The sequence below is a fragment of the Ranitomeya imitator genome, chromosome 7, assembly GCF_032444005.1.
Source record: "Ranitomeya imitator isolate aRanImi1 chromosome 7, aRanImi1.pri, whole genome shotgun sequence".
Classification (NCBI taxonomy): Eukaryota; Metazoa; Chordata; class Amphibia; order Anura; family Dendrobatidae; genus Ranitomeya; species Ranitomeya imitator.
Window position 1 is genome coordinate 167,628,853 of NC_091288.1, and position 72,089 is coordinate 167,700,941.

Below are 72,089 nucleotides of genomic sequence, written 5' to 3' on the forward strand. Positions count from 1 at the left end.
GGCCATAATGCTTGTGCAGCATTATAAGGGGCAAGTGGCTGTGCAGAGCATCTTATGGGGCCATAATGCTTGTGCAGCACTATATGGGGCAAGTGGCTGTGCAGAGCATCTTATGGGGCCATACTTGTGCAGCATTATAAGGGGCAAGTGACTGTGCAGAGCATCTTATGGGGCCATACTTGTGCAGCATTATAAGGGGCAAGTGGCTGTGCAGAGCATCTTATGGGGCCATACTTGTGCAGCACTATAAGGGGCAAGTGGCTGTGCAGAGCATCTTATGGGGCCATACTTGTGCAGCATTATAAGGGGCAAGTGGCTGTGCAGAGCATCTTATGGGGCCATAATGCTTGTGCAGCACTATATGGGGCAAGTGGCTGTGCAGAGCATCTTATGGGGCCATACTTGTGCAGCATTATAAGGGGCAAGTGACTGTGCAGAGCATCTTATGGGGCCATACTTGTGCAGCATTATAAGGGGCAAGTGGCTGTGCAGAGCATCTTATGGGGCCATACTTGTGCAGCACTATAAGGGGCAAGTGGCTGTGCAGAGCATCTTATGGGGCCATACTTGTGCAGCATTATAAGGGGCAAGTGGCTGTGCAGAGCATCTTATGGGGCCATAATGCTTGTGCAGCACTATATGGGGCAAGTGGCTGTGCAGAGCATCTTATGGGGCCATACTTGTGCAGCATTATAAGGGGCAAGTGACTGTGCAGAGCATCTTATGGGGCCATACTTGTGCAGCACTATAAGGGGCAAGTGGCTGTGCAGAGCATCTTATGGGGCCATACTTGTGCAGCACTATAAGGGGCAAGTGGCTGTGCAGAGCATCTTATGGGGCCATACTTGTGCAGCACTATAAGGGGCAAGTGACTGTGCAGAGCATCTTATGGGGCCATACTTGTGCAGCATTATAAGGGGCAAGTGGCTGTGCAGAGCATCTTATGGGGCCATACTTGTGCAGCACTATAAGGGGCAAGTGACTGTGCAGAGCATCTTATGGGGCCATACTTGTGCAGCACTATAAGGGGCAAGTGGCTGTGCAGAGCATCTTATGGGGCCATACTTGTGCAGCATTATAAGGGGCAAGTGGCTGTGCAGAGCATCTTATGGGGCCATAATGCTTGTGCAGCATTATAAGGGGCAAGTGGCTGTGCAGAGCATCTTATGGGGCCATAATGCTTGTGCAGCACTATATGGGGCAAGTGGCTGTGCAGAGCATCTTATGGGGCCATACTTGTGCAGCATTATAAGGGGCAAGTGACTGTGCAGAGCATCTTATGGGGCCATACTTGTGCAGCATTATAAGGGGCAAGTGGCTGTGCAGAGCATCTTATGGGGCCATACTTGTGCAGCACTATAAGGGGCAAGTGGCTGTGCAGAGCATCTTATGGGGCCATACTTGTGCAGCATTATAAGGGGCAAGTGGCTGTGCAGAGCATCTTATGGGGCCATAATGCTTGTGCAGCACTATATGGGGCAAGTGGCTGTGCAGAGCATCTTATGGGGCCATACTTGTGCAGCATTATAAGGGGCAAGTGACTGTGCAGAGCATCTTATGGGGCCATACTTGTGCAGCATTATAAGGGGCAAGTGGCTGTGCAGAGCATCTTATGGGGCCATACTTGTGCAGCACTATAAGGGGCAAGTGGCTGTGCAGAGCATCTTATGGGGCCATACTTGTGCAGCATTATAAGGGGCAAGTGGCTGTGCAGAGCATCTTATGGGGCCATACTTGTGCAGCACTATATGGGGCAAGTGGCTGTGCAGAGTATCTTATGAGGCCATACTTGTGCAGCACTATATGGGGCAAGTGGCTGTGCAGAGCATCTTATGGGGCCATAATGCTTGTGCAGCATTATAAGGGGCAAGTGGCTGTGCAGAGCATCTTATGGGGCCATACTTGTGCAGCACTATATGGGGCAAGTGGCTGTGCAGAGTATCTTATGAGGCCATACTTGTGCAGCATTATAAGGGGCAAGTGGCTGTGCAGAGCATCTTATGGGGCCATAATGCTTGTGCAGCATTATAAGGGGCAAGTGGCTGTGCAGAGCATCTTATGGGGCCATACTTGTGCAGCATTATAAGGGGCAAGTGACTGTGCAGAGCATCTTATGGGGCCATACTTGTGCAGCATTATAAGGGGCAAGTGGCTGTGCAGAGCATCTTATGGGGCCATACTTGTGCAGCATTATAAGGGGCAAGTGACTGTGCAGAGCATCTTATGGGGCCATACTTGTGCAGCATTATAAGGGGCAAGTGACTGTGCAGAGCATCTTATGGGGCCATACTTGTGCAGCACTATAAGGGGCAAGTGACTGTGCAGAGCATCTTATGGGGCCATACTTGTGCAGCACTATAAGGGGCAAGTGGCTGTGCAGAGCATCTTATGGGGCCATAATGCTTGTGCAGCACTATATGGGGCAAGTGGCTGTGCAGAGTATCTTATGAGGCCATACTTGTGCAGCATTATAAGGGGCAAGTGGCTGTGCAGAGCATCTTATGGGGCCATAATGCTTGTGCAGCATTATAAGGGGCAAGTGGCTGTGCAGAGCATCTTATGGGGCCATACTTGTGCAGCATTATAAGGGGCAAGTGACTGTGCAGAGCATCTTATGGGGCCATACTTGTGCAGCATTATAAGGGGCAAGTGGCTGTGCAGAGCATCTTATGGGGCCATACTTGTGCAGCACTATAAGGGGCAAGTGGCTGTGCAGAGCATCTTATGGGGCCATACTTGTGCAGCACTATAAGGGGCAAGTGACTGTGCAGAGCATCTTATGAGGCCATACTTGTGCAGCATTATAAGGGGCAAGTGGCTGTGCAGAGCATCTTATGGGGCCATAATGCTTGTGCAGCATTATAAGGGGCAAATGGCTGTGCGGAGCATCTTATGGGGCCATAATGCTTGTGCAGCACTATATGGGGCAAGTGGCTGTGCAGAGTATCTTATGAGGCCATACTTGTGCAGCACTATATGGAGCAAGTGACTGTGCAGAGCATCTTATGGGGCCATAATGCTTGTGCAGCATTATAAGGGGCAAATGGCTGTGCGGAGCATCTTATGGGGCCATAATGCTTGTGCAGCACTATATGGGGCAAGTGGCTGTGCAGAGTATCTTATGAGGCCATACTTGTGCAGCATTATAAGGGGCAAGTGGCTGTGCAGAGCATCTTATGGGGCCATAATGCTTGTGCAGCACTATATGGGGCAAGTGGCTGTGCAGAGCATCTTATGGGGCCATACTTGTGCAGCATTATAAGGGGCAAGTGACTGTGCAGAGCATCTTATGGGGCCATACTTGTGCAGCACTATATGGGGCAAGTGGCTGTGCAGAGCATCTTATGGGGCCATACTTGTGCAGCATTATATGGGGCAAGTAGCTGTGCAGAGCATCTCATGGGGCCATACTTGTGCAGCATTATAAGGGGCAAGTGGCTGTGCAGAACATCTTATGGGGCCATACTTGTGCAGCATTATATGGGGCAAGTAGCTGTGCAGAGCATCTCATGGGGCCATACTTGTGCTGCACAAGTATGGCCCCATAAGATGCTCTGCACAGCCACTTGCCCCATATAGTGCTGCACAAGCATTATGGCCCCATACAGATGCTCTGCACAGCCACTTGCCCCTTATAATGCTGCACAAGTGGCTGTGCGGAGCATCTGTATGGGGCCATAACGCTTGTACAGCACTATATGGGGCAAGTGGCTGTACGGAGCACTATAATGGGGCCATAACACTTGTGCAGCATTATATGGGGCAAGTAGCTGTGCGGAACATCTGTATGGGGCCATAACACTTGGGCAGCACTATATGGGGCAAGTGACTGTACGGAGCATCTTATGGGGCCATAACACTTGGGCAGCACTATATAGGGCAAATATCTCTATGGAGCATCTTATGGGGCCCTTATTACCCTTTATGCAGCATTATATGGGACATATTTTAATATGGAGCATCTAATGGGGCCCATCAAACTTTATGGAGCATTATATGGAGCTCCTGATTCAATATGGATATTCAAAAACACTTAACCTTCTGATGTCTCAATTAATTTTACTTTTATTGGTATCTATTTTTACTTTTGACATTTACCGGTAGCTGCTGCATTTTCCACCCTAGGCTTATACTCGAGTCATTAAGTTTTCCCAGTTTTTTGTGGCAAAATTAGGAGGGTCGGCTTATACTCGCGTATATACGGTAAGTTGTGACTAAACATGATTGAATCTTTTAAAACTTGAATTACCCAAATTAGACAAACTTTTCTGAACATTTTTTTATGACAAATATATTTACTGCAAATCCCAGATATTCACTCTGAAGTTTTTTAGGACTTTTTCCAATCCCTTTTAATGTTTTTAACATAATCACAGCATTAGTAACATCAAAGAGACCACATAATAGAAATAGACGGTAAACCGTAATACCCAGCATTCCATTTAATAAAACAATGCACTAACTAATGTTTTTTTTTAATTAACAAAACTGTCAAAAATTATCCCTCTTAATTATTTGTGATCAGGTAGACAATTACATGCAGAACACTGAGTAAAACTAATGGGGACGCTGTATTGTCATCCTTTTGTGAGGTACACAAATGCATAAATGATGTGCCATATATTCAATAATGCCTTTTGCTTCTTTCCTACTAGTATTGCTGAAAAGGATATAATAAGAAGAAATGCACAACAAAATATTATGAAATGCTAATGCTAGGTAGGTACACATCCAAAAAAACAACTGCAACAGGGCGGTGCATTAGTGTGGCTTGCGATGTGCACATTTTGTAAGTTTTAAAGTCGCAGTTGAAAGTCTGGGTTGTAGGGAATTTTCTTTATATTTTTTAAAAATAATTATTTTCCCCTATCACAAAAACAATTGCATAAAAAAAGCAAAAACATAGGAAATTCACTCTTGAAAAGCAGATTTTTTTTCCTTTAAAAAACTATTGTGCTGTCTTTTTCTCTGCTTTCTATTGCGTTAAAATAAAAGAAATGTGCACTTGTAGTTCAAATAGAGTAGCACAGCTGCCAGCTACACCATATCACTGATCAATCACACTGAGTCTGGCACATCTAATATTGTTGTCATGGCTGTATCAGAGGCTGCAGACTGTCGCTCTGCATCTGACTGCAGAAGGTCTCAGCAGTTTGCTTTGCAGACATCTTCCTGGGCCTTCTGGCTTTAGGACCCGGTGGCAACATCCCCCCGGCTCTAGTTGACACACCAGGACCGGGGTGTATATAACTCCCAGCTTGCTGCTGGAAGGCACGGTTGATATTTCTATTTCCAGTTCCTTGTTGCGGCTTGGAGTTATAGCAGTTGGCTAACTTCCTCTCTGGTGTTTGGAGGACGTCCATGTTTCTCTCTGAGTCTACTCAAGCTAAGTATTCCCCCTATTTGTGTATTCCATCTGTCTTTAGTGGTAGTGGGTACTGACTAGTGGACATCCCATACCTCCCGCTGCAGGGCTTATTTCATGGGTTAGGCAGGGATTAGGTACCCTGCTTGGTGATAGGGAAGGTAGCGCAGACAGGGTGACCTTAGATCTGTCTAGAGGTCTTCACTCCCCCCTTCCTTAGTGTTTGGTTCCTTTTTCCTTATCCTTTTGTGTTGCACTTAGCCGTTCCTAAACGTTGCATGACAATTATTCTCTCTTCCTATAAGCTGATTATTTGAAATATTCCCAGACGATTGCTCTCATCTTTTACCCTGATGCAGCTAATCAACACATTACTGTCTGGAGTATTTGTGCAAAGTTTTAGCGTTTTCTCTTTAAACTTTCATTACTTCATTGCACTCTCACTATCCTAAAATCATCCTAAAATGGTTGACGCCTACTCTGCCTAGGCGTTTACACAGGCCGTGATAGTCCCACATGCTTGACTGTGCTATACTATTTGAAGGGTTCATGTGGTTGCTCCTGAGGTCATGTCCACCTGACCGATGCCATCTTCTGCAATGTGTAAAAAGGCAGTGAGCATTTTTTTTTTTTGCAATTTATGCTAATTGATCTAATTTACCTGGATCTGCAAATTTCATGGATTTAATTTGCATTGAGTCAATTCAATCATTTCTAGTAGTTACCATTTTTAGCACATAAATACATTTGGAAATTAAGTTGTATTATAAAAGAAACCTGAATATCCTTTTGAAACACTTCTTAAAGATAAGGGCAAAGGTGTATGCTTTGAGACTTTTTGAGTTATAGAATATTACCCAGTAGAAAACATTTTAGTAGCAAGTATAAAATTTATTCCCAGTATTGCAAAATGCCAAAGTATTTACCATTCCTCAGAGAGAAGGATGAGATTTTGGGCTGCTTACTTGTATTCATATCCATTTAATCTTACCATAGTTTGACAAGGTTCCTAATTCCTGGAGGTCTCGACTGCTTTAGAATTCTGTTCATGATACAGCATCATTGCTCACATTTTTGAAAATCACAACACAGCACATTTATTTTTTTCTCTCATCATTTATTTGTAACTTTGTAAGTAATGCTAAAATATTTCATTCTATAGTGCTAAATTATAGGGGAAATGCTTTATCCGTAAAACAAATTTAATTCTATAGCCATGGTTTTTAATGACTAAGTAGAGAATTGTGCTTTCACTTTTACTAATTATCATATACACGGGAAGTTTGATAGCACTTAAAGCACATGCTTAATATTGTGTAGGTCCTAATCATGCCAACAAAGATTAATGACTAATCTAGGAATGGGTATAAGATCTCTGATGGTGTCCTTTGGTATAAGGCATCAAGAAATTAGCAGTAGATAACTAAGTCTTCAAATTTGGTTGGCGAGTCCTCCATAGATTGAACCTGTTTTACAAACGCATCCCACAAAATCTGATTCTAAAGTCTGGAGAATTTGGAGCCAAATCAACACCTTGAACTATTTGTCATATATTTCAAACCAGTGCTGAATAAATGGAACACTATATTTAAGAAATTGCTTTGCCATGAAGGCATGTAACGCACTTGGTCTACAGCAACATTTAGGTGAGCGGTAGTTGTCAAATTAGTATCTACTACAATGCCAAGATCCAAGGTTCCTCTGCAGACACATGTAAACAGACTCACATTGCCTCCGACAGCTTGCATTGTTTCCATGTTTTATTGTGGTGCCATCTCTTTTTTGTAGTAAACCTAAAAGCATCCCACAAGTTCTAATGTTTACAGTCCCTTATATACCATCGGCACTGGACATTGTTCAGAATGGACTTACAAAAGTACCAATGCACAGTGAGTCATTTGTAACTTTCTGTAATAGCCAAAAGTAGCTTTTTTTTAGCAATTTGTGCTGTTTAAAGCCTTCTGTGGTATCATAGGTTAACAAGACTTTGCTTGCCATAGACTTTACTCAGGGGCGTATCTAGGGGAGAACAGAAGGGCTATCTACCCTGGGGCACAGTCGGCAGGGGGGCACATTTGGGCCACCTGATGTTTGGATCTGAGGTGTCTCCATGGCAGCCGCATTTAGTGGGAGTCGGCAGTTTTCTGAGCCAGCTCTTAAGCTGACAGCATGCTCATAGAATGTGTCGTATGCTGGCTCTCAGCAATCAATTGTACTTGTGTCTTAGGCTACGTTCACATTAGCGTTGCGCCGCCCTGCGTCGGCGACGCAACGCGCGACGCACGGAAAAACGCGCGCAAACGCGCGCAAAAACGCGCGCGTTTTGCGACGCGTGCGTCGTTTTTGACGAAAATCGGACGCACAGAAAATGCAACTTGTTGCATTTTCTTGCGTCCGACGCTAGCGTCGGAAACGACGCACGTGGCGAAAAACGCCACCCAAAAAACGCACGCGTCCCCTATGTTAAACATAGGGGCGCGTCGCCGCTGCGTCGCCGCTGCGTCGCCGACGCAACAGCGGCGCAACGCTAATGTGAACGTAGCCTTACAGATGCAAGTACAATTAAAGCCCTGATTGCCATCACTTCTGGGACAGGAGAACATCAGCAGTGTGATCAGATCAGCTACTGCTGACACAAGTAGCTGCCACTGCAGGGGCACAACATTGGTGGTAGTGCTCCAGTGGAGCTGAAGACACTGAAGATTTTTTGTAATAGGTTGGGGAGGGATTTGAGAACAAAATATGGGGAGCAAGCAAAGTGATGGGTCCAGGCACAGTATGGGAACAAGGTGGGTAGGGTGCACACAGTATGAGGAACAAGGGATGATGGATACAGATGCAGTGTGGGTTGTGGGGGGTGGGAGCAGACACAGTAATGGGAGCAAAAGGGAGAAATCGGTGCAAACACAGTATGGTGAGTGAGGGGGGTAGGTGAAGACACAGTATGGGGATGTGATGATAGGGCTCAGTATAAAGGGGTGACATAGTGTGAGAGGACAGTGTAAAAAGAGGACCCCGAGTGGACAGGGGAGGGAAGTGTGGAGGGTTTGTACCATAAGAGGGACATTGTGTGGAAGTCATATTTTGTGCACAGAACACAGTGAGAAATAATAATATATTCAGATACTCTGCATAGGGCAGATAGTTTTTTTCAGGAGCATTATAATCATGCTGCTATTTTTAAGGTCATCGTATGGAGATGTGCTGCAGAAGACCGGAGAAGATGGAAGTCTGCAGAGGCAGGCTGTGAATGGGAAACGTCATTATGGCATCTGGACAAGATGAAGAAAAGAAAGAGGATGTTTCCTATCAGTGATGATGGCATCTATAAAGTACCTAGATGTAAATGTTAATTTGTGATACTGATTTTGCGATTCTGATTTTCATCAGTACTGTGGTTCTTGTTTGGACCGCAGTGTGATGATGACTGATAACAATTCTCAGCACCTCCTTACCATTGTTAAGGACACACTAGATGTTGTGGGTTCATGCAACACAAATGTATATGGGTCTAACCTGACATTAAAATTAATGTACCATGAACTGATGGTTATTCTGGTGATGTATTTATGTACTGATCATGGTTATTGTGATTTATTCATTTAATGATGGTGGTTCTGGTGATGTATTTCTTTACGGATCGTGGTTCTGGTGCTGAATTCATGTACTAAAGGTGGTTCTGGTAATGTATTCATGTATTGATTGGGGTTTTAGTGATCTGTTTCTGTGCTGCTGTTGACTCTGGTAATGTATTTCTGTACTAATGGCGATTCTAGTGATTTTTTCTTGTGCTGTTATTGGTTCTGATCTTGTACATACAGTACAGACCAAAAGTTTGGACACACCTTCTCATTTAAAGATTTTTCTGTATTTTCATGACTATGAAAATTGTGCATTCACACTGAATGCATCAAAACTATGAATTAACACATGTGGAATTATATACTTAACAAAAATTAACTGAAATTATGTCTTATATTCTAGGTCATTCAAAGTAGCCACCTTTTGCTTTGAGGACTGCTTTGCACACTCTTGGCATTCTCTTGATGAGCTTCAAGAGGTAGTCATCGGCAATGGTCTTCCAACAATCTTGAAGGAGTTCCCAGAGATGCTTAGCACTTGTTGGCCCTTTTGCCTTCACTGTGCGGTGCAGCTCACTCCAAACCATCTCGATTGGGTTCAGGTCTGGTGACTGTGGACGCCAGGTCATCTGGCATAGCACCCCATCACCCCTTCTTGGTCAACTGTATGTACAATCCATAACTTGATAAATTATATGATACATGTCTATAATGTTTGCATATCCCCTGATGTCCCTAAATGATAGAAACTCATCACAAGTCACCCTGTATTGGAAATGACCTAGTGTGTAGCACTGGTATCTCTGTCCTCTGCCCCTCCCAGCAGAGATGCCAATTTACTCACTGCTTTGGCCTTTGTTCCTCACTTTCTGCTTTGGCTACTGATACCCGGGGTGCGAACACTGCGTGCAAATCCACGGGTCCTGTGCTTAGGGCGAACAAGTGCGGTTCTGTCCTATTAAAGGGACAGTGCACACCATCCTAAAGTGTCCCCAGCCAATCGCTTTCCATGATTCTAATTGCTTCAGCTTAGAGACCCTTGTTGCCGGCCAGTATTGTGACTGATTTACACCAGCCACTTTGTGTTAGGTCTCACCAATCGGGTTAATCTGTGCATTGTTTATGTGGGCTCCATTTTTTCTGTACTGTGGTTGTTGTGACGCATTTTAGCCATGACGTACCGTGTACTTTTAAGGTCAAAGTCACTCCCTTCCATGATGTACTGGGTACATCCAAGGTCAAGAAGGGGTTAAAAAAAATTTTTTTACTCTATTTTATAGCTCCCTTAGGGATCATCCAATCACCTATGCTACACATAACAATGCTTATGGACTGCGGTATATAACAGAAATGGAGCTCACGTTCACAGGAGTATCGTATTGACAGACAGAAGGGTTTTCTGTAGGCCCATTGTTGTTATGACAATGTCACGTGATCGTGGGATGCTGATGGGCAGGACTTTTGACACACTTCCGGTCGCCACATGTTAAATTCCGCTGCCATTGTTTGACAGCGGCATTTAACGTTTTAACAGCTGAAATCCACCTGCGGCTGTTAGAGGCACATGACAGCTGATCAGATCAGCAGGTATGTGTGGGGAAATATGCAGGATCAGGGTTGGATCCCACATCAAAGGTGGGTACATGGCCTTTGACACATCTATATGTCAAAGGTCATGAAGGGGTTAAAGTAAATTAATTCTTTGTGCCTAAAATGAAAAAAATTACAATAAATGCGAATAGGGAGGGACATGCCAAAAATTAAATTATGTGTGTGTAATGTTTTCAAATTATTATTAGTATTTTGCAAAACACTTTTCCCCCTCTGAGAAAAAGCCATACCAAGATTGCTACATGGTTTGCTAGCTTCAAACATAGAAAGAACTTGTGGCAACAGAAAATAGTACATTTTTTTCAAATACGTTATTTATATATTTAGTTTTTGATTAAAATTCCACCCTGAGCAAAAGTTTTGTAACCCTAAAAAAGTTATTACTTATTAGGTACATGCATGGAAAGCATAGCCACCAGCCAGGAGTATTGTGGTGTGCAGTGTTGTAAAATGCAAAGAAACTATAATGTATTTTTTTCCAAAGTAACTGCACAAAGTTTGATGCCCAGAAAAGAACATGCGGCAACAGCATGTAGCATGGTCATGAGATGTGCGGGTGTTAAATTAGACTATTGAAACAGGTTAAATGTGTCCTTTTATAAAAAATCTGCCTATTTATTAATATCTGCATTCCTGCAAAGAACTATTGCTTATTATTAACTGGCTATTTTCCTACTACCTGACACTGCCTCTTATTAACCTGTTGTTTGCCACCACCACGCTTAAAGCTGTTTAGCTTAGCCAACATGAGCTCTAATAGTAAGGATACTAATGACACAGAGCCCAAAGCTGCTGATGGCGCACGTAAGATCAGGTCTGATATAAAGTATGGTAATGATGCAGAGCGAAAAGCCGCCGATGCCGCACGTAAGCGCAAACAGCGTGCTAACAAGAGTACAGAGGATAGATGCAAGCGCCTGGACACTGTTAAGTATACTAATGACACAGAGTCCAAAGCTTCTGATGGCGCACGTAAGATCAGATCTGATATAAAGTATGGTAATGATGCAGAGCGAAAAGCCGCCGATGCCGCACGTAAGCGCAAACAGCGTGCTAACAAGAGTACAGAGGAGAGATTGTATTATTTTTACATTTGAATAAATAAAGTATATATGGATTCTAGACTCCCGATTCTTTAGAATCGGGCTGCCATCTAGTAAATACATAAATAAATAAGTAACATCATCTTCAGGCCTTTTGCTATTTGCTATTTCAAACTGATTGCTGACTGTGTACTCTAACACAGAGCACTACATTTTCATTATTGATTCATCAGGAACCTAGCATTATTGCTCACCCACACAGCACTTGTCACAGTCGTCCTCACAGGGCTGTTCTTTATAAACCCTTAAGAGCCAGTTCTCACTACCAGTCAATAGTGTTGCTATTATTGTGTATATATTGCTCTAAATTCCTGTTGTCTAACCTCATTTTGACTTTTTACTACCCGCTAACCTGGCGTCCGTGACTTCCTGGATATGACCCAGCTACTTGACTATCCTTCTGGCCATCTTGAGCCAGCAAACAGCAGTTGACTCTGTGGCCCCTGCCAAGGGACACTTCTGAAAGTCCAGATGCCTGTTTAGGGGTTAAAAGGTGAAGGCGAGGGCAACCTCAGGGCTCTGAAAAACAGAGTAACTTGAACCAAGCCTGTTCGTTGCAGCAATTTTTGAACTGTGAGGTGACTAGGACATGCATGACACCAACATTATCTCTTGTCAATTTACACATTATTGCGGTCTACTCACTCATTATCGTGGTATTAAGCCCTCACACAGATACCAGTTTCTTGCTATTTTTGGTGTGACCATCAAGTCAAGAATGAGCATACATACTCCAGTGCTTTAATAAATCCTCGAGGAAAATCTTTGTTCTGTCAGTAGATGCACTTTTCAGTTACATTAACAAGCCTCTTTGCTGCCTTCTGCAGTGGAGCTCCATATCTTTATTTTCTGGTGACGGTAGTCTCATGGAGGTGGGTTGGTATCCTGCGCCTAGCAAAAACTGCACAAACAGCAGTACAAGTTGGAAGTTTCTAGTTTGCTCCTACACCTCTCTCTAGCAATGCACCATTATTGCTACTCACCCCCACTCCTAACTAGCTATGATGCACACACTCTCTTCTGGGCAGTACAAGTTCCCCTTTTATGTAGCACACTGTCTGAACAGAAATGGACGTGGCATGCAAGCTAATGTTGAGCTCACACTGTCCCATGATCCAGTCATTTAATCATCAGTGCACTTTACGTAAAGGGAATTTAATATCAAATTGGCCATTAATCTGGTCCTTTGATACAGCCGGTAATTAAAGGACAATTAAATGGTACTTGAATTAAATCTTATCAAGCCATCCATACAACAAGCCCATTTTTGATTGCTCGCTCCACAATTTGTTGATGTCAGCGCAGATGTCTCTGAAATCCAGTGCATTCTCTTTGAACGTCCTTGCTCAGAAGGCCTCTGTCAAGCCTGGTGAGGCTTAGCTGTATTCACCTCGGCTCACTGCACAAGAAAGGGGGCATTCTGAGCCTAGACCCCTAAAAGACCAGGTGCTGGATTTCGAAGACGTTTGTGCTGACATCACCGGACTGTGGATCGATCACTCCAAAGAGAATGGGTGTGTTTACTGAGTGACTCCATAAGGAAGCTATACTGCCCTTAATACTCATGGTAACCAGGCAGTATAGCAAGTTTTTAGTTTATCACCCAGACAAATTTACAAATCTTAGAACTTAGCTACAAAGACCATTGTAATTATCATTTAATTGAATGCATGAGCATGGGGTCCGATTAGTACCTGATTGTTTAAGGTCAAGTTCTCGTTAATGAACACAGCAGAAGGCTATTGCTTCTATTAGGTGATACGTCAAATACCCTGGGCTTGGCATTTTTTTGACTAGCTGTGATAGGGACATAGCCGTATAGAAATGGGCCTCCAAGTTTTTCTTATGGCCCCAAATCATCATGATCTATCTATATGGTATGTATGGCTTCATTTGTGTAGTAGACCCTAGTTGAAGAGCTATATTTTGTGCATACCTAAAACTTTAATAAAATGTCCCAGTAATCATTTACTAAATGTTCAATATATTTGCATTGGTTTCTATTGCAGTTGGAGACAGTACCATTAAGTATACAGACACAGACGCTTGTCTCCTGCAAACAATTTCTAACCATTACAAAGTGCTTCCTTTCTTGATTTTCTTTCATTAGTTCCAGCATTTTAAACATAAATCAAAATGACAATGATTGATTAATATAAGGACTTTGTAAGGGAAGCGGTTATTTTCTGTTCAGTTGCTAGCTTGAATAAGGGAAAAATAGCTCCGGTACCAGCAATACAAATGTGAAAGTCATTTTTTTAAATAGTCCATGTCAACAGTTTGTGACACAGATAAAGGAACACTGAGCTTTTACTTCTAACAGTTTGTTCACCTTTCATATCGGCAGCTGTGTGTGCAGCAGTATAGTCTCTTGTGTTGTGGATTGACACTCCTCACAAATATTACACTGATTGGCTTCTTCATATCTTTTCTCCTGATGTTTGTCAGAAAATAGCAATCCCGTGACTAAAAGACTGACACAATTTTTGGCTCTTGCAGCAAAATCTTTTTTATGAACAAAGGCAACATTTTTCTATTTTGGTATGAGTTTGCCAGACAACGATGTTCCTACTTTCAAAATACATATTAAGAGTTATATACAGTGGGTACGGAAAGTATTCAGACGCCTTTAAATTTTTCATTCTTTGTTTTATGGCAGCCATTTGGTAAATTCAAAAAAGTTCATTTTTTTCACATTCATGTACACTCTGCACCGAATCTTGACTTAAAAAAACAGAAAAGTATACATTTTTGCAAATTTAATAAAAAATATAAACTGAAATATCACATAGTCGTAAGTATTCAGACCCTTTACTCAGACACTCATTTTTAAGTCACATGCTGTCTATTTCCTTGTGATCCTCCTTGAGATGGTTCTACTCCTTCACTGGAGGACAGCTATGTTTAATTAAACTGATAGGACTTGATTTTGAAAGGCACATACCTGTCTATATACAGTAAGACCTCACAGCTTCCAGTGCATGCAGACCAAATGAGAATCATGAGGTCATAGAAACTGGCCAAGGAACTCAGAGACAAAATTGTGGCAAGGCACAGACCTGGCCAAGGTTACAACAGAATTTCTGCAGTACTCAAGGTTCCTAATAGCACAGTGGTCCCCAAAATCCTTAAATAGAAGATGTTTGGGACCACCAGAAGTCTTCATAGAACTGGCCGTCCAGCCAAACTGAGCAATCGTGGGAGAAGAGCCTTGGTGATAGACGTAAAGAAGAACCCCAAGATCAATGTGGCTGCGCTCTAGAGATGCAGTAGGGAGATGGGAGAAAGTTCCACAGTCAATAATCAGTGCAGCCCTCCACCAGTCGGGCCTTTATGGCAGAGTGACCCGAAGGAAGCCTCTCCCCAGTGCTAGACATATACTGTATAAGCCCGCATAAAGTTTGCTAAAAAACACATGAAGGACTCCCAGACTATGAGAAATAAGATTATCTGGTCTGATGAAAGAAGATAGATCTTTTTGGTGATAATTCTAAGCAGTATGTGTGGAGAAAACCAGGCACTGCTCATCACCTGCCCAATACAATCCCAACAGTGAAACATGGTGGTGGCAGCATCATGCTATGGGGGTGTTTTTCAGCTGCAGGGACAGGACAACTAGTTGTCATTGAAGGAAATATGAATGCGGCCAAGTACAGAGATATCCTGGATGAAAACCTCTTCCAGAGTGCTCTGGATCTCAGACTTGGCCGAAGGTTCACCTTCCAATAGGACAATGACAGAAATAAGCTAGGCTCAGGTAATCAAGAAGAACCAAGAATGACTAACTGGAAAAGCGGGTTCCTATATACAATTAAAATATAACCTTTATTCTTCAAATTTAAAAGAAGGTGCAAACATCTAGTGCTGACAAAAGTGCAAAGTGCATACGTACAACATAGAGACACATATAAAAATATATATAAATGAGCATATAACCGCAAAGTAAGATATTGTCTGGTGTGAGGAAAACACACCAGTATATTCAACAGAAACAGGCTAGAGACTATGAATCCGTATATCTCTAGATCTCACGGCTCTATACCACAACTGTAATCAAATGGCGGGATAACGTTCCAGCAGGCTATGTCTATAATCAGTTAACAGCCTCTGGATAGCTGCTGTTGCAGTATCAACGTATCCCTACCCAATGGTATATAGCTCTTCCTAATGCCCAAAAAACCACGGTGACCCTATTGCCATATATGCGCCCTCCAATAACAACACGTTAGGGCAAAGTAACATATAGAGTCATATACGTAGTATAACCAATGATACTCATCTGGCTTCTGCTGATCATATTTTGGCAGCCTAATGCAGTGATGAGTATCCGTCGCCCAGAGTACCGGTCATTTCACTTCCAACCGCGTTATTCCCTGTGGGCCCGTTTTCTTGTATAGTGCTTCCCAACGCGTTTCATATGGGTCATATTCATCAGGGGATTATATCACTTATACATATATAGCGTGAGCATACAGCTATGGCGGACCGATTACCGCCTCTTTTTATATGTTGTTACCCGGCGTCTCATCGCATCAAACTTCCGGACGCCGGGCGCCTCACTTCCGGTGTAACCAAAACAACAGCACCCTGGATCAAGGGGGAATGCGAACACCGTTCCGGATAACAAGACGTCGGCGTATCATGCCGTAACGTCATATCCGGTGGGCGGGCTAAAATCTTGCAGATCTCTTACAAAAAATTTGTGCTTTTTCTCTTTAAGGTGGTACTGAAATTTTTCTATGGTGTTTTGTAGGCTTTTTTCTTTAACACCGAACTCTGGTTCAGTGGAGAAACTTTTGGTGATGTCTGTTTGTTCTTTAAGACTATTGTTGAGTTTAGATAACATCAATCTTTCTTCCTCCAGAAGTAATCTCATGAGTTTCAGGGAACTTTCTGTAGAAGCAGGGGTTAATAGGGTATCCTGACTATAGGGGCAGCCGCCGTCGAGTGGGGGCGCCACTGCGCAGGTCTAGGGTGCCAACCTCCGCGTCAGGCAGGGATCAGAAGAGAGAGGGTCGGCATAGGGATTTTTTTCAGCTGCACCCTGTTCTTCTTCTTTTTTTCTGTCTATGAGGGTCCGCTGTGTCGCCTATGTAGGTTTCTCCTTCGATTATCAGTGGTTTTTTAGTACATCATGCCATCGATTTTTTGTAAATTACACTGTGCTGTGGGGTTTCAAACCATCATCAGTACGTGTGTGTCGATTTTTTCATTTATTTATGTTCTTTTTGGGTGAAATATACTGTACTCCGTGATCCTGTGCACCTCATACCATGGGGTCATCACTAGCGTATTTGGGTAGTGAAAGCCTGCATGTACATGCTTTGTAAAGGGCTCTGGGGGAGTTGGTGTTTGCTTTCTCCCCTTATGGAGTTGTAGGTGCAGAGGAGGTTAGAGAGATGGATGTCTTCTTCTCCCTGTACTTGAAGAAGCGCTAAGCGCTAGAATGCACCGGCGTGTGGGCGAGAGGCATGTGATGCCCGCCCACCGGATATGACGTTACGGCATGATACGCCGACGTCTTGTTTTCCGGAACGGTGTTCGCATTCCCCCTTGATCCAGGGTGCTGTTGTTTTGGTTACACCGGAAGTGAGGCGCCCGGCGTCCGGAAGTTTGATGCGATGAGACGCCGGGTAACAACATATAAAAAGAGGCGGTAATCGGTCCGCCATAGCTGTATGCTCACGCTATATATGTATAAGTGATATAATCCCCTGATGAATATGACCCATATGAAACGCGTTGGGAAGCACTATACAAGAAAACGGGCCCACAGGGAATAACGCGGTTGGAAGTGAAATGACCGGTACTCTGGGCGACGGATACTCATCACTGCATTAGGCTGCCAAAATATGATCAGCAGAAGCCAGATGAGTATCATTGGTTATACTACGTATATGACTCTATATGTTACTTTGCCCTAACGTGTTGTTATTGGAGGGCGCATATATGGCAATAGGGTCACCGTGGTTTTTTGGGCATTAGGAAGAGCTATATACCGTTGGGTAGGGATACGTTGATACTGCAACAGCAGCTATCCAGAGGCTGTTAACTGATTATAGACATAGCCTGCTGGAACGTTATCCCGCCATTTGATTACAGTTGTGGTATAGAGCCGTGAGATCTAGAGATATACGGATTCATAGTCTCTAGCCTGTTTCTGTTGAATATACTGGTGTGTTTTCCTCACACCAGACAATATCTTACTTTGCGGTTATATGCTCATTTATATATATTTTTATATGTGTCTCTATGTTGTACGTATGCACTTTGCACTTTTGTCAGCACTAGATGTTTGCGCCTTCTTTTAAATTTGAAGAATAAAGGTTATATTTTAATTGTATATAGGAACCCGCTTTTCCAATAGGACAATGACCCTAAAATCTCTAAATTTCTCTAAAATGGTGCATTTGGTGCCTCTCCCACGGATACCTTCTGCACAAGCCTTGGCGGCGTTGTTTGTCAAACATGTCTTCCATTTACACGGTATGCCGGTCGCCAGTTTGTGTCACGGTTCTGGAGAGAGCTTTGTCACCGACTTAGTATTGAGCTGAATCTATCTTCAGCGTACCATCCCGAGATGAATGGGTTGGTAGAGAGGGCCAACTAGACCATATCTATGACATTTTTTTTGCCAGGCAGGATGACTGGGCATCCCTGTTACCTTGGGCAGAGTTTGCCTTAAAGAACACCGTAGCCAACTCCACTGAGCAGACCCCATTCCTCCTTAATTACAGCCAGCATCCGCGGGTTCCTGTGCCCATGCCCGTGTCTTCTGCCGACACTAGGGTGGCAGACTGGGCAGTAGTAGCACGGGACATCTGGGACCGTACCCAGGATGCTATCTTCCAAGGAGAGAATAAGGGTCTCTGCCGATGCACATCGGCGCCCCGCTCGGACCTTTGCTCCTGGCGACTTAGTGTGGCTCTCCGCCCACAATATCAGGCTGCGAGTTGAGTCCACTAAGTTTGCGCCTCGCTACTTACGGCCTTTCAAGTTTCTGGAACAAGTTAACCCTGTGGTCTATCGTCTGGCTCTTCCTCCATGCCTGGGTATCACCGACACCTTTCATGTGTCCCTCTTAAAGCCCGTTCACATGTCCCGGTTTTCTGAGTCATCTGCCGGGACATCCGATTCATCCACGGACGATTATGAGGTGTATGCTATCTTGGAGTGCAAGGTGGTACGTGGCAAAAGTTCTATCTGGTGGACTGGAAGGGTTTTTATGAAACGCCTGTTCACAAAGCATCCTTTGCAAAGCGCAACTAGAAATAAGAGGTGGAAGCAGACATGCGACTATCTTTCTTCCTGAACTGCAGAGCCTGGCAAATAAACAGAAGCACACATAGATACAGCCTGCTCAGCAAGCAAATCACTGTAAAGGTACTGTTACACTAAACGATTTACCAATGATCACGACCAGCGATACGACCTGGCCGTGATCGTTGGTATCATGCCCTCAGCTGCAGGTTCGGTCTCTGCTGTGAAGGGAGACCGGCACCTTTCACACAGCTCCATTGGTACTACTCACCCTGTCCGTGGCTCCAGACGATCAGCGGCTCCTTTCTCTGCTAAGAACCTGCATCCTCTTGGCAGGTCTCCTGGAAATGCTCTTAGGAGGCGCGCCCCGCTTCCTGCACATACTTAAAACGGCAGAGCACCTGTTCTCTATTAAGGCTCTCTGTGCTATGATGCTCTGTGCATAAAAGGCATCCTCCTATTATGGGAGGTGCATGGACAATGTGTTCATTCTATTGTTTATGGCCCTCTGCTCAGTCCACACTCTGCTGTGCTCTGCAAAGTGTAGTTTACTTTTGGTTTTCTAATCCCTCTGTCTCCTCAGTAACCTCCGCTGGCAGTTCCCTATTCTGGATTCTTCTGGACTCCCCGGTTTCCACTCCAGGCTGACTGAGCTGCTCCTCGCAGAACTATCCAGATATTGCTGCCGGCTGGATCAGCCTTTCTGAAACTACACAGAGCTTCCAGGATCCTCTTCACTGATAGAGCCTGAATTCCACTGTCTTGTTAATACCGTCTGTACGGGTCGTCCCTCTGGTCTGGGTACTGCGGCATTTAGGCCATCTGGTGTTGTGACGGGGGAATCCCTGTATAGGGGTACACCTTGCCCGGTGCTCCACTACATGGTTCAGTGTTTTGGTCCAGAGGGTTCTTCTCTCAGGCACCTCTGTTTGTTTAAAACTTCATTTAATTAAATACCTTTGCTTTTTGAAGCCATTCTCCTGTCTCTTGTGTACCGGGTATACAGCTACCACTGCTCCATCAGTGGTCTAGTGAGTCCACTATATTTCCCCATGCCCTGTGGGTGTAACAGTTGGTAAGTCGTTGTGTGGTCACTGGGGAGCTGTCACACAGACAGCTTTCTCCAGCGACCAACGATCAGAGAACAACTTCGGCATCGTTGAAACTGTCTTCAATGATGCCGAAGTCCCCGGGTAACCAGGGTAAACATTGGGTTACTAAGTGCAGGGCCGCGCTTAGTAACCCGATATTTACCCTGGTTACCATTGTAAAAGTTAAAAAAACACTACATACTCACATTCTGATGTCTGTCACGTCCCCCACCATTAGCTTCCCTGCACTGTGTCAGTGCCGGCCGTAAAGCAGTACTGATCAGCAGCGAGCAGGCCTTTCTGGGACTAAGTGCCACTTTTCTCATACTGAGCATGCCCTTGGGACAACCTCCCATTGGTGGTCGGGTGTCACATGTTCAGGTCCTGTTGCAGCTCCTATTGGACAATCTGGAAGGTCCCGGTGTCCTACTGCTATAAAGGCTTTGCATGGCCGCCTGGCCATGCGCTAGTGTAAACTTGCTAACGTGTGTGTGTAGATGAATGTCTGTTGATGGATTAAAGCTCCTTAATCATTCCCATCCCTAGTGTTGATGGCTGATCGCGAATGGTGGAAGCTACCTAGCGCCTGACAGTGCTACCTGCACACTCAGCACACAAAAATGGAAGCAAAATTGTCAACAAATCTCAATGTATTTAGTATGGAGTATAAGCACCATGCACAGAAATACACACAAGCCGTAATGTTTGTGTGATTGAGGTTATCATTAATGGTTGTCTAAGGAATGTTCTTCCACACTGAGCAAGCAAATCATCATCATCCTTTACTGCCAGCTCCCTTTGCAATCGCCGACCAATGGTGTCCCAGATGTGCTTGATTGGAAACAAGGCTGAAGAAACTGCAGGTCGTAGTAGAACATTTAGTCCAACAGCATCATGCAGCCTGGCATGCTCGTGTTAAAAAAATTAAATAATGCGTCGATTCACCAACCCCCAAAAAATCACTAACCATTTTGACAAAAATTGTGCATTTAAAAAAATAAATTTTCATTTATGGAATTGTAAGAATTTTGGTTTAACAAGTTACACCTAGAGTTGAGCGGATTGATCAGCAAAGGATCAAGCTTTAGCCAAAATTTCCTGAAATCTGCGGTTTCACACACATTTGACCAATCTGCGATAAGGTTCACAGTTAGGAATTAAAAAACAAAGTGTCCCATACCATTACACTCAGTGAGCAGGGTCAAGATATTGGGTGTGGTAGCATGGACTTCCCCGAAATGCCTTCCAACAATCCGATCACACACCATTGCACAATCAATGAGTGGGGGTTATCACACACAGTGTAAAACATGGCGCCGGGCAAAGAATGACACTTTATGCCTGTACTTTGTTAGGGATAGGACTGCTCAGAGCACAAAGGATAGGGATAGAAAAAGTCCTAATATGATTGAGATGTACTACTTCAGTGCTATTGTATGATGTTAAAAATGGAAGTGAAAGCGTACTGTAGTCTTCGAATAGAAATCCAAGATTCAAGCGATATTCAGTGAACTGTTGTAGCAGTCTCATCATCAACATTCTGTGTGTGACTGTGAATTAATACAATTGTGATATAAAGCAGCAACAACATTAATAACTGCCTATTTTTTGGTTTTCACACATAGCAGCAAGCAAGTTTGCAACTAAATCTGAACTCAGGGGTTGCTTCTGTGAAAATGAACGTGTGATTCCTGTGTTTTGAGATCCGTCATTTTTCTTTCTGGTTTTTTTAAAGAGAAATTTTCATACTGAAACTTAAACACAAGTGTATGCCTATCAAAGTGAGCACAATGTTTAAAACAATTTTTGGAGCCTGCTTCATTTATCCAATAGACTTTAGACGTGTGCACATGCCACCTGAATACAGAGGCAAGTTACGCGTGCTTGCTCTTGAGACGCGATTCCACCTAGATTTGTCCTCTAATTTAGTAAAGGTACGTGGCCATTTCTTTATGGGAAAAATGTTATTATTCTGAAACTAAAATAGAAAAGTGTTCACTTACTAAAGTGAATGCACTGTTTTAAATACTTTGTTTAGCCCTCTTCATTGCTCCAATTAGTTTAACATTAGATGTGGACACACACCACTTGAATACAGCGGACAGTTGCATGTTCTTGCTTGAGACAAGTGATTCTAGGTTCAGTACACTTAAGTGTACTGCAATGAATTAGACCAGAATTTAATATGATGTGTACTGAATGCACCTGGTCATGTGCCACCACCGCTCTCTAAAAAATGTCTATTTACCGTATCTGTTCTTCCTGCAGGTATGTTTGCTACTGCTGACCAACATGCCCAACCTGTGATATCCCCTACTTCTACTGCTTGTACTTACTTGGTATGTTTTGGAACTGAACACTGCACAACCCCCTCTCTCCACTTTTCTATACTACCTGCTTGTTAGCTCTGCTTGTGATTAGGATTGAGCGAAACGGGTCGGCCAGATTCAGAAGTCGCCGACTTTTGGCAAAGTCGGGTTTCATGAAACCTGACCCGACCCCTGTGTGGGGTTGGCCATGAGGTCGGCGATCTCCTGATCTGGAATCGGAATTCCGATACCGAGTTCCAATATGTTTAAGATATCGGGAATCGGTATCGGAATTCATATTTAAGTGTAAAATAAAGAATAAAAATAAAAAAATATTGATATACTCACCCTTGGACGCGCCCTGGTTCTCACCGGCAGGCTTCCTTCCGACGAATGAGCGCCTGAAGGGCCTTCGATGACATTGCGGCTTGTGATTGGTCGCATGAGCGGTCACATGGGCATCACGCGACCAATCACAAGCCACGACGTCATCTAAGGTCTTTCAGGCGCTAATTCTTAGGAAGGAAGCGTCCGAGGGCGCGTCTGAGGGTGAGTATATTCCTAATAGGTATATACTCACCCTCGGACGCGCCCTGGTTCTAACCCGCAGCCTTCCTTCCTAAGAATCAGCGCCTGAAGGACCTTAGATGACGTCGCGGCTTGTGATTGGTCGCGTGACGCCCATGTGACCGCTCACGTGACCAATCACAAGCCGCGACGTCATCGAAGGTCCTTCAGGCGCTCATTCTTAGGATGGAAGGCTGCCGGTGAGAACCAGGGCGCGTCCGAGGGTAAGTATATCAATATTTTTTATTTTGATTCTTTATTTTACACGTAAATATGGATCCCAGGGCCTGAAGGAGAGTTTCCTCTCCTTCAGACCCTGGGAACCATTAGAAACCCAATGCACTGCATTGGGTTTCGTGTTTCAGCCGACCCCGACCCCAACTTTTCTATAGGATCGGCCGATTTCACTTGACCCGACTTTTGAAAAAGTCGGGTTTCGTGAAACCCGACCCGATCCTATAAAAAGAAAAGTCGCTCAACCCTACTTGTGATATATCCTGCATCTAGCTCTGTTTTAATTATCTGATTAAGATGAGCACAGGCTTCTCCCCTTTGTTTCACGCCTGAATGCATTTCTAAGCAAATATATTGTGAGTAAGGTGTATGCATAGACTTGTATGCTCAATGCATCACCTAAGTGCAACACTTAAGTATACGGCAATGAATTAGAGGTAATAGAGTTGTAGCATACATTTTACACACATAGAGACATCAGAGAGGATACAGCAATAAATACCCCATGTTTGCATGCTAGGACCAAATAGGGACAACTGCCAAACAACAGATATCCTAATCACCACAGAAACGCAGTCAATAGATCCCATAAAATATCACTTTTATTAATTACATACTAAAACCCAATACATAGAAACAGGTACAGCGGAAAAGATGGGGACAGTGGAGCACTATGTGGCAGTACAATAAACACACAAGGGGCTAAGAGGTACAACCCACTACCTACACATACCGTGAAACAGAGTACTTTGGCTAACAGACCATAAATATGATAAAGTGGATATATAGATATAAATTAAATCACTAAGAACTAGTCATTATCAAGACAATCTAACTAAAATAACCAAATAATACCTGGTATGTGCAGCGGTGGGGGACCCAGAGCCCACCCCGACACGCGTTTCGGAGCACAGAACGGCTCCTTCCTCAGCATTGGTTTATCACACCGCGAAAGTATAATACTAAATCCCATGTAGGATCGCTTCAGGTGCAGTTTACACAGTCTCACAAAAAGAGTAAGTGTATTTTTCCAATACTCCTGGCAGTCCATTTTACGGTCCAAATAATATACCTATTTTTCTGTATATTCTGCTTTCCAGCAAGTCGCTGTAACCAGGTGCAACTCTTCACTCACAAGAGTCCCTTAGTCATACACTACAAAAACAGCTGTAATATAAGTAAGTACTGCATGTTACTAAACCACAATAATTTAGGATCAATCTAGCCTCAGGTTAGCGCGGTGGTTTCACAGTATTATTTACTGTTTCTATTACATCTTGGTCTCAGAAAGATAGTGTATCCCACACCTTTACTTATGCAATCACTTGCTCCCTGACAAATGACATATGAAAATGATGCTTACGTGATCTGAGTGCGTTTAAGAACTTCTCAAGCCGTAGCCTCCCTGGCTCTGTTTCCTGCCCAGTCCCACCTTCTTCAGTTTGTCTGAAAGCTCACTGATTGTGTAGCCAATGAGTTTTCAGTCAAGCAGGGTAAGGTTTGATTAGGTGGGAATTAGAGCTGGAGACGCAGAGGCTTAGGAATTACTTTTACCCTACAAGAAGTAGTGTAGCTAGAGTCCTATGGGACCCAATGCAAAATTTGGAACTTGGCTCCCACCGGCACGTTGGTTAGAAGCATAAGCCTTTGTAGCATTCTAGATTCTATAAAGACATATGTGTTTGCCTCGCATGTAAAAATGTCTCCTGTCCTAACTTCTTTTGTAATAATCTCCCCCATCCTGGGCGTCTTAATGCAATAATGCCCCTGTCCTGGGCACCATTCTATAACATTTTCCCTCATCTTGGACTCCTTCCTAGTATAATATCCCCATCATGGTCAAAGGTAGCCTTCCTGGTAGAATGTCCCTTTTGTTTATAATGTACCACATCCTAGCATAATGCCCCCATCCTTGAATAATGTCTCAATTCGGATATAATGTCCCACATCCTAGTATAATGTCCCCCATTCTGCTTATAATGTTCCCATTCTGGAATAATGTCCCAATTCTCTCATATTGTCCCTATTCTGATATAATGTCCACATTCTGGTATAATACCCCCATCCTTGTATATTAACCATATTTTGGAATAATGTTCTTCATCTTGGTATAATGTCTCAATTCTGTTACAATGTCCCCCATTCAGGTATAATGTTCCCCATACTGGTATAATATCCCCATTCTGGTATAATGTGCCTATCCGGGTATATCATCATCCTGGTATAATGTCCTGATTAGGGTATAATGTCCCTCATTCTGTTATAATGTCCCCCATCTGGAATAATGTCCCCCATCCTGGTAGAATGTCTTGATTCTGGTAAAATGACATGATTCTGGTAGAATGTCCCCATTCTGGTATAATGTCACCTATTCTGGTATAATGTATCCATTCTGGTATAGTGTCTCCCATTCTAGTATAATGTCCCCATTCTGGTATATTGTCCCTCATCCTGATATAAAGACTCCATTCTGGTCTAATATCCCCATCCTGATATAATGTCCCCATTCTGGTATAATGTCCCCATTCTGGTATAATATCACCCATTCTGGTATAATGTCACCCATTCTAGTATAATGTATCCATTCTGGTATAGTGTCTCCCAATCTAGTATAATGTCCCCATTCTGGTATATTGTCCCTCATCCTGATATAATGACTCCATTCTGGTCTAATATCCCCATCCTGATATAATGTCCCCATTCTGGTGTAATGTCCCCATTCTGGTATAATGTTCCTCACTTTAGTATAAAGTCTCCACAATGGAATAATGACTCCTTTCTGATATAATGTCTCCTATCCTTGTATAATGTTTATCTGAGGATGCACATCCAGGTGAAATAGGTGTCAGCGGGTCCTCCACTCGTATAGGCCTGGTCATTGTGACTCTGACTCCAGGAACACTTGAGTGATTGATTAGTCAAGGTTGATCAGTTTGCATATGTGATGGTAAGGACAACATTATCTCATAGAGAACAACATGACCATTTAAACAGTTTAGGGGAGGATAGATTATGCTGACAGGTGACCTTTAACGTTTATGAAGAGGTCTACAGATGAGGTCAGGTGGGTGGATAAATGGATCATGTTTTCTAGCTTAGTGTTTGGGGTATTGGGATATTGAAGGAGATTAAGGAGTAGGGGAGCAATACATGTGAGTACATGTGTAACCATTTTGAAAGATAATTTTTTGCTGTTTAATGTTTTTAAAAATGGGAGGTGTAGTTATATTCATGTAGTTGTGGAACATTTATAATGTGCATTTATAAAGAGTTCAGAAAAGATCTATGGCTACAAATTTATAATGCTTTAATTGCTCATGGATGTTGCCAAATGTGAATAAAAGGGGAAGAGGAAGATGTGAGACTGATCAGATAATCAAAGAAGAAAGGATGTACAAAGTAAGAGAAACAAATTAAAATAATCTGCTAATTTACGTAGCCGGAAAAAAATTGGAAACGTCCCTATCCTGTCTATTCCGGATAAGTCTCACTTGTGATTGCTGCACGACCTATTTAAGGAATTAGAATCGGAAAGATTCAGAAGTATCAAGGCTGGAGCCCTTAGTGTTGTGTTTAACCCCAACATCATCATGTTCTCTGATCCTGCCCCTTCAGTCGTTTCTGGTGCTCATTTTATCTTCCGTAGGAATACCCTAAGTGCTCTCTTATTAATGCCTATGCATTTTATATATGATGAAACATTACAAAAAAATGTTTAAATGTACAATCCTCTAATGCTTTTTCATTCATTCCACCACTCTAAAAAACTAATAAAGATTAAAATTAAACCTTTATGCACCCCAAAACATAAAAAACAACATAAACGTCATAAAATGTTACCGTAGCCTGTGTACTTTTTTTTACATACAGTAAGTGATGTTTCTATTCTTTGATACATTGAGGTCAAATGGCTAGATATACACCAATAGTTGCTGTGGGCAATACTTTTTCCTCTACCAGGTTAATAGAAAATGTGTCCTGTATATAACTATGAGTAACTGGTCCCATTCCACATCCCAAATTACGGAGGTCAATATTTTCTGTTCTTCAAAATATTCTTTCCCCTGTAGGCACTTTCTGCACCATGAATTATATAGCGCTTTGTATTTAGCTATATTTTTTTATTTTATTTTATCCAAAGACCATAGGTCAATTTCTAATTTCTTTCTCTGCTTTTGTTTTTACTTCTTTCACTGGCACAGATTCCTCTAAAGCTATATATTGCTTGTGAAAGCTCAGTCTGCAAGGTTTTATCATCTGTATAAATGATAAACGAGATGAAGCGTGTGATCCCTACGTGATTGTTTTACATAAAAATGTCTTCTCCATATAAAAAAAGACCAAGTTATAAAGTACATTTTAACAATATGTACTACTGCAATTACTACTACAACTGTTACTATGATTAAATCTAATTATAATACATGTTAGTCATTACAACTGAGCTGTAATGATAGACATTTTATGTGTGAGTTTTCTTTAGGAAAGTAATCATTTCTATCATACGTTTTAGAAAAACTGTGATAGGAGCAGAAGAAAAATAGCTTTTAATGTTGTATACGGTCTCAATACTTCAATGCTTGTGTTCAAGTATCGTCCATGTGTTGTAACATAAATTGCTGATGTGCCATTGTGTGTATTTAAGTTAGTACCAGGCCCTGTTAGACCCGGGCACAACCATCAATGTGTGTGTAAGCAGGTTGCGTGGTGCAGTGACACAAGGGTTAACAAATTAACAATTTAATTGGAACAATAGAGGAACTCCTGGCAAGGGAGAAAACAGTTAAATTGAAAAGGAGAAATTGCAATGTAGCAATAGTCCAGTAATCAAACTTATCGTGTCCTTAGGGTCCTCAGCTGCAGGTGATCCTTTGGGGGTTGTAGTACCAGCAACGTCCAGTAGAATGTTCTCAGATGGGGTCCCACAAATAACGGTCCTACTTCTGGTGGCAGCGGGCGGTCACCGGTTTTACCCGCTGAGTCCCTAGTCCATAAGCCTGTTCAGCTAAAGCACAGGGAGATGCAGAAATCCCAGTGCCAAGCGTGGGTTGTTCGGCTCTGGTGGGCTGGTGGGCAGAGGGAACTGCAACTCAATGACCTGCAGCCATCCCACATTTCCTGGTTGAGCGTGGTCTTGCGTTTAGCCGGGCGCACTGCACTCTCCACTCTTACCATCCTGCCCAAGTGGCCAGGAGATGTCGGCCGCAGTACGTTGCAGCGCTGATGCTTGGGGTGCGGAGCGTGCTGCTCACCCTCTTGCTCTCACACTGATGGCGGGAAACTGCTGCTTTGCACGCTTTCAGATCTGTTTCCGGTTTAAAGACGGCCCCTCTCCCGGGTCATGGGGCCTGTCCGGTCCTCTATTTCTTTCCCCGGGCAACATGGGGCGCAGCCTCAACATTTTCGGACTCGGCTCAATACAGATATCTGCAGCCCGGTCCTCCGCCTTACACGTGCATTACTGGGCTGAAAGCAAGAGGAAAGTTTGTGAACCATAGTCAAGTAGAGCCGGAATTAGACTGTTCTGTATGTAGGCGAAGTGTAGTAAAAGAAAATTTACCAAGACAAGCAGCACAATAAGACACTTAAGTTTTTTTGTTGGGAGACACACCAGAGCACTGACACCCTGAGATTGAGAGTGAGACACTGAGACCAAGCCAAATTGTAGTGTGTAAAGGCCTACTTACACATTGAATAGTTGTTGGTTTGACTGACGGCTACCTGTCTCTACTCGCCAGTACACAAGAATTCTAATCTCAGCTGAACATTCACGTGTTGTCAAAGAGGAGAGCAAAGAAACCTGCTGATAAACATCACTGGGGTAAAGTTATTTTCTCTAATGAAGCCCTCCTTGGGACATCTGGAAGAATAATTGTCCGGAGAAGAAAAGTGATTACTAACAGGACTCCTGGCTCATGCCAACCGTAAAGCATCCTGAGACAATTCATTTATAGAGTAGCTTTTCATCCAAGCGAGTAGGCTCACTCAAAATTCTAGCTAAAAATACTGGCATGAATAAAGAATGGAATCTAAACATAATCCAAGAGCAGCTTTCTCCAATGATCCAAGGATAATTTGGTGGTGAACAATGCCTTTTTCAGCATGAGGGAGACTGTGAGGAGCTGGCCACAGACTAAAGACTATCGTACTAATGGACGTAAAGCAGAGTCCATGGCTCTATGGGATGCAGACTTTTTCCATCATTAATCACTAGTTACATTGTTATTTTTTGTTAGAGATTTGCCTGCTCATCAGTTTAAGGCCGGCGTCACACTTGCGAGTTTTACGGACGTAAGAGCGCAGAATCTACGTCCGTAAAACTTGCAAAAAATACGGCACAATTATTCTCTATGCCCCTGCTCCTATTTGCCGTATTTTACTGATCAGTATTATACGGCTTTCTACGGCCGTACAAAATCGCAGCATGCTGCGTTTGTCACCGTACTGCGCAAGAAATACGCCAATGAAAGTCTATGGAAGCGTGAAAAATACGGATTACACACGGACAAGCAGTGTGACTTGCGAGAAATACGTAGCGCTGTTAGAGAGAAAAGCCGGCAATTCAGTGCGGTGTACAGTAAAATCACACTGACAGCTTACAGTAGAATAGGTAGAATAAATGTGTACACATAGAATAGGTATATATATATATATATATGTCAGTGAGACACATATATGTATATATATTAATATTTATTCCAGCGCTAGACAGCTTGAAAGCCGGTAATTCAATTACCGGCTTTTTCCTTCTCCTTCCTAAAACCCGACATGATTTGAGACATGGTTTACATACAGTAAACCATGTCTTCTCTCCATTTTTTTTGCAGATTCCACACTACTAATGTCAGTAGTGTGTATCTGCAAAATTTGGCCGTTCTAGCTCTTAAAATAAAGGGTTAAATGGCTGAAAAAATTGGCGTGGGCTCCCGCGCAATTTTCTCCGCCAGAGTAGTAAAGCCAGTGACTGAGGGCAGATATTAATAGCCTGGAGAGGGTCCACGGTTATTGGCCCCCCCCTGGCTAAAAACACCTGCCCCCAGCCACCCCAGAAAAGGCACATCTGGAAGATGCGCCTATTCTGGCACTTGGCCACTCTCTTCCCATTCCCGTGTAGCGGTGGGATATGGGGTAATGAAGGGTTAATGCCACCTTGCTATTGTAAGGTGACATTAAGCCTAATTAATAATGGAGAGGCGTCAATTATGACACCTATCCATTATTAATCCAATTGTAGTGAAGGGTTAAATAAAACACAAACACATTATTTAAAATTATTTTAATGAAATAAAAACAATGGTTGTTGCAGTATTTTATTCAACGCCCAATCCAGTCACTGAAGACCCTCGTTCTGTGAGTAAAAAAACATAATAAACCAACAATATACTTACCCTCCGCAGATCTGTAACGTCCAACGATGTAAATCCTTCTGAAGGGGTTAAAACATTTTGCAGCAAGGAGCTGTGCTAATGCAGGCTGCTCCTCGCTGCAAAACCCCAGGGAATGAGGCTAAAAATAGATCAATGGCCAGGGAGCTTTCTAGGTAATTTCCCACGATCTATGAACAGCCAGCAGAGGGCGCCTCACCGCAAATGAAGCTAAATATAGATCATTGATCTATTTTTAGCCTCATTCCCTGGGGTTTTGCAGCGAGGAGCAGCCTGCATTAGCACAGCTCCTTGCTGCAAAATGTTTTAACCCCTTCAGAAGGATTTACATCGTTGGACGTTACAGATCTGCGGAGGGTAAGTATATTGTTGGTTTATTATGTTTTTTTACTCACAGAACGAGGGTCTTCAGTGACTGGATTGGGCGTTGAATAAAATACTGCAACAACCATTGTTTTTATTTCATTAAAATAATTTTAAATAATGTGTTTGTGTTTTATTTAACCCTTCACTACAATTGGATTAATAATGGATAGGTGTCATAATTGACGCCTCTCCATTATTAATTAGGCTTAATGTCACCTTACAATAGCAAGGTGGCATTAACCCTTCATTACCCCATATCCCACCGCTACACGGGAATGGGAAGAGAGTGGCCAAGTGCCAGAATAGGCGCATCTTCCAGATGTGCCTTTTCTGGGGTGGCTGGGGGCAGGTGTTTTTAGCCAGGGGGGGGCCAATAACCGTGGACCCTCTCCAGGCTATTAATATCTGCCCTCAGTCACTGGCTTTACTACTCTGGCGGAGAAAATTGCGCGGGAGCCCACACCAATTTTTTCCGCCATTTAACCCTTTATTTTAAGAGCTAGAACGGCCAAATTTTGCAGATACACACTACTGACATTAGTAGTGTGGAATCTGCAAAAAAAATGGAGAGAAGACATGGTTTACTGTATGTAAACCATGTCTCAAATCATGTCGGGTTTTAGGAAGGAGAAGGAAAAAGCCGGTAATTGAATTACCGGCTTTCAAGCTGTCTAGCGCTGGAATAAATATTAATATATATACATATATGTGTCTCACTGACATATATATATATATATACCTATTCTATGTGTACACATTTATTCTACCTATTCTACTGTAAGCTGTCAGTGTGATTTTACTGTACACCGCACTGAATTACCGGCTTTTCTCTCTAATATATGTGTCTACTGACACATATATATATATATATATATATATATATATATATATACATATATACAGTGGGGCAAAAAAGTATTTAGTCAGTCAGCAATAGTGCAAGTTCCACCACTTAAAAAGATGAGAGGCGTCTGTAATTTACATCATAGGTAGACCTCAACTATGGGAGACAAACTGAGAAAAAAAAATCCAGAAAATCACATTGTCTGTTTTTTTATCATTTTATTTGCATATTATGGTGGAAAATAAGTATTTGGTCAGAAACAAACAATCAAGATTTCTGGCTCTCACAGACCTGTAACTTCTTCTTTAAGAATCTCCTCTTTCCTCCACTCATTACCTGTAGTAATGGCACCTGTTTAAACTTGTTTTCAGTATAAAAAGACACCTGTGCACACCCTCAAACAGTCTGACTCCAAACTCCACTATGGTGAAGACCAAAGAGCTGTCAAAGGACACCAGAAACAAAATTGTAGCCCTGCACCAGGCTGGGAAGACTGAATCTGCAATAGCCAACCAGCTTGGGATGAAGAAATCAACAGTAGGAGCAATAATTAGAAAATGGAAGACATACAAGACCACTGATAATCTCTCTCGATCTGGGGCTCCACGCAAAATCCCACCCCGTGGGGTCAGAATGATCACAAGAACGGTGAGCAAAAATCCCAGAACCACGCGGGGGGACCTAGTGAATGAACTGCAGAGAGCTGGGACCAATGTAACAAGGCCTACCATAAGTAACACACTACGCCACCATGGACTCAGATCCTGCAGTGCCAGACGTGTCCCACTGCTTAAGCCAGTACATGTCCGGGACCGTCTGAAGTTTGCTAGAGAGCATTTGGATGATCCAGAGGAGTTTTGGGAGAATGTCCTATGGTCTGATGAAACCAAACTGGAACTGTTTGGTAGAAACACAACTTGTCGTGTTTGGAGGAAAAAGAATACTGAGTTGCATCCATCAAACACCATATCTACTGTAAAGCATGGTGGTGGAAACATCATGCTTTGGGGCTGTTTCTCTGCAAAGGGGCCAGGACGACTGATCCGGGTACATGAAAGAATGAATGGGGCCATGTATCGTGAGATTTTGAGTGCAAACCTCCTTCCATCAGCAAGGGCATTGAAGATGAAACGTGGCTGGGTCTTTCAACATGACAATGATCCAAAGCACACCGCCAGGGCAACGAAGGAGTGGCTTCGTAAGAAGCATTTCAAGGTTCTGGAGTGGCCTAGCCAGTCTCCAGATCTCAACCCTATAGAAAACCTTTGGAGGGAGTTGAAAGTCCGTGTTGCCAAGCGAAAAGCCAAAAACATCACTGCTCTAGAGGAGATCTGCATGGAGGAATGGGCCAACATACCAACAACAGTGTGTGGCAACCTTGTGAAGACTTACAGAAAACGTTTGACCTTTGTCATTGCCAACAAAGGATATATTACAAAGTATTGAGATGAAATTTTGTTTCTGACCAAATACTTATTTTCCACAATAATAAGCAAATAAAATGATAAAAAAAGAGACAATGTGATTTTCTGGATTTTTTTTCTCAGTTTGTCTCCCATAGTTGATGTCTACCTATGATGTAAATTACAGACGCCTCTCATCTTTTTAAGTGGTGGAACTTGCACTAATGCTGACTGACTAAATACTTTTTTGCCCCACTGTATATATATATATATATATATATATATATATATAGACAGTATATATATATTTTCTTTTCTTTTTGGGACACATGGATCACTTCTATAGCGGTATGTTGGTTTTGCTAGCCTGCGAGAAAACCACGCAGTACGGATGCCATACGGATTACATACGGAGGATGCCATGCGCAAAAAACGCTGACACACCCTGCCTACGGAGGAGCTACGGACCACTTTTTTCGGGACTTTTCAGCGTATTACGGCCGTAATATACGGACCGTATTGTTTTACGCTGTGTGTGACGCCGGCCTAAGATGCACAAATCTCTATTGGAAAGTATCCAATCCCAGGAATGGATGTTTCCTTTCAGTGACAGTAAGCAGAGAAAGACGTGTGGGCTGGATCTTATGTATACATAAGACCAGACACTAGATTGGTAATCAGGTAAAGCAATCATTCCATTCCATTAGGGTACCGTCACACTATACGATTTACCTACGATCACGACCAGCGATATGACCTGGCCGTGATCGTAGGTAAATCGTAGTGTGGTCGCTGGGGAGCTGTCACACAGACAGCTCTCCAGCGACCAACTATGCCGAGGTCCCTGGGTAACCAGGGTAAACATCGGGTAACTAAGCGCAGGACCGCGCTTAGTTACCCGATGTTTACCCTGGTTACAAGCGTTAAACTAAAAAAAAAAAAACAGCACATACTTACATCTGGTGTCCGTCAGGTCCCTTGCCGTCTGCTTCCCACACTCAGTGACTGCCGGCCGTAAAGTGAAAGTGAAAGCACAGCCGCTGTGCTCTGCTTTCACTTTACGGCCGGCAGTCACAGTGCGGGAAGCAGAGACGGCAAGGGACCTGACGGACACCAGAATGTAAGTATGTGCTGTTTGTTTTTTTTTAGTTTAACGCTTGTAACCAGGGTAAACATTGGGTAACTAAGCGCGGTCCTGCGCTTAGTTACCCGATGTTTACCCTGGTTACAAGCGAACGCATCGCTGGATCGCATCGCTAGATCGCTAGATCGGTGTCACACACACCGATCTAGCGATGACAGCGGGAGATCCAGCGATGAAAGAAAGTTCCATACGATCTGCTACGACGTACGATTCTCAGCAGGATCCCTGATCGCTGCTGCGTGTCAGACACAGCGATATCGTAACGATATCGCTGGAACGTCACGAATCGTACCGTCGTAGCGATCAAAATGTTATAGTGTGACGGTACCCTTAGGGTATGTGCACACGTCAGGATTTATTGCCGAAATTTTCCTGACAAAAACCGGACATTTCTGCCAGAAATCCGCATGCGTATATACCGCGATTTTACCGAGTTTTTGACGCGTTTTTGATGCGTTTTTTATGCCTCTTTTTCCAAATGCATAGAATCACGGGAAAAAAGCAGAAAATCCACAAAATTAATGAACATGCTGCTTTTTTTACCGCGATCCGTTTTTTTCCCAGAAAAAAATGCATCATATGCACAAAACATGCAGAATGCATTCTAAATGATAGGATGCATAATGTATGCATTTTTAATGAGTTTTTCTAGTGTTTTTACCGCAAAAAAACGTGAAAAAAATGCGAAAAAACCTGAACGTGTGCACGTAGCTTTAGTGTCACTGGAACCTCAATTAAGCCATTGTTCTCCCAGCCACTAGTCCCATTATATGAATGGCAAAAGCAGACCCAGTAGAGCTGTCACCATAGGGGGTCTCACATGCAGTCCCAGGTTTCCCATGCAGTCTCTGAAAATACTTCCACCAATGCACAGTTAGGTTTGGGAGTGTGTTTCCCGAGGGCAGGGCTTAGTTCTGGGGGGCAGATTAGGGTATTTAGGATATTTAGGATACTGAAATGGGAATGGGGGATTTGTTACTGATTGGAGCTGGATACACATGCTGCGGTCCTGGTATCCTTCATCTGAAGAAGCATAGGCTGTGACTGCAGACTGTACTGGCAGGAGATACAAAAGTTGTTGAACAACCAAAAATTGGGTATGATGGAATTATATAACATGGGTCAACACAAAAAAAATCATCAGCAAAGCTAATATGTCTGTTTTATGGAGTTTGATGTGCTGATTCCAAAAATATGCTTAGTTTTGGTCTATCACATAAATTTTATGAGATAGAAGTATTTTTGTGACGTTATTTCTGCATTTTCAATGTATGTGGTTTTTCCTATGTTATTCCCATTTCTTTGCTTGTCTTACTTAATTGTGAATTTTCTTACAGGGACAACATCACTCAAGGTTATAGTGAGCTTTAAGAGAAGGAGTATTGACAGTGCAGTCCATGAATGACTGCTTCTTGGAAAGTCACATGTTATGGGGAGGAGCTAACTGTTATGAGGCGGTAAGATTTGAGTCAGTTAGAAAAGGATGGTGATGGCAGTAAGGACTGGTATGTGAGGCTCTGACAGGAGACAGGCCTCTACGTGGACCTGAGACCTGCCACAGGGAGATAGCAGGGAAGGCAGCGGACAGCTGCCATTGTGAGAGGATTTTCACTGCATTTCAAGGAGGGCAAGTTGCCTGAGAGGGAAGAAAATATCTCAGCCACTGAGGTGTAACTAAAGGTACCTTCACACATAACGATATTGTTAACGATATCGTTGCTATTTGTGACGTAGCAACGATATCGTTAAGGAAATTGTTATGTGTGACAGCGACCAACGATCAGGCCCCTGCTGGGAGATCGTTGGTCGCTGAATAAAGTCCAGAACTTTATTTCGTCGCTGGATCTCCCTGGAGACATCGCTGGATCGGCGTGTGTGACACCGATCCAGCGATGTCTTCACTGGTAACCAGGGTAAACATCGGGTAACTAAGCGCAGGGCCGCGCTTAGTAACCCGATGTTTACCCTAGTTACCATGCTAAAAGTAAAAAAAACAAACACTAGATACTTACCTACAGCCGTCTGTCCTCCAGCGCTGTGCTCTGCACTCCTCCTGTACTGGCTGTGAGCCGGAAAGCAGAGCGGTGACGTCACCGCTCTGCTTTCCGGCTCACAGCCAGTACAGGAGGAGAGCAGAGAAGCAGAGAAGCAGAGCGCAGCGCTGGAGGACAGACGGCTGTAGGTAAGTATCTAGTGTTTGTTTTTTTTTACTTTTAGCATGGTAACCAGGGTAAACATCGGGTTACTAAGCGCGGCCCTGCGCTTAGTTACCCGATGTTTACCCTGGTTACCGGTATCGTTGGTCGCTGGAGAGCGGTCTGTGTGACAGCTCTCCAGCGACCAAACAGCGACGCTGCAGCGATCCGAATCGTTGTTGGTATCGCTGCAGCGTCGCTAAATGTGAAGGGGCCTTAAGTGAAGGTCTCCACAGAGAGAGAACCCGAAAGCAGCCAATATCACACTGAGAAACTGCCTGTCTGCATATGTTCCTCTGTAAGGAATAGGCTGACCTGTTTACCTCACAACTGTATATAGTTATCTACCAGATTAACTCCAGTAAAATCAGTTCTAAATACAAGCTGCCTCTCATCTCTGGGGAAATATCTACATATCATCTATTGGCTTATCGCACTTTTTTTAGTTTGTCACCACCATTGAACTGAACTCACTCTACTGTTTGATCTGATTTAACCCCTTCATGACCTTGGGATTTTTCGTTTTTTCCGTGTTCGTTTTTCACTCCCCTCCTTCCCAGAGCCATAACTTTTTTATTTTTCCGTCAATTTGGCCACGTGAGGGCTTATTTTTTGCGGCACAAGTTGTAATTTTGAATGACATCATTGGTTTTAGCATGTCGTGTACTAGAAAACGGGAAAAAAATTTCAAGTGCGGTGAAATTGCAAAAAAAAGTGCAGTCCCACACTTGTTTTTTGTTTGGCTTTTTTGCTAGGTTCACTAAATGCTAAAACTGACCTGCCATTATGATTATCCAGGTCAGTAAAAGTTCATAGACACCTAACATGACTAGGTTATTTTTTACCTAAGTGGTGAAAAAAAATTCCAAACTTTGCTAAACAAAAAAAAATTCCGCCATTTTCCGATACTCGTAGCGCCTCCATTTTTCATGATCTGGGGTCGGCTGAGGGCTTATTTTTTGAGAGCTGAGATGACGTTTTTAATGATAGCATTTTGGTGCAGATATGTTCTTTTGATCGCCCGTTATTGCATTTTAATGCAATGTTGCGGTGACCAAAAAAAACGTAATTCTGGCGTTTCTAATTTTTTTCTCGCTACGCGGTTTAGCGATCAGGTTAATATTTTTTTTTTATTTGATAAATCGGGTGATTCTGAATGTGGCGATATCAAATATGTGTAGATTTGTTTTTTTATTGATTTATTTTGATTGGGGCGAAAGGGGGGTGATTTAAACTTTTATATTTTTTTTATTTTTTTCCCATTTTTTTAACTTTTTTTTAAACTTTTGCCATGCTTCAATAGCCTCCATGGGAGGCTAGAAGCAGGCACAGCACAATTGGCTCTGCTACATAGCAGCGATCTGCTGTTCGCTGCTATGTAGCAGAAAATCAGGTGTGCTGTGAGCGCTCACAGGGTGGCGCTCACAGCTGCCGGGGATCAATAACCATAGAGGTCTCAAGGACCTCTATGGTTACAATGTACAAGCATCGCCGACCTCCGATCATGTGACGGGGGTCGGCGATGCCGTCATTTCCGGCCTTGGCCGGATGCGGTAGTTAAATGCCGCTGTCTGCATTTGACAGCGGCATTTAACTAGTTAATAGGTGCGGGCAGATCGCGATTCTGCCCGCGCCTATTACGGGCACATGTCAGCTGTTCAAAACAGCTGACATGTCCCGGCTTTGATGCTCGGCCGTACTATCCCATCCGAGGTCAGAAAGGGGAAAAATGTCCCAACAGTGTATCAATCATCCGAACAGATTCTGCTATGCGTGTGGTTCTTTTACACCAAAAGGCCAAGTACGTTCAATAACTCATGACATTAAAAAGATGTACCAGATGTACTTTAAGTGTCCACTTTGTGATTAAGACAAAAGCTGGGCCCCTCATGTGATATGCACATGTTGTTCAAATGGTCTTCGTGACTGGTTGAATAAGAGGAAAGTGGCTATGCCATTTGCTATTTCCATGATTTGGAGAGAACTCAAAAAAAATAGTGATGACTGCTACTTTTGTCTTGTGAAACTGAAGGGCTTTTCTACAAAGAACAAAATAACATTAATTACCCTGAACTTGAATCTGTGATTAGGCCAGTTCAACATGATGTTAAGGTACCGTCACACTAAACGATATCGCTAGCGATCCGTGACGTTGCAGCGTCCTGGCTAGCGATATCGTTCAGTTTGACATACAGCAGCGATCAGAATCCTGCTGTGATGTCGTTGGTCGCTGCAGAAAGTCCAGCACTTTATTTCGTCGCTGGACCTCCTGCTGACATCGCTGAATCGGCGTGTGTGACGCCGATTCAGCGATGTCTTCGCTGGTAACCAGGGTAAACATCGGGTTACTAAGCTCAGGGCCGCGCTTAGTAACCCGATGTTTACCCTGGTTACCAGCGTAAAAGTACAAAAAAAACAAACACTACATACTTATCTTCCGCTGTCTGTCTCTCGGCGCTCTGCTTCTCTGCCCTGTGTAAGCACAGCGGCCGGAAAGCACAGCGGTGACGTCACCGCTCTGCTTTCCGGCCGCTGTGCTCACAGCCAGTACAGAGAAGCAGAGCGCCGGGGACAGACAGCGGAAGGTAAGTATGTAGCGTTTGTTTTTTTTACTTTTAGGATAGTAACCAGGGTATACATCGGGTTACTAAGTGCGGCCCTGCGCTTAGTAACCCGATGTTTACCCTGGTTACCGGCATCGTTGGTCGCTGGAGAGCGGTCTGTGTGACAGCTCTCCAGCGACCAAACAGCGACGCTGCAGCGATCGGCATCGTTGTCGGTATCGCTGCAGCGTCGCTTAGTGTGACGGTACCTTTACCTTGCCATTTCCTGTACCACCGTTGTCTGGATTGGATGAAAATGAAGTAGAATATGAAGACTAAATGAGCAATCATTTACATTGCATGCTCAGTCCTACAGATGTATAATGCAGACCAGAGAGTAGGGAACTAATTTCTGGACACATGAGACGCCCCACATGTTTGGAAGATATATTCAAGTTTGCCAAAAGCTTTCAGGATATAATGAAAACTACAACTTTGGCTTCTGACACTAAAGGTACCGTCACACTTAGCGACGCTGCAGCGATACCGACAACGATCCGGATCGCTGCAGCGTCGTTGTTTGGTCGCTGGAGAGCTGTCACACAGACAGCTCTCCAGCGACCAACGATCCCGAGGTCCCCGGTAACCAGGGTAAACATCGGGTAACTAAGCGCAGGGCCGCGCTTAGTAACCCGATGTTTACCCTGGTTACCAGCGTAAAAAAACAAACAGTACATACTTACATTCAGCTGTCTGTCCCTTGCCGTCTGGTTCCTGCACTGACTGCTGGCCGTAAAGTGAAAGTGAAAGCACAGCACAGCGGTGAGTCACACAGCGGTGACTCACCGCTGTGGCTGTGCTCTGCTTTCACTTTACGGCCAGCAGTCAGTGCAGGAACCAGACGGCAAGGGACAGACAGCTGAATGTAAGTATGTACTGTTTGTTTTTTTACGCTGGTAACCAGGGTAAACATCGGGTTACTAAGCGCGGCCCTGCGCTTAGTAACCCGATGTTTACCCTGGTTACCAGTGAAGACATCGCTGAATCGGTGTCACACACGCCGATTCAGCGATGTCTGCGGGGAGTCCAGCGACGAAATAAAGTTCTGGACTTTCTTCCCCGACCAGCGACAGCACAGCAGGGGCCTGATCGCTGCTGCCTGTCACACTGGACGATATCGCTAGCGAGGACGCTGCAACGTCACGGATCGCTAGCGATATCGTCTAGTGTGACAGTACCTTAAGTAGCAGAAATACTAAACAAATGGACATGTAGAGCTAATATTCAATTGTGGCTCTAAGAGGCTGGCATTGCATAATGGGATCATGGGCATTTAATGACACAAGTAGTAATTTGATCCATTATTCTTTCATTACAGAAGTGCTGTGTCAAAGGATTTTCATTATCCTCTCAGCATGTTATTTGCTGTGGACTACACTATATCACTAGAATTCCATTACATTTGTCTAATGAAAGCTCTTAAGGGGTCACAATTACTGGTATAAATTAAAGCGAGATAAGATGAAAAAACGCAATTAGCTACTACTTGACATTATAGGTAGACAATTTTTAGAATTAACCTGATTTAGCAAAAAATACATTTCTTTATGAATGAAATATTTTGGAGTGTATAGACTTTGACAAGTACAGGTAGGCTCAGTAGGAATACTGGAAGGCAAGTGTAAACAGGTACGACTGGTATACAGATTGACATGGCAGGTGCAGGTGGGTACAGCTGGTATACAGAATGGAACAGCAGGTGCAGGTGGGTAAGGCTGGTATACGGAATGGAACAGTAGATGAGGGCAAGTATGGCTGAAAAGGCAGGAGTGTCCAGACCCCGAGAAGCAGCAGGAGGAGGACGCTTGGGATGACGGTCGGTGAGGCGAATGAGTCAGCATCCCTGCTGGTGGAGGGGAGCATGCAGGGTCGCTGATGCTACAGTACCTCCCCATTAAGCTTCCTCTTCTTCAAGCCTGCAAGAAATCTCTCCACGAGGAGAGGTGTTATGGCTGGCAATCAGGCAACACAGCGTGCAGTAATCAGCGCACATACAGAGATCTGGCAATAACCAAAAACAATAGGACGAGCTCTGAGACGTGGAATCTCTGTAGACTGCAGTACCTGATCTATCCTCACACAACTATAAGCAGCAGTGGATTGCGCCTATCAACTACCTATGCAACTCGGCACTGCCTGAGGAGCTGACTAGCCTGAAGATAGAAATACAAGCCTGACTTACCTCAGAGAAATACCCCAAAGGAATAGGCAGCCCCCCACATATAATGACTGTTAGCAAGATGAAAAGACAAACGTAGGAATGAAATAGATTCAGCAAAGTGAGGCCCGATATTCTAGACAGAGCGAGGATAGCAAAGAGAACTATGCAGTCTACAAAAAACCCTAAAACGAAAACCACGCAAAGGGGCAAAAAGACCCACCGTGCCGAACTAACAGCACGGCGGTGCACCCCTTTGCTTCTCAGAGCTTCCAGCAAAAGTTAATAGCAAGCTGGACAGAAAAAACAGAAAACAAACTAGAAGCACTTATCTAGCAGAGCAGCAGGCCCAAGGAAAGATGCAGTAGCTCAGATCCAACACTGGAACATTGACAAGGAGCAAGGAAGACAGACTCAGGTGGAGCTAAATAGCAAGGCAGCCAACGAGCTCACCAAAACACCTGAGGGAGGAAGCCCAGAGACTGCAATACCACTTGTGACCACAGAAGTGAACTCGGCCACAGAATTCACAACAGTACCCCCCCCTTGAGGAGGGGTCACCGAACCCTCACCAGAACCCCCAGGCCGACCAGGATGAGCCACATGAAAGGCACGAACAAGATCTGGGGCATGGACATCAGAGGCAAAAACCCAGGAATTATCTTCCTGAGCATAACCCTTCCATTTGACCAAATACTGGAGTTTCCGTCTAGAGACACGAGAATCCAAAATCTTCTCCACAATATACTCCAATTCCCCCTCCACCAAAACAGGGGCAGGAGGCTCCACAGATGGAACCATAGGTGCCACGTATCTCCTCAACAACGACCTATGGAATACATTATGTATGGAAAAGGAGTCTGGGAGGGTCAGACGAAAAGACACCGGATTGAGAATCTCAGAAATCCTATACGGACCAATAAAACGAGGTTTAAATTTAGGAGAGGAAACCTTCATAGGAATATGACGAGAAGATAACCAAACCAGATCCCCAACACGAAGTCGGGGTCCCACACGGCGTCTGCGATTAGCGAAAAGCTGAGCCTTCTCCTGGGACAAGGTCAAATTGTCCACTACCTGAGTCCAGATCTGCTGCAACCTGTCCACCACATAATCCACACCAGGACAGTCCGAAGACTCAACCTGTCCTGAAGAGAAACGAGGATGGAACCCAGAATTGCAGAAAAATGGAGAGACCAAGGTAGCCGAGCTGGCCCGATTATTAAGGGCGAACTCAGCCAACGGCAAAAATGACACCCAATCATCCTGGTCAGCGGAAACAAAACATCTCAGATATGTTTCCAAGGTCTGATTGGTTCGTTCGGTCTGGCCATTAGTCTGAGGATGGAAGGCCGAGGAAAAAGATAGGTCAATGCCCATCCTACCACAAAAGGCTCGCCAGAACCTCGAGACAAACTGGGAACCTCTGTCAGAAACAATATTCTCAGGAATGCCATGTAAACGAACCACATGCTGGAAGAACAAAGGCACCAAATCAGAGGAGGAAGGCAATTTAACCAAGGGCACCAGATGGACCATTTTAGAAAAGCGATCACAGACCACCCAAATGACCGACATTTTTTGAGAAACGGGAAGGTCAGAAATGAAATCCATCGAAATATGTGTCCAAGGCCTCTTCGGGACCGGCAAGGGCAAAAGCAACCCACTGGCACGTGAACAGCAGGGCTTAGCCCTAGCACAAATTCCACAGGACTGCACAAAAGCACGCACATCCCGTGACAGAGATGGCCACCAGAAGGATCTAGCAACCAACTCCCTGGTACCAAAGATTCCTGGATGACCGGCCAGCACCGAACAATGAAGTTCAGAGATAACTTTACTAGTCCACCTATCAGGGACGAACAGTTTCTCGGCCGGACAACGATCAGGTTTATTAGCCTGAAATTTCTGCAACACTCTCCGCAAATCAGGGGAGATGGCAGACACAATGACTCCTTCCTTGAGGATACTCGCCGGCTCAGATAACCCCGGAGAGTCGGGCACAAAACTCCTAGACAGAGCATCCGCCTTCACATTTTTAGAGCCCGGAAGGTATGAAATCACAAAATCAAAACGAGCAAAAAATAACGACCAACGGGCCTGTCTAGGATTCAAGCGCTTGGCAGACTCAAGATAAGTAAGGTTCTTATGATCAGTCAAAACCACCACGCGATGCTTAGCACCCTCAAGCCAATGACGCCACTCCTCGAATGCCCACTTCATGGCCAGCAACTCTCGGTTGCCCACATCATAATTACGCTCAGCAGCAGAAAATTTCCTGGAAAAGAAAGCACATGGTTTGAACACTGAGCAACCAGAACCTCTCTGTGACAAAACCGCCCCTGCACCAATCTCAGAAGCATCAACCTCGACCTGGAACGGAAGAGAAACATCAGGTTGACACAACACAGGGGCACAGCAAAAACGACGCTTCAACTCCTGAAAAGCTTCCACGGCAGCAGAAGACCAATTAACCAAATCAGCACCCTTCTTGGTCAAATCGGTCAATGGTCTGGCAATGCTAGAAAAATTACAGATGAAGCGACGATAAAAATTAGCAAAGCCCAGGAATTTCTGCAGACTTTTTAGAGATGTCGGCTGAGTCCAATCCTGGATGGCCTGAACCTTAACCGGATCCATCTCGATAGTAGAAGGGGAAAAGATGAACCCCAAAAATGAAACTTTCTGCACACCGAAGAGACACTTTGATCCCTTCACGAACAAGGAATTAGCACGCAGTACCTGGAAAACCATTCTGACTTGCTTCACATGAGACTCCCAATCATCTGAGAAGATCAAAATGTCATCCAAGTAAACAATCAAGAATTTATCCAGATACTCACGGAAAATGTCATGCATAAAAGACTGAAAAACAGATGGAGCATTGGCAAGTCCGAACGGCATCACCAGATACTCAAAATGACCCTCGGGCGTATTAAATGCCGTTTTCCATTCATCTCCCTGCCTGATTCTCACCAGATTATACGCACCACGAAGATCAATCTTAGTAAACCAACTAGCCCCCTTAATCCGAGCAAACAAGTCAGAAATCAATGGCAAGGGATACTGAAACTTAACAGTGATCTTATTAAGAAGGCGGTAATCAATACACGGTCTTAGCGAACCATCCTTCTTGGCTACAAAAAAGAACCCTGCTCCCAATGGTGACGACGATGGGCGAATATGTCCCTTCTCCAGGGACTCCTTCACATAACTGCGCATAGCGGTGTGTTCAGGTACGGACAAATTAAATAAACGACCCTTAGGGAATTTACTACCAGGAATCAAATCGATAGCACAATCACAATTCCTATGCGGAGGTAGGGCATCAGACTTGGACTCTTCAAATACATCCTGAAAGTCCGACAAGAACTCTGGGATGTCAGAAGGAATGGATGACGAAATAGACAAAAATGGAACATCACCATGTACTCCCTGACAACCCCAGCTGGTTACCGACATAGAGTTCCAATCCAATATTGGATTATGGGTTTGTAGCCATGGCAACCCCAACACGACCACATCATGCAAATTATGCAGTACCAAAAAGCGAATAACTTCCTGATGTGCAGGAGCCATGCACATGGTCAGCTGGGCCCAGTACTGAGGCTTATTCTTGGCCAAAGGTGTAGCATCAATTCCTCTCAACGGAATAGGACACCGCAAAGGCTCCAAGAAAAATCCACAACGTTTAGCATAATCCAAATCCATCAGATTCAGGGCAGCGCCTGAATCCACAAACGCCATGACAGAATATGATGACAAAGAGCACATTAAGGTAATGGACAAAAGGAATTTGGACTGTACAGTACCAATAACGGCAGAGCTATCGAACCGCCTAGTGCGTTTAGGACAATTAGAAATAGCATGAGTAGAATCACCACAATAAAAACACAGTCTGTTCAGACGTCTGTGTTCGTGCCGTTCTACTTTAGTCATAGTCCTGTCGCACTGCATAGGCTCAGGCTTACTCTCAGACAATACCGCCAGATGGTGCACAGATTTACGCTCGCGCAAGCGACGACCGATCTGAATGGCCAAGGACATAGACTCATTCAAACCAGCAGGCATAGGAAATCCCACCATTACATCCTTAAGAGCTTCAGAGAGACCCTTTCTGAACAAAGCCGCTAGTGCAGATTCATTCCACAGAGTGAGTACTGACCATTTCCTAAATTTCTGACAATATACTTCTACATCATCCTGACCCTGGCATAAAGCCAGCAGATTTTTCTCAGCTTGATCCACTGAATTAGGCTCATCGTAAAGCAATCCCAGCGCCTGGAAAAATGCATCAACATTACTCAATGCAGAATCTCCTGGTGCAAGAGAAAACGCCCAGTCCTGTGGGTCGCCGCGCAAAAAAGAAATAATAATCAAAACCTGTTGAATAGGATTACCAGAAGAATGAGGTTTCAAGGCCAAAAATAGCTTACAATTATTTCTGAAGCTCAAGAACTTAGTTCTGTCACCAAAAAACAAATCAGGAATCGGAATTCTTGGTTCTAGCATCGATTTCTGATCAATAGTATCTTGAATCTTTTGTACATTTACAACGAGATTATCAATTGAGGAGCACAGAGCCTGAATATCCATGTCCACAGCTGTGTCCTGAAGCACTCTAATGTCTAGGGGAAAAAAAAGACTGAAGACAGAGCTAAGGAAAAAAAATGATGTCAGGATTTCTTTTTTCCCTCTATTGGAAATCATTGGAGGGCTCCTTGTACTGTTATGGCTGGCAATCAGGCAACACAGCGTGCAGTAATCAGCGCACATACAGAGATCTGGCAATAACCAAAAACAATAGGACGAGCTCTGAGACGTGGAATCTCTGTAGACTGCAGTACCTGATCTATCCTCACACAACTATAAGCAGCAGTGGATTGCGCCTATCAACTACCTATGCAACTCGGCACTGCCTGAGGAGCTGACTAGCCTGAAGATAGAAATACAAGCCTGACTTACCTCAGAGAAATACCCCAAAGGAATAGGCAGCCCCCCACATATAATGACTGTTAGCAAGATGAAAAGACAAACGTAGGAATGAAATAGATTCAGCAAAGTGAGGCCCGATATTCTAGACAGAGCGAGGATAGCAAAGAGAACTATGCAGTCTACAAAAAACCCTAAAACGAAAACCACGCAAAGGGGCAAAAAGACCCACCGTGCCGAACTAACAGCACGGCGGTGCACCCCTTTGCTTCTCAGAGCTTCCAGCAAAAGTTAATAGCAAGCTGGACAGAAAAAAACAGAAAACAAACTAGAAGCACTTATCTAGCAGAGCAGCAGGCCCAAGGAAAGATGCAGTAGCTCAGATCCAACACTGGAACATTGACAAGGAGCAAGGAAGACAGACTCAGGTGGAGCTAAATAGCAAGGCAGCCAACGAGCTCACCAAAACACCTGAGGGAGGAAGCCCAGAGACTGCAATACCACTTGTGACCACAGAAGTGAACTCGGCCACAGAATTCACAACAGAGAGGGTCATGGATGTTCTCCTTGGGCTCCCAAGATCTCCCTCAGGAGCAAACCCCTTCTAAATCACATGGAATAAGGTATTTCCTCTTACTTTTTTTGTGGCTAGAATTTTCTTTACCTCAAAAACATCTTCAGAACAGACTGGAACAGAAGTGGTACCCGGGTCATTGAAGAAGGAGCTTTAGATGACAGGCTTGAGGAGAGACACGTGGAAACAATTGGAAATCTGTAAAAGATGCATGGAGTTTGAGCTTGTAAGCTATGGCATTCATCTGCTTTAGAACCTCTAACAGACTGAAGAAGCGAGGACCCGACTCCTACAAAGGTAGCTTGAGATTTGCAAACTTCAAAGAAAGACAAACTTTCCCCCAAGAAGAAACAGATGCCAGTAAAGATGTCTCTTGTCTGTGTGTATCTTCATCTGTTCTGAATACTTAAATAATATGGCCTTGGTGTACTCCCAGATTTTAGGGCAGCCCTTGGTGAGAGTTTCAACAGCAGGAATGTCAGTGGTAGTAGACACAAGGAACAAAATATTGGGGTGTTGACTATGCACAACAAAAAACGGAGATTTAACTAAGGATTCACTCACATGGTTGTTATATGAGAATTTGACCCAAGGCAGGAGACTGACCTAGTCATTTTGATGGGCATTGAGAAAATTCTGTAGGATGTTTGATAGGATCTCTAATTGACCTAATCTACTTGGCCATTGGATTGTGGATGGTAGGCTGAAGAGAATTCTTGGTCCGAAGACAGAAAGGACCCAGATAGTGCATCCACTTTGACATTCTTGTCCTCTGGCCAGAATGGAAGAATAAAATCAAAACAAATGAAGAACGGAGACCACCTGCCTTGACGTGGATTTAGGCACTGTGTGGACTGCAGATAGGCTAAGTTCTTGTGATCAGTGTAAAAAATTACTGGATATATCGCTCCTTTAAAAAAAAAGTGCCACTCCTCCAGAGTCAGTTTAATTGCCAACAGTTCCTGATAGTCTATCAAATAGTTGAGTTCTGGAGCAGAGGAGACTTTGCAGAAGAAACCACAGGTCACCATATGGTCGGAAGGAGACTTCTAGGTGGGGATGGCTCTGAACCCTGAAGGGGAAGCATTCCCCTCCAAGAATAATTGCTTATTGTTGTCAGGTCAGTACAGCACTGGAGTGGAGGAGAAGTCTTATTTTAAGGAGACAAAGGGGCTTTCAATCTCTGGAGTCCATTCCCTAGGGTTGGCTCCCTTGCGGATCAGGTAGAGATGGGGCAGGCCAAGAGGAGAAATTTGGAATCAACTGGAGGTAGAAAATAGCAAATCCAAGGAACTGCTAGATTGCTTTCAGACTGTCAGGATGAGGCCATTTCAGGACGGCAGACACTTTCTCGGGATACATCTTCAGTCCAGTATCAGAGATGATGTGCCCTAGAAATGGAAGAGAGGTTTGCTCAAAACGCACTTTTCAAATTTGGAGTACAAACAGTTCTTTTTCAGTCTCTGCAGAATATGGTGTACATCCCTCCTGTGTTTGGACACCAATGGACACCAATATGTCATCAATGCAAACCACCAAACATGAGTAAAAATGTCCCTTGAAGATATCTTTCACCAGATCTTGCTGAGGTATTACAGAACCCAAACAGCATTACGCGATACCCATAATTACCATACTGGGTTTTAAAGGCAGTTTTAAACTCGTCCCCCATATGTATTTGGATCAGGTTGTATGCCCCGCAGGTCAAGTTTAGTGAAGACTATGGAACCTATGAGATGATCAAAAAGTTCTGGTATGATGGGCAGAGGATATTTATTTTTGATCGTTATCTGGTTGAGATCCTTATAGTCAATATAGGTAGAAAGTGAACCATCCTTTTTCTCTACAAAGAAGAATCCTGTTCTAGAAGGGCATGATGACTTCAGGATAAATCCCCTGGCTAGGTTCTCATTGATATATTTGGACATGACTTGGGTTTCATCCTAGGACATAGAGTAGATACAGCCGTGTGGAAGAGAAGAGCCAGGAATGAGGTCTATAGGGCAATCATACTCCTGTGTGGTGGTAGCGACTCTGCCTCCTTTTTTAATCGGAGACATCCGACTAAGTCCAATAAGCAGGAGGGAAGCCGGGTAAGTTTGATGGAGAAGCTGATGGTCGGCGGTGGGACCAAGATATCTCTTGTGACAGTCAAGGCCCCAACTGAGTACTTCTCCAGATTTCCAATACAAGACAGGCTCTTGTGTTTTTAGCCATGTCAGGCCCAAGAGCAGGGGTTGAGACAGACCTGATAGGACATAAAGAGGGATCTTCTTTTAGTGCAATATTGCTACCCGAAGCTCCATAGGCTCGGAAACTAAAAGAACAGCCTCAGATATATGCTTTCCATCCACGGACGATGCCACAGAAGGATTCTGCAGACGTTGTGTGGAATCTGATACCGCTCCACAGTGGTGTGTTGAATAATATTTCCTGTGGAACCAGAGAGAAAATAGGCCAAACCAGATGTTGCCCACAGGGAACAGAAACTGACAAAGTCAGTTTAGGAGAGGAATAGTCCTCACCCTGGGTAACCTCTCCAACAGACCCTAGGCTTTGGAGTTTCCTGTTTCTCAGGGCAATAATGGATTTAATGTTTGGGACTGCCACAATAGAATCATCTCCATGATCGGCCTTTGAAGAGTAGTAGCACAAGCTCACAGATCTTCTTTCTCAGGACACCTCCTTGGAGCACTCTGGAAACCTGATGTCAATGCCTGTAGCTAGGGACACAAGGTTGTCCAGTGAGGGAAGAACATTACAACCAGCCAGTTTGTCTTTATTTATCCTGGAAAGGCCCTCCCAGAAGCAGAAGGTGGCCACCAGCATCTCCTTGTTCCAGGAGTGTTCAGAGGGCAGGCTACGAAACTAGACAATGTAATGACGCACTGTGAGGTCTTCCTTATGCATTCTGAGGAGGAACTGAAACAATATTCAAAAAGCAGAGTATGTCATGAGCCTACAAAAAAGAAAAGAAAGGAAGCGGTGAGAAGGAGTGATGAGAAATGTGAACGTGAAGAAAAAGAATGAAAAAGGTAATTGTGTAAGCACGAAAAAAGGGGGGATACAGTAAAGTGAACAATGAAATTTCATTGAAATGCTGATAGGCACTAACAGGGACTTGCAGGAACTAGCAGTAACAAGTAGTGTTGAGCATTCCGATACCGCAAGTATCGGGTATCGGCCGATACTTGCGGTATCGGAATTCCGATACCGAGATCCGATATTTTTGTGATATCGGGTATCGGTATCGGAAGTGTAAAATAAAGAATTAAAATAAAAAATATTGTTATATTCACCTCTCCGGCGGCCCCTGGACATCTGCGCGAGGAACCGGCGTCCGGCACGGCTTCTTTCTTCAAAATGCGCGCCTTTAGGACCTGTGGTATGACGTCCCGGCTTCTGATTGGTCGCGTGCCGCCCATGTGACCGCCACGCGACCAATCAGAAGCCGCGACGTCATTCCTCAGCTAAAGTCCTAGAATGAGCGCCTTTTAGGACCTGAGGAATGACGTCGCGGCTTCTGATTGGTCGCGTGGCGGTCACATGGGCGGCACGCGACCAATCAGAAGCCGGGACGTCATTCCACAGGTCCTAAAGGCGCGCATTTTGAAGAAAGAAGCCGTGCCGGACGCCGGATCCTCCCGCTGATATCCAGGGGCCGCCGGAGAGGTGAATATAACAATATTTTTTATTTTAATTCTTTATTTTACACTTTAATATGGATCCCAGGGCCTGAAGGAGAGTTTCCTCTCCTTCAGACCCTGGGATCCATGAGGATACATTCCGATACTTGATGCCCCATTGACTTGTATTGGTATCGGATATCGGTATCGGCGATATCCGATATTTTTCGGGTATCGGCCGATACTATCCGATACCGATACTTTCAAGTATCGGACGGTATCGCTCAACACTAGTAACAAGTGAATACTGGTAGGAACTGGCAATTACTAGCGAGAACTAGCAGGTACTTGCAGATGCTAACAGACAGGGGACCTGAGAACTAGCAGACTCACTGACTTAACATGTTGCTCAGTCACCTCCCAACAGGTGGAGGTTCCATAAAAAATAAGTGTGAAGTGTAGCGTGGCACTACGGTGAGGTGCTCAAGTAGGTTACCAAAACCAATATGCAGTAAAATAAAAAAAACTTGGCACTCAACTCAGTATGTCATTGCTTGTGACAAGCTGTTGGACTGATGAAGGTTTAGATAATACAAAACATTTATAGACTGCAAAAATAATAAAAAAAAATCTTGTGCAATGACATTCTAAGTTGAGTGCCAAGTTTTTTATTTTACTCCATAAAAGATAAGTGTCTCCCAGAAATTGGCTGAGAACACATTTGGACGGTGCACACTGCCTCTTCAAGAGACAGGGGGTGCACACGAACTAAAGCGCAGCGCCCAAAGTTCTGCTAGATGTGCGCAGACCCTGGGAAGCAGCAGGAGGAGGAGAATGCACCGAATGATGGCTGGGGCGGTGAGTGAGCCTTGTACTTCATGTGGAATATCAGTTTGTCTTTTATGTTTTTCTTTGAAAGAAGCAGTATCTTGGCTACCCTTCCTGATACCAGGTCAACCTTCAAAAACAATCTCCCAATTATCCATACTAACACCTGCCTTCTACCATTCCAGCTAATCCTGTAAAACTATATGCAGGTTTAAAGCCCATGCAATGAGACTTACTATGAATATGGGGTACGTGCTATGTCCCTCCACCCCTGGGTGGACCTGCATATAGTATTAAATATGGTGGTGTTTGCCTGTCTATAAATTGATTATATTGAGGATGCTGTCACTATATATTGTTGGCATGGAGCCCTATTTTAGCATGCTGTTCCATCAGGACATCCGCGTACTGAATCTAGGATACTTACTGCCATACCTCACCAATCTTTGGAATTACTGGTTTTTTCCCTCTTATGCACTTGCAGTTTATGTGACGGGGTGTACGGCAGAGCAAGAAGGGACAACAGGCCGAGGGATGATTCCACAGATTTATTATCAAGAACGCTGGAACAACACATGCATGTAGATCTACAGAGTCCACTATTAGTCCAACGAAACAGGTTCGTGGCACCTCCCGATAATCCTTGTGCCAGGTAACAAAGCAATAGTCCACAATTAGTCCAATGGATCCCAAAACAATCTCACGAACAACGAGATATGTCCTCAGCTCAAGTCTCGCCCCGTTCGCTTCCACAGTCACAGCTGGACATGGGGTCTTGCCTCAGCTAAGAATCCCCACTCCTTCTCCTTCAAGGATCAACTCACATCTGATCTCAAAATAAGAATGAATTGTCTGAGCTCCTGGGATCCGCCCATGAAGGAGTAGGGGTTACACCTTCTATTCAATGGTTGGGTCCACCAGAAGATTCTAGACTGGTGGGCTCCAGGCAGTCTATGTAATATGTACATTTGACTAGCCACCTGCTGTGAGGAAGAATGGCTATTCCTCCACTAATGATGTTGACAAAGCTTAATTACATTAGAGCTTAGGGCTACAAGTATTGGGGGAAGGAGACATTACATAGTAACATAGTAACATAGTTAGTAAGGCCGAAAAAAGACATTTGTCCATCCAGTTCAGCCTATATTCCATTATAATAAATCCCCAGATCTACGTCCTTCTACAGAACCTAATAATTGTATGATACAATATTGTTCTGCTCCAGGAAGACATCCAGGCCTCTCTTGAACCCCTCGACTGAGTTCGCCATCACCACCTCCTCAGGCAAGCAATTCCAGATTCTCACTGCCCTAACAGTAAAGAATCCTCTTCTATGTTGGTGGAAAAACCTTCTCTCCTCCAGACGCAAAGAATGCCCCCTTGTGCCCGTCACCTTCCTTGGTATAAACAGATCCTCAGCGAGATATTTGTATTGTCCCCTTATATACTTATACATGGTTATTAGATCGCCCCTCAGTCGTCTTTTTTCTAGACTAAATAATCCTAATTTCGCTAATCTATCTGGGTATTGTAGTTCTCCCATCCCCTTTATTAATTTTGTTGCCCTCCTTTGTACTCTCTCTAGTTCCATTATATCCTTCCTGAGCACCGGTGCCCAAAACTGGACACAGTACTCCATGTGCGGTCTAACTAGGGATTTGTACAGAGGCAGTATAATGCTCTCATCATGTGTATCCAGACCTCTTTTAATGCACCCCATGATCCTGTTTGCCTTGGCAGCTGCTGCCTGGCACTGGCTGCTCCAGGTAAGTTTATCATTAACTAGGATCCCCAAGTCCTTCTCCCTGTCAGATTTACCCAGTGGTTTCCCGTTCAGTGTGTAATGGTGATATTGATTCCCTCTTCCCATGTGTATAACCTTACATTTATCATTGTTAAACCTCATCTGCCACCTTTTAGCCCAAGTTTCCAACTTATCCAGATCCATCTGTAGCAGAATACTATCTTCTCTTGTATTAACTGCTTTACATAGTTTTGTATCATCTGCAAATATCGATATTTTACTGTGTAAACCTTCTACCAGATCATTAATGAATATGTTGAAGAGAACAGGTCCCAATACTGACCCCTGCGGTACCCCACTGGTCACAGCGACCCAGTTAGAGACTATACCATTTATAACCACCCTCTGCTTTCTATCACTAAGCCAGTTACTAACCCATTTACACACATTTTCCCCCAGACCAAGCATTCTCATTTTGTGCACCAACCTCTTGTGCGGCACGGTATCAAACGCTTTGGAAAAATCGAGATATACCACGTCCAATGACTCACCGTGGTCCAGCCTATAGCTTACCTCTTCATAAAAACTGATTAGATTGGTTTGACAGGAGCGATTTCTCATAAACCCATGCTGATATGGAGTTAAACAGTTATTCTCATTGAGATAATCCAGAATAACATCCCTCAGAAACCCTTCAAATATTTTACCAACAATAGAGGTTAGACTTACTGGCCTATAATTTCCAGGTTCACTTTTAGAGCCCTTTTTGAATATTGGCACCACATTTGCTATGCGCCAGTCCTGCGGAACAGACCCTGTCGCTATAGAGTCACTAAAAATAAGAAATAATGGTTTATCTATTACATTACTTAGTTCTCTTAGTACTCGTGGGTGTATGCCATCCGGACCCGGAGATTTATCTATTTTAATCTTATTTAGCCGGTTTCGCACCTCTTCTTGGGTTAGATTGGTGACCCTTAATATAGGGTTTTCATTGTTTCTTGGGATTTCACCTAGCATTTCATTTTCTACCGTGAATACCGTGGAGAAGAAGGTGTTTAATATGTTAGCTTTTTCCTCGTCATCTACAACCATTCTTTCCTCACTATTTTTTAAGGGGCCTACATTTTCAGTTTTTATTCTTTTACTATTGATATAGTTGAAGAACAGTTTGGGATTAGTTTTACTCTCCTTAGCAATGTGCTTCTCTGTTTCCTTTTTGGCAGCTTTAATTAGTTTTTTAGATAAAGTATTTTTCTCCCTATAGTTTTTTAGAGCTTCAATGGTGCCATCCTGCTTTAGTAGTGCAAATGCTTTCTTTTTACTGTTAATTGCCTGTCTTACTTCTTTGTTTAGCCACATTGGGTTTTTCCTATTTCTAGTCCTTTTATTCCCACAAGGTATAAACCGCTTACACTGCCTATTTAGGATGTTCTTAAACATTTCCCATTTATTATCTGTATTCTCATTTCTGAGGATATTGTCCCAGTCTACCAGATTAAGGGCATCTCTAAGCTGTTCAAACTTTGCCTTCCTAATGTTCAATGTTTTTGTGACTCCCTGACAAGTCCCCCTAGTGAAAGACAGGTGAAACTGCACAATATTGTGGTCGCTATTTCCTAAATGCCCAACCACCTGCAGATTTGTTATTCTGTCAGGTCTATTAGATAGTATTAGGTCTAAAAGTGCTGCTCCTCTGGTTGGATTCTGCACCAATTGTGAAAGATAATTTTTCTTGGTTATTAGCAGAAACCTGTTGCCTTTATGGGTTTCACAGGTTTCTGTTTCCCAGTTAATATCCGGGTAGTTAAAGTCCCCCATAACCAGGACCTCATTATGGGTTGCAGCTTCATCTATCTGCTTTAGAAGTAGACTTTCCATGCTTTCTGTTATATTTGGGGGTTTGTAACAGACCCCAATGAGAATTTTGTTACCATTTTTCCCTCCATGAATTTCAACCCATATGGACTCGACATCCTCATTCCCTTCGCTAATATCCTCCCTTAAAGTGGACTTTAGACAAGACTTTACATAGAGACAAACACCTCCTCCTCTCCGATTTTTACGATCCTTTCTAAACAGACTGTAACCCTGTAAGTTAACTGCCCAGTCATAGCTTTCATCTAACCATGTCTCGGTTATTCCCACTATGTCAAAGTTACCTGTAGATATTTCTGCTTCTAGTTCTTCCATCTTGTTTGTCAGGCTTCTGGCGTTTGCGAGCATGCAGTTCAGAGGATTTTGTTTTGTTCCAATCTCCTCACTGTGGATTGTTTTAGAAATGTTCTTACCTCCCTTCTGAGTATGGTTTCCTGGGTCGTCTTTGTTCGAGTCTAATGTTTTTCTTCCCGTCCCCTCTTCTTCTAGTTTAACGCCCTCCTGATGAGTGTAGCGAGTCTTCTGGCGAATGTGTGTTTCCCAGGTTTGTTGAGGTGTAGTCCGTCTCTGGCGAGGAGTCCATCATACCAGTAATTCACACCGTGGTCCAGGAATCCAAATCCTTGTTGTCTGCACCATCGTCTTAGCCAGTTGTTTGCATCAAGGATCCTGTTCCATCTCCTGGTGCCATGCCCGTCTACTGGAAGGATAGAAGAAAAAACTACCTGTGCATCCAGTTCCTTTACTTTCTTCCCCAACTCTTCAAAGTCCTTGCAGATTGTCGGTAGGTCCTTCCTTGCCGTGTCATTGGTGCCAACATGTATCAGAAGAAATGGGTGGACGTCCTTGGAGCTGAAGAGCTTTGGTATCCTATCGGTCACATCCTTGATCATCGCACCTGGAAGGCAGCATACTTCTCTTGCAGTTATGTCCGGTCTGCAGATGACTGCTTCTGTGCCTCTCAGTAGTGAGTCTCCCACCACCACCACTCTTCGTTGCTTCTTGGCTGTACTTTTTGCTGTCACTTGTTGCTGTGTGCCCTTTTCTTTTTTGCTTGCTGGTATTGCTTCATTCTTAGGTGTGCCATCTTCATCCTCTACAAAGATTTGATATCGGTTCTTCAGTTGTGTGGTTGGTGATTTCTCCATGGTCTTCTTGCTTCTTTTGGTCACATGCTTCCACTCATCTGCTTTTGGAGGTTCTCTGACACTTTTTGCACCTTCTGTGACCTGTAACATTGTTACAGGTGAACTCCCAGCCAAGAAAATACATAAATTACAGCTAATAGAAACCAGAGAACAGTTACATACATCAAATGGCATATTATTCAAATACAGGACAGGGCAAAAGTACATATCATGACAGTTTATATAGAAAATTGTATACTTTATGAGTTGCCGTATTTTTGGGAAACAGCATATGACACCTATACTTAGCCTCATCATCTATATTTAGCAACAAGGAATGTATTTCTTTGCAGCCTCCATGTAATACTTGCCTTTAATTAATATCTATCGGGATCCCTATCCATCAGCGTCTCTCACATTAGAGGCATTGGTTTTATTAGTATTCTGTCATTTTTGTCATTTTGTGTATATTAATAAAAATTTGCTTTTGATATTTTTTAAAATTATTCCTTGTATGTGCTTTTTCTGGCCACTTTGTCTCTTTACAATCGAGGAGACTCTGTGACTCAGACTGGGTTACTATGCTTGGGCATACTTGCCCAAGCAGTATGAGTGATAACCCAACAGTGAATTACACAGTAGTACCTTCCATACCTTCCTTCCTAACATAGTGAGATGGTCCTAACAGTCCCAGAACAAAGATTTACAGACCGTACAATCCGACAACAGAGTTTTATATCTCCCAGTCCCATAAAATAGTAATATAGCCACCACAATCTCACAGCACAGTATAATGGCCGCCGCAGTCCTCCATATAGTATAATAAACCCCTCACAGCCCCCTCCACAGTATAAAGGCTCCTCAACAGTCCTATCAGTTCTATCAATGCTTTCAAATTTATCTGCATTTGGACAGCTCACCCCAGAGCAGCCATGGGTTATTAGTTATTCATCCCTGGCTCTTGATTTATCCCAGGTATCAGGGAATAATACCTCAATACCTGGGAAAGGTTTAGAGCATTGTATTTGACAAATGCTGCTCGCCTAATAATCTTCACTGCTCGCAGGATGCAGCTCTCCTTTCTCGGCACTGTAATGGCATTCATAATGTAATGACATGATAGATTTGGGAGAGAAAAGCTGTAATGGACAGAAATAATGAAGATGATTGGTTGGCAGGATCTGATAGGCTGACATATGTGGGAGATATGGAGGGCATTGTTAGGCCTCTAGTTGCCATAGTATTTTCGCTGTGGGGGTGGCGATGCGCTAACAAATATCTCTCCCTTGATTAAACTCTTTATGTGCCACTGTGACTATCTATTTTATTCATTTTTAAAGGGGAAAACGATGGGGGTGATTTGAATTATGATTGTCCTATATTTTTAAAAGCTACTATTATTTTAACAATTTTAAAAAATATATTTTTTAGACTTCTTACGGGATTTGAACCTGTGAGTAAGCTAAAATGAAATTCTATGAATCTCAGCCAAATGCTGTGTGTGATAGGGTAAGTAAGATAGCAGCCATTTGACTATCAACTCTGGCCTGCCATGACAACCCCTTTGTCATTCTGTGATCATGTCGAAGAGGGTACTTGCAAACTATTTAAATATTGCTGCAACAGAAAACAAATAAAGTTCCAATAGTCATCTATTTAAATAAAATATGGTTTAAAGAATTGGAGATCAGACGAGTCTGATGATGCCTCCAGTCACCTTTTACCAGCATACAGCTGGTTGCCAGGTTTCTCTATATGTACACATGAGAGAGACCTATCAATCACCTGGAAAGATGCTGCTATCTGCAAAGTATATATCTTCTGAAACAGCAGAATGTTTCAGAGAATAATATACCTGATTGCACAGATAGATCCAGGCTGAAATTCGCGCTGCCCGTAGTTTGGCGTAGCAGGAATCACCTAAGAGATTCCCTATAAGAATTAAAGAATTAAAGGTTTTTTTCTGGTCTTAAGCTACAAGTGAGGATTCTCTGTATCAGCACCGGGAAAAGCAATAATGTGACTGCCAGTATGGATATGTATAATTCCGGCCACATTCCAGCTAGATGGATATATTGCAAAGCAAAGGTACTGAGTGAGGCCAGAAACAGTGTAGGCCAGGAGTATTCATATCTCCTTCTTGTGTTCACATGCAAGCAGTGCGCGCGACGTAAGGAATCTAATATCCCTCTGTAAGTCCGAATTTCGAAATTTTCTTTTAGAGCAATTTACACATGACCAATTATTGCCACCTTTCCTAATACAAGTATTTTAGGAAGTGATGCATATTTACATTTTTAATAGATTTTTAAGATATTTTTTTCAAGTGTAAAGTCTATAATTCCCGGCGTTTTGTTCTCTGTCGCTATTGTCAAAGCAGTTGATGAACCTATCCAAACAGGGCAAAGAGTGCCTTTTTTCAATCTGATGCTGACCCCTTGTTGTTACCCTACATTGTTACCATACATTGTTATGAATTTGTATTACAAGCTCTTTATATTTCATTTCTGACCCTCTGCTCTGTTTTGGCAATTGTTTTTCTCTGCTGCATTTCCCAGCAATGTTTCAGTAAATGTTAATTTACCCAATGGTGCCTTTTTTATTCTGCAACTCCTCTTTCTATTAGCCTATGCTATTATTATTATTATTACGTATTTTTAGAGCAGCTTTGATTCAATGGTACTGTAAAAGTGATGGTTCACATGCATTAAACATATGTAAAGAATACAGTAAACAACCTAACTAACGGTGATAGACTAGTATTTAGAAAAGGAAAAACACTTGCGGCAATCTAAGATGGACACTTGCAAAGCATAAAAAAAAAATGTTCATGTACGGATACACCACGAAAAAATCCCAAAGAACCCACTTGGAAAGAGCACATAAATAAAAATAGGTAAAAAGCATCCAAAATTGGGTGAAGAAAATTCAGAACTTATTTATTCTGCCATAAAGTGCAACGTTTTGACCTAATATAGGACTGTTTTAAGCATAGGTACCGTATTTTTCAAGTATGCTTGAAAAAGATCTTAGTTAGGTCGAAATGTTGCACATTATGGCAGAATAATAAATAATTTGTTTCACCCAATTTCAGAATGTTATTTAGGGAGAGAGGACTCTGGCCACACAGCATAGCTTCCAACCTTCCCAGATTAAGAGGGACTGTGCCGATTTAATGGGTCACCACCACTTCATCAGGGCTTTGTCCAGACTTCCCCTAACTCTTCTCTCTGTGTGACATCATTGCTCCATAGCTCCTCCTCAAGGGACAGGGCGGGCATTGATATTTTGTGTAAGACGTAAAATAGAATTCTATATACCTGCAGATTAACCCTATATTTGCAGATAAATCGTGTCTTCCACGGTGACAGGTTCCCTTTAAATCTAGAGTCCAGAAGGATACCATGGATGAATCTTAGTAATGAAATGTGAGATTCCTCTGCTCGTTCTCTGAGCATTTCTACCATGGACAGGTTTACACTGTTGAAGTCTACACATGGATAGTGATTACAATATATCGGAAATCAAAATCTCAAATTATAAATATGTGTAGTCTAGGTCATTTACTCCTGACCATTTTACATAATCTTATTAAGAGTTAATAGTTTTTTGAGGACTAGTGCAGGAGAAAAAGTATTGAGACCGGTATAGAGGATTTATAAGTTCTTTTGTGCTAGCTTTGCTTTAAGCTGGAAAAGTGTTTTTCATAAAAAAAACTGCAATTAAATAATCAGATTTTTTAAATTATTGCCAATTGATATGAAAAAATATGATTCTGGAAGAGCTGAAATAAAATAACATTCATACCTATTATTCCCATTGTTTTTTGGAGGGTGATGTGCTGTCAAATCAGAGAGAAATCTTTCCATTGGTTACCTAAATGATCTCTTGAGACTAGATACAAGATTTTAAAAAACGTTCAAAAAAACGACTTTATTAATTTATAACATGAAGGACTAACATTGTAAATGATTAACTTGTATGGCCTCATAACAATCAATATGATTTTTCATTGAAAATAGTTGTTTAACTCTTTAAAGTAGACCTTTCCCTAGTTTGAGCATGATAAACTGGCCACAACATGTAACAATGGCTGTAAGAGCTAAATTAAAAATAAAAGTGAAATATTTATCCTTTCCTTTGCAGAAATATTTGCTTGTAAAACTGAGGTTATATTTTGTTAGGTTTAAAGGGGGCGTTACCAGAGAGTTTTCTCGGGGATCGTGTACTTTTTCCACTGCATGACATTGACCAATGATAAGAAGACAACATCTTGCGAAAAAAAGAACACCCTCCCACAATAGGTTAAAGCAGGTGTCTCAGTGTGAGACAAGTAATGACCGACAGTCTAATCTTTTCACTGGTCTCAATGCAAAGTTGTGTGATTCCAGTGTATTTTGGGAATAGAGCAGAGATGAATGTGACTATTTATACCTTTCAGCTTTCATATCACTGCAATGTGGGGGAGAGGTTTAGTGCAGCACAGCTAACTGCTGTTTAATAACAAACATCTGTGCAGCTGCAGCTCTCCTGCCACAGTAATATCACTTTGTTTCAAGCATATGATGCTCGTTCAAACTCACCTGTGGCAAGTAGCAGGTGATATTATAATCACACCTGAAACCAGATAAAAAGGAGAGAAGTTGCTCAATCTTTGCATTGTGTGTCTGTGTGTGCCATACTAAGCAACGACAACAGTGGAGAAGAGAACTGAGGGCTTGAAAACCAATATTGTTGAGAAATACACTGTGTGCAGAATTATTAGGCAAGTTGTATTTTGATCACATGATACTTTATATACATGCTGTTCTACTCCAAGCTGTTCAGGCTTGAGAGCCAACTACCAATTAAGTAAATCAGGTGATGTGCATCTCTGTAATGACTAATGGCATCAAAACCCTACATAAGGTGTGCTTAATTATTAGGCAACTTCCTTTCCTTTGGCAAAATGGGTCAGAAGAGAGATTTGACGGGCTCTGAAAGTCCAAAATTGTGAGATGTCTTGCAGAGGGATGCAGCAGTCTTGAAATTGCCAAACTTTTGAAGCGTGATCACCAAACAATCAAGAGTTCATGACAACTAGCCAACAGGGTCGCAAGAAGCGTGTTGGGCAAAAAAGGTGCAAAGTAACAGCCCATGAATTGAGGAAAATCAAGCATGAAGCTGCCAAGATGCCATTTGCCACCAGTTTTGCCATATTTCAGAGCTGCTACGTTACTGGAATAACAAAAACACAAGGTGTGCGATACTCAGGGACATGTCCAATGTAAGGAAGGCTGAAAATCGACCACCTTTGAACAAGAAACATAAGATAAGACTGGGCCAAGAAATATCTTAAGACTGATTTTTCAAAGGTTTTATGGACTGATGAAATGAGAGTGACTCTTGTTGGGCCAGATGGATGGGCCAGAGGCTGGATCAGTAAAGGGCAGAGAGCTCCACTCCGACTCAGACGCCAGCAAGGTGGAGGTGGGGTACTGGTAAGGTCTCAAAGAAGAAAAAATAATGACATGGCCCCCTTGTTCACCTGATCTGAACCCCCTAGAGAACCTGTGGTCCCTCATAGAATGTGAGATCTACAGGGAGGGAAAACAGTCCACCTCTCGGAACAGTGTCTGGAGGCTGTGGTGGCTGCTGCACGCAATGTTGATCATAAACAGATCAAGCAACTGACAGAATCTATGGATGGAAGGCTGATGAGTGTCATCATAAAGAAAGGTGGCTATATTATTCACTTTTTGGGGGGGGTTTTGTTTTTGCATGTCAGAAATATTTATTTCTAAATTTTGTGCAGTTACATTGGTTTACCTGGTGAAAATAAACAAGTGAGATGGGAATATATTTGGTTTTTATTAAGTTGCCTAATAATTCTGCACAGTAATAGTTACATGCACAAACAGATATCCTCCTAAGATAGCCAAATCTAAAAAAAGAGTCTTTTGGGTTGATTGAGAACATAGTTGTTGAGCAATAATAAAAATAATCCTCTAAAATACAACTTGCCTAATAATTCTGCACACAGTGCATAAACAATCTCAAAGTTACAAGTCCATCTCCATAGATCTTGATGTTCCTTCGTTGTGCACATCTTAATCAAAAGTTTACAACCCATGGCACTATAGCAAAATCTTCCTGAATGTGGACAGCAGAGAAAAATTTGATAAAAGGTTGCAGCACAGGAGAGTGCGGATTGTGGTTAAGTGGGACTATGCAGGTTTGGGGGTTTGGTTTCACAACATCTTTGCTTTATTCTCTATTTTCTGCTTAGGAACTCTGCAGCTCCTTCAGGATTACCTTTAGTCTCTGTTCTGCCTCTTGGATTAATGCCTTCCTTGCCCAAGCTGAGAGTTTTGGTGGCCGGCCCTCTCTCTTGGCCCTCTCAACAACTTTGCCCCTGACTTGTTTGGAGATCTCTTGATCTTCATGGTGGTGTTTGGTTAGTGATGCCTCTTGCTAAATGGTGTAGCCTCTGTGGCTTTTCAGAAAAGGTAAAGTGTATATACTGACATACAGTGTGACACTTAGATTACACACAGGTGAACTTCCTTTTACTAAGAATGTGACTTATGAAGGTAATTACTTGCTCCAGGAATTTTAGGGGCTTCATAACAAAAGGGGTGATTACATATACACATGCCAATTTTTAATTATTGATCCCATAAATTTAATTTATGCCTATATTTTTCTTACTTCGCTTAACCGACGTACACAGTGAACCAACACACACAAATTGGATTACAAAAATTTTTATACACGGGTAATGAAAAAAATAGGAAAAAGCCAAGGGGGTAAACACTTTCACAAGTCACTGTACTTCATTCTCTGGAATAATTTCAAGGGTGCCAAAACTTCTGGCCATGGCTGTATAGGAAATAGCATGATAGGGAGATATGTAGTTAATTTAATAATTAAACTAACTGCAAAAGTGGTTAGAGCTTAAAGGTAGGTATTCATAAAGTGCTTCATAGGTGTCCTATAAAAGGTACTTTTATAATATTAGACAAAGATTATGTGAATACAAAATTATGTTTTAATTGAGTTCGTTTATTGAATGACAATGTTATTTCTGACCTTATTTGAAGAACTAATTGCCCCCTTAGCTTCTAACTCAGCCTGTTAAGCAAACTTGAACAGCAAATCAGTCCAGTTTAACCAGTCACTTCCAGCCATGGATAATGGCAGACATGTTGAATTTAAACATAATTTACATAGCTATCTGGCAAAATGAAACATGCAGTGAAAGCCATTATCTAGAAATGGAGAGAACTTGAGATAGTGGCAAATCTTCCCAAGAGAAGCAACCAAGAGAGTGTTGAATAGAGATGAGCACATTTTTCAATATTCGGTTTGGATTAAGATCATGATATTAGCAATATTCGCCGAACATAGCCGAACGCCTTTGGAGTCAATGAGAGTAGAGAGATGAGCGAATATGATAGGAAACGATTGCCAAACCAAAAATTGGCATGAATAGGGTACCAATATGGCACGAATATTGCAAATTCGGATTTGGTGATTATTTTCCAAAGATATTCGCTCATCTCTAGTGTTGAAGACTCTTCCTTAAGGTTACAAAAAAAACAAGAAGATCATCTAAGACACTTGTAGGCTTCACTTGTCTCAGCCACAGTCAATGTACATGAATCCAAAATAAGAAAGACACTGTGTAAAAAAAGCATCATTGAGAGAGTTGTAAGATGTAAAATGATGACTAAAATGAACATAGTCTTCATCAGCATGGACTATTGCTCTCTTCCGCACCTCAACTGGCTATCAGTAACTTTTGGATAACGACTTTACTTGGCTCAAAATGTTGTCTTATGCTAATTTTCATATTAATTATTGTTTAATTACTGATCATGCTGATCATGCTAACACCCTATTCCATTAAAAGAACATTGTATCAACTGTCAAACATTGTGATCGTTGTGTATTGGTTTCGGGTCTATTCTTTAATTCTGCATGACCTGTACCATATGTTAATTGATAGAACCATGAATTCTGCTCACTTTTTAGATGTGAATACTTTTCTGCCCAATGATGTCAGAAGTATTCTAGGAGTGATAACTTTATTGGCTAACCAGAAAATAATATGTTTGCAAGCTTTCAGAGCACAGTGGCTCCTTCTTCAGGCAGGATTACAAAAATCTTGCCTGAAGAAGGAGCCACTGTGCTCTGAAAGCTTGCAAACATATTATTTTCTGGTTAGCCAATAAAGGTATCACTCCTAGAATACTTCTGTCATCATTGGGCAGAAAAGTATTCACATCGATTTTTCTGGCTAACATGGTACCGCAATACAATTTGTTATTGCTCACTTTTTAGAAAAGGAGATGTATACACACTGGGTTAATTGTAATTTTTTTCTGGAATCTTAAGATGATCGTTTTATGTAATAATTCTGTAGTAATGCCTTTTTACAGTCTTGCATGTATTGCAATAAAGTTCTTAAGTATGCTAATGAATGTAGCATCTCTTACAATATTATACAAGTCTAATATGGGAAAAGTGGGAAAGTAATTCTTTGCTTTTGAGCACATATGTTTTACAAGCTATATGCATCTGAATGAAATCATCCCTGCAGATATCTTATTCACACTAAAGTATGCACAACCCAGAAAATTACCATACCACACTGCTGCCTTGTTATACTAGCACACATAAAGCTTGAAAAAGCAAAACAAAAAGCATTAGGGAAATGGAAATGTACATTGTATGTTGTTTATACTCTAAGAAATAACAAATTTGTCATTGTCTTGACATGCTGCGCAGTGGCAAATTTTGGAAGTTTAATTTATAATTTTTGAATAAAAGTTAGCTAGCCACTCATGTGTAAAACAAATTTCTCTTTCATTGAAAATGAAATTATTGCAAAACAGAGGAAGAACATTTCAAAATAATTGATAAGTTAATAAGACACGTTGTTAAAATGTATTTAAAGGGAACCTGTCACCTGAATTTGGCGGGACCAGTTTTGGGTCATATGGGCGGAGTTTTCTGGTGTTTGATTCACCCTTTCCTTACCCGCTGGCTGCATGCTGGCCAAAATATTGGATTCAAGTTCATTCTATGTCCTCCATAGTACACGCCTGCGCAAGGTAAGATTGCTTTGCGCAGGCGTGTACTACGGAGGACAGAGAATGAACTTCAATCCAATATTGCGGCCAGCATGCAGCCAGCGGGTAAGGAAAGGGTGAATCAAACACCAGAAAACTCCGCCCATATGACCCAAAACTGGTCCCGCCAAATTCAGGTGACAGGTTCCCTTTAAAGGACTCATTCACTTTTTGATAGTTACATTTCCGTTTGATCAGCCTTTAATTTGTCACTGTTATTTCTACATATTTTGCATAAATCATTAAAATAAGCAAATCTAACAAACCTTGTAATATATATTATAACGGACAAAAGAAATTTAGACTGTACCGTACCAATGGTGGCAGACTTAGCGAACCGCTTAGTGCACTTAGGACAATCGGAGATAGCATGAGTGGAGTCACCACAGTAAAAACACAGCCCATTCTGACGTCTGTGTTCCTGCCGTTCAGCTCTGGTCAAAGTCCTATCACACTGCATAGGCTCAGGCCCATGCTCAGATAGTACCGCCAAATGGTGCACAGTTTTACGCTCACGCAAGCGCCGATCGATCTGAATAGCCAAAGACATAGACTCATTCAGACCAGCAGGCATGGGAAATCCCACCATGACATCTTTAAGGGCTTCAGAGAGACCCTTTCTGAAGATTGCTGCCAGGGCACATTCATTCCACTGAGTGAGCACAGACCACTTTCTAAACTTCTGACAATATATCTCTGCTTCATCCTGACCCTGACATAGAGCCAGCAAGATTTTCTCTGCCTGATCCACTGAATTAGGTTCGTCATAAAGCAATCCGAGCGCCAGGAAAAACGCATCTACATCACGCAATGCCGGGTCTCCTGGCGCAAGGGAAAATGCCCAGTCTTGAGGGTCGCCACGTAATAAGGAAATAATGATCCTTACCTGTTGAACAGGATCACCTGAGGAGCGAGGTTTCAAAGCTAGAAACAATTTACAATTATTTTTGAAATTCAAGAACTTAGATCTATCACCAAAAAATAAATCAGGAATTGGAATCCTAGGCTCTGACATCGGATTCTGAACCACAAAATCTTGAATGTTTTGTACCCTTGTAGTGAGATTATCCATCCAAGAGGACAGACCTTGAATGTCCATGTCTACACCTGTGTTCTGAACCACCCAGAGGTAAAGGGGAAAAGTGAGACAGAACACGCTGCAAAGAAAAAAAATGGTCTCAGAGCTTCACTTATCCCTCTATTGAGATGCATCAATACTTTTGGCCAGCTGTACTGTTATGATCCGGTGGTTAGGACAAATAATGGACCTGATTGTTACAGATAATAAGGACGAGCTCTGGGACGTGGGAACTCTGCTGACCGCAATCCCTAAACCTATCGAAACACACTAGAAATAGCCGTGGATTGCGCCTAACGCTCCCTATGCAACTCGGCACAGCCTAAGAAACTAGCTAGCCCTGAAGATAGAAAAATAAAGCCTACCTTGCCTCAGAGAAATTCCCCAAAGGAAAAGGCAGCCCCCCACATATAATGACTGTGAGTAAAGATGAAAATACAAACACAGAGATGAAATAGATTTAGCAAAGTGAGGCCCGACTTACTGAATAGACCGAGGATAGAAAAGGATACTTTGCGGTCAGCACAAAAACCTACAAAAGACCACGCAGAAAGTGCAGGGAAAAAATACCTTCCGCACCGACTCACGGTGCGGGAGGCGCCCCTCTGCGTCCCAGAGCTTCCAGCAAGCAAGGCAATATTGACAAAAGCAAGCTGGACAGAAAAAATAGCAAACAAGCAAAATAGCACAGAGGAACTTAGCTTCTGCTGGAGCAACAGGAACTCAGAACGATCCAGGAGCGAACTAGAGCCATAGTACAACATTGACAGCTGGCATGGGACAAAGATCTAAGTGGAGTTAAATAGAGCAGCCCACTAACGAATTAGCCTCGTCACCTGTGGAAGGAAACTCAGAAACACCCACAGGCACCAGAGAAAGTCCATGGACAGAACCAGCCGAAGTACCATTCATGACCACAGGAGGGAGCCTGACAACAGAATTCACAACACCTGACCTCCCTGTCCAAATGTGAACACTTACCGAAGGCTAATGTCTGCATGCTTGGGTGAATATGGACACCTCTCTCAGCAAAGCCTACATATGGGTTGGCCGGAACCAAGTGTGAATAGATGTAATTAAAAACCAGATGGTGAAGGGAGGAGTGCGCAGTCAATAAGCTAACATAGAAATAACAGAGAAAACACTGTCACATCCAAACTAGTGTGAATAGGTGCATACCAGGAGCAGCTGGTATGCCCCAAAATTTTTATTTTCACAAGGGTAGCAGGAGAAATTAGACCACAAAAGTTGTTGTACAACTTGTCCTGAGTAAAATGATACCACATATGTGGGAGTAAACCACTGTTTTGGCGTACGGCAGATCTCAGAAGGGAAGGAGCGCCGTTTGACTTTTTCAGTGCAGAATTGGCTGGAATTGAGATCGGACGCCATGTTGCGTTTGGAGAGCTCCCAATGTGCCTAAACCCATGTTTGGTGGGGACCACTGTTTGGGCACACATCGGGGCTCGGAAGGGAAGTAATGACATTTTAAAATGCATATTTTCATGGAATGGTCTGCGGGCGTCATGTTGCATTTGCAGGGACTGTGATGTAACTAAACAGTAGAAACCCCCACAAGTGACCCCATTTTGGAAACTAAACCCCCAAAGGAGCTTATCTACATGTGTTTTGAGAACTTTGAATCCCCAAGTGTTTCACTAACATTTGTAACGCAGAGCCATGAAAATAAAAAATCTTTTTTTTTCGCAAAAATTATTTTTCACCCCCAAATTTTTACTTTCACAAGGGTAACAGGATAAATTGGACCATGAGAGTTGTTGTGCAATTTGTCCTGAGTACGCTGATCCCCCATATGTGGGGGTAACCACCGTTTGGGCATATGGCAGAGCTGAGAAGGGAAGGACCGCCGATTTGTAATACAGACTTTGATGGAATGATTTGCAATCGTCACATCGTCAGTATGTGAAAAGCAGGACTTAGTCCCAGAAAGACCTGCTCGCTGCTGAGCATTGCTGGCTACAAGGACAGAGCCTGGAAAAGCAGTAGTAACCAGTCGTCCAGTATCAGCCTGAGCTAGATGCTAGGACCGACGTCTCCGCTGAGCAGACTCCACTGCAGCTGGAGAAAAATGGGAGACCGCAGCGGAGATGGTTCGAGATTCCCCCTGTGCAGAGGCAGGAACTCAACGCCTAACCTAACACATATATTTGTATTTTAAGTTAATTATTTGTTTGAATATCACATTACGTTCTGTGGGCGACAAAACTTTTGTCTTGCCAAACTCTGACCAATCTGTGTCCATTAATTGATCAATATTACTGCAGTGATGCCAATTTATTTTCTTAACCTAAACCACATTTTGGAGGGTTTCAGCTTTCAAAAGAATGATTTATACAACCAATGGATCAATTTAACATCAGGTTATAAGCTTTTATTTACATTAGGAGTGTAATCCTAATCGCAACCCTAACCCCAACACACCCCTAACCCTAATCCCAACCCTAACCATAACCCTAATCACAACCCTAACCCCAACAAGCCCCTAACCCTAATCCCAACCCTAACTATAACCCTAATCCCCAACCTAACAATAGTCTCAAACCTAACTCTAATGCCAAACCTAACACTAATCCCAAACTTAACACTAATCCCAAACCTAACCCTAATCTCAACCCTAACCCTAATCCAAACCCAAATTCCAACTCTAGCCCTAACTTTAGCCCCAACCCTAGCCCTTACTTTAGCCCCAACCCTAACCCTAGCTTTAGCACCAACCCTAACCTTAACCCTAACCTTAGCCCCAACCCTAACCCTAACCCTCAGTTTAGCCCAACTCACTTTAGCCCAACTCTAACCCTAATTGGAAAATGGAAATAAACACATTTTCTTTATTTTATTATGTTTTCCTAACTAAGGGGGTGATAAAAGAGGGGCTTATTTTCTACTTTTTTATTTTGATCTCTGTGATAGGGTCTATCACAGTGACCAAAATGAACCAATAGGAAAAATCTTCCTATTTTTACTGGGTGCCAGCCAGCCCGCCATTTTTTTTCCCGGATAAGGATGGTGGCACACATCAGGGGAAACAGGAGGGCCGAGGAGTAGCGGGAGACACTGGTAAGTATCGGGGGCGATTGGGGACCCTATTTCTCTGTCCTCTGATGTGCGATCACATCAGAGGACAGAGAAATTAAATGGCACAGCGGACCTTTTTTTTGCAATCACCAGTATACAGTTAATACCAGCGATCGCAACCCGGGGGTCTGTAAAAACCACATTGTATCATGTTCTTTGGGATCTCGGCTACCCCCCAGCAACCGAGACCCCGAGATCTGCCGGGTGCCATTTTTTCCCAGAAGAAGATGGCGGCACCCATGGGGGGGAAACACGAGGAGCACCATGAGGTACCGGGGGGATCGGGGACCACATTTCTCTGTCCTCTGATGTGCGATCACATCAGAGGACAGAGAAATTAAATGTCACAGCGGACTTTCTTTTTGCGGTCACCGGTAAATTGTTAATACCGGCGATCGTTAATACCTGGGGGTCGGTAAAAATGGACACGAATCATCTTCTCTGGGGTCTCGGCTACCCCCAGCAGCCGAGACCCCGGAAAAGATCCGACTCTGGGAGGGCGCTATACACTTTTTCCACCGTTAATTAACGGCGCTGTGGTTTAAGTACCCTTAACTACTGCCGTTAAAAGGCGTATCGGCAGTCGTTAAGGGGTTAAAACCATAAAAAATATAAAAGTTGTAAAATCTGTCTGAAGCCGTGAACTCAAAAAGCCCAGCTTGAACAGGCTAGGCAATAGCACTCAATCTAGGAGATTGATCCCATACCTTCGTTAACCCATTTACAGGGATCTGGCTGCCTGGGTTGAGTCTATAGAATGGCTGCTGGCCAGATAAGTGAGCCTGAGACAAGGATGGTCAAACAAAGCCATGTAAGCATCAGAATAGACAAAACTAGAACAGAATCATTTGATAAAATCATAGTGAGTAATAGAGCTGAGGTAAAATACTCTGAGTCTCTCTATGGAAAGCATTAGTATGGGTGTGTTTCTGTGTATTTGTCTCTCACTCTGCTCTTCAACACTCCTCCCATTCCCTATTCTTCAAAAGGCAATAGAAAAAAAATGTCATTGTGAATAAAGAGCATATGGTATTCGGGATGAGAAGAAGTGGCATACATGTGAAAAAAAGAAGCATATTTCTCTCTAATTTGCTCTTTGTCGTCCTATTCTGTTACGGCATTTGTGGATTCAGGCGCTGCCCTGAATTTGATGGACTTGGAGTATGCTAGGTGCTGTGGTTTTTTCTTAGAACCCTTGCAGCATCCTACTCCATTGAGAGGAATTGATGCTACACCTTTGGCCAAGAATAAGCCTCAGTACTGGACCCAATTGACCATGTGCATGGCTCCTGCACATCAGGAGGATATCCGTTTTTTGGTGTTACATAATCTGCATGATGTGGTTGTTTTAGGGTTACCATGGCTACAGGTCCATAATCCAGTATTGGACTGGAAATCTATGTCTGTGTCCAGCTGGGGTTGCCAGGGGGTACATGGTGATGTTCCATTTTTGTCAATTTCGTCTTCTACTCCTTCTGAAGTTCCGGAGTTTTTGTCGGATTATCAGGATGTATTTGATGAGCCCAAAGCCAGTGCCCTACCTCCTCATAGGGATTGCGATTGTGCAATTAATTTGATTCCTGGTAGTAAGTTTCCTAAGGGCCGATTGTTCAATTTATCTGTGCCAGAACACGCCGCTATGCGAAGTTATATAAAGGAATCCTTGGAGAAAGGCCATATTCGCCCATCGTCATCACCGTTGGGAGCAGGGTTCTTTTTTGTGGCCAAGAAGGATGGTTCTTTGAGACCTTGTATTGATTACCACCTTCTTAATAAAATTACAGTCAAATTTCAGTATCCTTTGCCGTTGCTGTCCGACTTGTTTGCTCGTATTAAAGGGGCTAGTTGGTTTACCAAGATAGACCTTCGAGGGGCGTATAATCTTGTGCGTATTAAACGGGGCGATGAATGGAAAACAGCATTTAATATGCCCGAGGGCCATTTTAAGTACCTGGTGATGCCATTCGGGTTTTCCAATGCTCCATCAGTATTTCAGTCTTTTATGCATGACATCTTCCGAGAGTACCTGGATAAATTCCCGATTGTGTATTTGGATGATATTTTGGTCTTTTCGGATGATTGGGAGTCTCATGTGAAGCAGGTCAGAATGGTGTTCCAGGTCCTTCGTGCTAATTCCTTGTTTGTGAAGGGGTCAAAGTGTCTCTTTGGAGTTCAGAAGGTTTCATTTTGGGGTTCATTTTTTCCCTTCTACTGTCGAGATGGACCCTGTTAAAGTTCAGGCCATTCATGATTGGACTCAGCCGACATCTGTGAAGAGCCTGCAAAAGTTCCTGGGCTTTGCTAATTTTTATCGTCGCTTCATCGCTAATTTTTCTAGTGTTGCTAAACCGTTGACTGATTTGACCAAGAAGGGTGCTGATGTGGTCAATTGGTCTTCTGCGGCCGTGGATGCTTTTCAGGAATTGAAGCGTCGTTTTTCTTCTGCCCCTGTGTTGTGCCAGCCAGATGTTTCGCTCCCATTTCAGGTTGAGGTTGATGCCTCTGAGATTGGGGCAGGGGCTGTTTTGTCGCAAAGAAGTTCTGATGGCTCGGGAATGAAGCCATGTGCTTTCTTTTCTAGAAAGTTTTCGCCTGCTGAGCGCAATTATGATGTTGGTAATCGAGCATTGTTGGCCATGAAGTGGGCATTCGAGGAGTGGCTTGAAGGAGCCAAGCATCGCGTGGTGGTCTTGACAGATCACAAAAATTTGACTTATCTTGAGTCTGCCAAATGGTTGAATCTGAGACAGGCTCGATGGGCGTTGTTTTTCTCCCATTTTGATTTTGTGGTTTCGTAACTTCCGGGTTCTAAGAATGTGAAGGCTGATGCCCTGTCAAGGAGTTTTGTGCCTGACTCTCCGGGTGTTTCTG